The 60,948-nt window shown below is 44.7% G+C and overlaps 1 protein-coding gene and 2 pseudogenes across 3 annotated transcripts; 1 reads left to right on the forward strand and 2 right to left on the reverse strand.

Annotated features, from left to right (window-relative positions):
* Positions 1–6,929: 6,929 nt before the first annotated feature.
* LOC311108119 (brain-enriched guanylate kinase-associated protein) lies at positions 6,930–55,585 on the forward strand (the record flags this gene model as incomplete). Its single annotated transcript, XM_084150756.1, has 6 exons — positions 6,930–7,030; positions 14,985–15,146; positions 15,392–15,458; positions 51,554–51,661; positions 51,934–52,014; positions 54,092–55,585. The coding sequence occupies 6 exons, from the start codon at positions 6,930–6,932 to the stop codon at positions 55,583–55,585; spliced, it is 2,013 nt and encodes a 670-aa protein (XP_084006882.1).
* On the reverse strand, positions 22,178–47,275 carry LOC311108066 (solute carrier family 22 member 14-like; annotated as a pseudogene). Its single transcript has 4 exons — positions 47,216–47,275; positions 45,527–46,186; positions 35,276–35,335; positions 22,178–22,186 (listed from the first exon to the last, which is right to left on the reverse strand). The product of its transcript is annotated as a solute carrier family 22 member 14-like (transcript).
* Positions 55,586–57,669: 2,084 nt separating the features above from the next.
* LOC311108393 (retinol dehydrogenase 14-like) lies at positions 57,670–59,065 on the reverse strand (annotated as a pseudogene). The gene is made up of 3 exons: positions 58,966–59,065; positions 58,344–58,547; positions 57,670–58,072 (listed from the first exon to the last, which is right to left on the reverse strand). The product of its transcript is annotated as a retinol dehydrogenase 14-like (transcript).
* Between the last annotated feature and the right edge of the window lie 1,883 nt (positions 59,066–60,948).

Genomic DNA, 60,948 nt, shown 5'->3' on the forward strand with positions numbered 1-60,948 from the left:
AAGTCAAAATTGGCTATATATCGTAAAAATTAACTTTTTGGTCTTCATTTAAGGTTAGAGTTAGGAATAAGGCTTGCAGTGTGGTTAATGTTAGGTTTAAAATCAGATTTGTAGAAATAGGTGGGGTTTAGCCATAACTGTGACTTTGTGGCTGTGGTAACTGCTGGTGACCATCTCCCTGCTTGCTTTCTCTCTCTCGCTCTCTTTCTGTCTCTCGTTCTGTCTCTCTGTATGTCTGTCTGTCTGTCTCTCTCTCTCTCTTCTCTCTCTCTCTCTCTCTCTCTCTCTCTCTCTCTCTCTCTCTCTCTCTCTCTTCTCTCTCTCTCTCTCTCTCTCTCTCTCTTCTCTCTCCCTCTCTCTCTCTTTGTCTCCTCTGCTTCCTCCTGCATGCATTGCAGCCTGCCTCAGCCTCACCACTGTCTCAGTAGCCTACTCTCTTTAAACCAAATATATTCTGAGAACTTTTGCTCCTGCTGATGTAGGCTCTGTTTAACGCAATGACTGTATATGGTTTAACATTAGCTACTTACTTCATCCTTATATTGATTGACTGAATTAATTGATTAGACAATTGTAAAATACACCTTTAAAATACGCCTCCACATACAATTAGCTGGCTAAGTAATACTAGCCAGAGCCCTTAAACATTACTGCAATAGAAGTCTCTGCCAGCAGCTAGCCACCTGACTGACTATATCTATAAACTACTATTTACCAGTTGTGCGCACATTCTTAGAGAGTTGTGTTTTGTTTGTTTGGGGGATGTCTGTAGACATGGCAGGAGTCTCGGGACGGTTTTAAAATTGCCCTTTGTCCGGCATCTCACAAAGACACTGTCAGCATCGTCTCTAGTTGTCTACTTGAGCCAACTCCGAGCTGGGGTAGTTCGTTTCATGTCTGAGGCCCTCAGCCTGTGCCACGAGAGGGCGGAGTTAGCCGTTTGAGAGAGGGGTGAATATGCTGCTTAAACAACCTGCACTCAGGGGTAAACGTAACATAGTAAAAGTAAATCTGGGACACTCCAATTAGTATGATATGTTACGTTTCGTATGGTATGTATTAATTTGTGGATGTCCATCATCCATTTTGTATGATATGTTACAAATTATAATTCGTATGATATGTTACGAATTCCAATTTGTTGTGGCTAACGTTTGCTAGGTGGCTAGTTGGCTAACACTAATGTTAAAATTAGCAAAGCTAGGGGTTAGGGTTAGGGGTTAGGGGTTAAGGTTAGGAGTTAAGTTAAAGGGTTAGGGTTAGGGGAAGGGTTAGCTAATATGCTAAGTAGTTGCAAAGTAGCTAAAAAGGAGTAAGTAGTTGCAAAGTTGCCCGTGATGAGATTCAAACACGCAACCTTTGGGTTGCTAGACATTCGCGTAATATGCCCACCCATCCACCCTGACTAACCACCCTACTTTAAAAAAATACTAATATTAAGTAAATAATGTATTTTTTTTATTGTGTACAAAATATTTTTACGATTATAAGGTCCGGACCTCGGTGTCCTCATATATAGTTACGGCCCTGTGTTTGAGGTTTTTAAGTCATTGAAATTTGGAGCTATTGACCTTTTAAAATATTGTCATATATACATTGTGTAATTTACTGATGGTGACCCCAGCCCCACCAAGTCTCCCAGCCAAAAATTATGAAATGTGTTGAAATCTCTCCACTGTGTGTCCTCATTCTGTCTCTAATTTATTGTATGTATTTTGGCCTCAGCTGGAGGTAGTAGATGTACGTTTTATCGAGAGATGGCCCTGTCATGGTTTGTTGGAGTGAGGAGCTATGCAGTGTTGAATGCAGAATTAGTGAGTTGGGTAGAGACTGTCTCACAGACTGGACTGGGCTAGATGGCTATTCGCTAATGAGCTTCTCAAACATGCCTCAGTGCGTTAGAAGACAGACCTGTCACCGGTTGGTCCTCTCTCTCTCTCTCTCTTTCTCTCTCTCTCTCTCTCTCTCTCTCTCTCTCTCTCTCTCTCTCTCTCAATCTTCACTCGTTCTCTCTCACTCATAATATGTGAGATATTGACAGATCCTCTGGGGGTCATTACTGTGTCTCAATACCATCATTACTCTCTCCCTCTCCCCCTGTCTCTCTCTCCCCCTGTCTCTCTCTCTCTCTCACTCTCTCTCTCTCTCTGTTTCTCTCTCTCTCTCTCTCTCTCTCTCTCTCTCTCTCTCTCTCGCTCTCTCTCTCTTGCCGTCTCTCTCTCCTTCTCTTTTTTTATCTCTCGCTCTCTTTCTCTGTCTCCCCTCTACCCTACAACTGTGGGATGCTGGCATATATGAGGAAAGGGTAGGCTCACTAATAATGTAGGCCTAGATATAGTTTGCATAGAAGAAGATGTTGATCCTCTCGCTCTTTACATTTCATTTATTTGTATTGTTATTCAAACAATGGCTTGGTTTCCCAAATACAGATTAAGCCTAGTCTTGGATTAGAAATCATGCTCAATTGAGAATTTCCATTGAAATAGCTGTTTAGTCCTGGACTAGGTTTATTGTGTACGGAGAAAGGATGATGACTTGTTATGGAGGCATGATCTTTTACCTAAGCGGTCTTTTCTTTTGGGGCCTACAGTATACTGTGTGTGGACTCGTGAACACTAACACACACACACACACACACACACACACACACACACACACACACAAACACACAGGCCTCCGAGCAATTATTTTGTTGTGTTGTTGTGCCTAATCACTCCCTTTCCATTGGAGCTACATTCACAAACAATGTGTTGTGCAGGCCTGGTCTCTCTGTGTGATTATGTTCTATTTTTAATGACTTGAACTAGTTTTCTAAACTGTTTGTATCTCACTGTGTCCAAGTATCGAATATTTTCCACAATATGTTGCCTTTTGAATTAACAAACCACCGTAAGGCCTATATAATTTTTGGCTTTCATAATGTATGAAAAAGTAAACCATAACACATCCTCCTTTTGAAAAAATGACCTGTTTTCACAATCTGTGACTCAGTGTTACTCTGCCAGAAAAGTTATACATCTCAGTTTAAGTGTAACTTTGGGAAAACAAATCACATTCCAGTAGAATGGAGAATTCCCTGTAGTGTTGCTCGGCACCATAACACGTTTTATATGCCTGCGGGCGGAGGCTGTTTTGATTTCGGAACAGCATGTGTTTGTGTATTGTTTTCCATCTGTTTTCTCTGTGTGTGTGTGTGTGTGTTCTTTTCCATTTTGTGTGTGTGAGCACACTTGCTCGTGTAATTTTTTTGCTTGTGTCGTTTTTCCGACATTGGTTCCATCAGGTTTTCGACATTCCGCTGACCACAAATTCCTCCCAGGATCTATGGCTTGATTATCCCCTTCTCCTAGCTAAGTGCCATCAGCAGTGCATGAAATCCCTTCTCCCAGTAATTAGCCGAATGCTGTTGGTAAGGAAGTAGTTGGAGGTGGTAGCTTGGAAATGGAAACTACAGTGGGGAAAAAAAGTATTTAGTCAGCCACCAATTGTGCAAGTTCTCCCACTTAAAAAGATGAGAGAGGCCTGTAATTTTCATCATAGGTACACATCAACTATGACAGACAAATTGAGAATTTTTTTTCCAGAAAATCACATTGTAGGATTTTTAATGAATTTATTTGCAAATTATGGTGGAAAATAAGTATTTGGTCACCTACAAACAAGCAAGATTTCTGGCTCTCACAGACCTGTAACTTCTTCTTTAAGAGGCTCCTCTGTCCTCCACTCGTTACCTGTATTTATGGCACCTGTTTGAACTTGTTATCAGTATAAAAGACATCTGTCCACAACCTCAAACAGTCACACTCCAAACTCCACTATGGCCAAGACCAAAGAGCTGTCAAAGGACACCAGAAACAAAATTGTAGACCTGCACCAGGCTGGGAAGACTGAATCTGCAATAGGTAAGCAGCTTGGTTTGAAGAAATCAACTGTGGGAGCAATTATTAGGAAATGGAAGACATACAAGACCACTGATAATCTCCCTCGATCTGGGGCTCCACGCAAGATCTCACCCCGTGGGGTCAAAATGATCACAAGAACGGTGAGCAAAAATCCCAGAACCACACGGGGGGACCTAGTGAATGACCTGCAGAGAGCTGGGACCAAAGTAACAAAGCCTACCATCAGTAACACACTACGCCGCCAGGGACTCAAATCCTGCGGTGCAAGACGTGTCCCCCTGCTTAAGCCAGTACATGTCCAGGCCCATCTGAAGTTTGCTAGAGTGCATTTGGATGATCCAGAAGAGGATTGGGAGAATGTCATATGGTCAGATGAAACCAAAATATAACTTTTTGATAAAAACTCAACTCGTCGTGTTTGGAGGACAAAGAATGCTGAGTTGCATCCAAAGAACACCATACCTACTGTGAAGCATGGGGGTGGAAACATCATGCTTTGGGGCTGTTTTTCTGCAAAGGGACCAGGACGACTGATCCGTGTAAAGGAAAGAATGAATGGGGCCATGTATCGTGAGATTTTGAGTGAAAACCTCTTTCCATCAGCAAGGGCATTGAAGATGAAACGTGGCTGGGTCTTTCAGCATGACAATGATCCCAAACACACCACCCGGGCAACGAAGGAGTGGCATCGTAAGAAGCATTTCAAGGTCCTGGAGTGGCCTAGCCAGTCTCCAGATCTCAACCCCATAGAAAATCTTTGGAGGGAGTTGAAAGTCCGTGTCGCTCTGGCGACAGCCCCAAAACATCACTGCTCTAGAGGAATGGGCCAAAATACCAGCAACAGTGTGTGAAAACCTTGTGAAGACTTACAGAAAACATTTGACCTGTGTCATTGCCAACAAAGGGTATATAACAAAGTATTGAGAAACTTTTGTTATTGACCAAATACTTATTTTCCACCATAATTTGCAAATCAATTCATAAAAAATCCTACAATGTGATTTTCTGGATTTTTCTTTTCTCATTTTGTCTGTCATAGTTGACGTGTACCTATGATGAAAATGACAGGCCTCTCTCATCTTTTTAAGTGGGAGAACTTGCACAATTGGTGGCTGACTAAATACTTTTTTTCCCCACTGTACAGCCCCATGTATACCTGGTTCTAACATACGTCCTTTGTCCTGATCTTGTCCACATTCTGATTATGCCCACATTTTGGGATATGTGGGCAGGAAAGTGTCTTGGCCCTTGGTTATAGGTCCTAGCCCTGCTTTAACTGGTGTTAAGGAAACCCCTCATGGCCGATCATTTCGATTGTTTACCTCCTGTGGGACCGACTAGAGCTTTGGCTCCATGGTGGTCTGGCTGTGACATGGAGTATAGCCATGGCTGTGTGGTTAGGGCAGATACTCTGGCTGTCTGAAGGCAAGTTACATGAGTCAGCCAGGTAGCCACTCATGGCTTCTGCTTTAATGCTGAGTCTGGGCCTGCGATTAGGGCTTTCCTGGCAGCTAATCTGTCTACCGGGGTAGATGAGTGCAGGGAGAGACGGAGTGATGGGAGCCATGCTTGGTTCTCTTTTCATCACTCCCTTTCGTTCTTTCTCTCTCTCTCTCTCTCTCTCTCTCGCTCTCTCTCTCTCTCTCTCTCTCTCTCTCTCTCTCTCTCTCTCTCTCTCTCTCTCTTTCTCTCTCTCTCTCCCCTCCGTCTCCCTCTTTCTCGCTCTCTCCCTCTTCCTCTTTACTGCAGGATGGCAGATCTGAAAAGCAGGCCTTCTCCTCCCCTGCAGCCCCTGCTCTCTCTCTTCCCTCCTACCTCATCCCCTCATCACCCCCTCCTCCTCTCGCTGCTCTCAATACCTTCATTTTCAGCTCTCCTCTGAAATGTCAGCATGGCACATGAGTGGGAGGCAGCTGCAGCTCCATCTGAATCGAGAACAGTGTATGTTTTCTCCGATATGAGAGGATTGGGTCAGAAAGGGCATTCAGAGGAGACTTGGTGAGAGAGTTTGACACCAAGAGAAATGTGTGTGTGTGTGTGTGTCGGTGAAAGTTGTGTGTTACCTCCCAGCTAGAAGACATTGTTAATTTCTCTCCCAGGGAGATTTAGTGGGAGTCTTGGTGAGATACACACACACATAAAAAAATGCACACACATAAAGACACATGCACACATGCACACAAATGTATGTGCACATGCAAACATGCACAGAGACACACACGCGTACGCACACACACACACAAACACACCCACACACACACATTGTGTGTGATGACTCAGAGGGGAGCAGCTGGAGTTGATAAGGCCCCAGTCGTGAGGGTGAGCTGCTACCATCTGGAGGAATACATGCCTCCCTGACTCACCTCAACTCAAGGGGCAGAACAAATGATCTCTCAATGACAGTGTGTTCGTGCGTCTGTGAGTGTGCGTGTGTGTATGTTCGTATATGCATGTATGTGTATGCATCTATATGACAGCCTTAGCATGACGTTTATAAGGCCCACTCTTGCCCACCATCACTGTGGCTGTATTTGAGCTTCGCTGTGTTCACGGCTTGAGAGTCCATCTTATTCTAAGCCCGGAGGTGCTTTGATCAAGTCACAGTCTGTCTCCTCTCATCACCCACACAATTTGTCTGCCTGATGACAGCTGCACCTGTGCTGTGGACCCATTCAAGACGGGAGCAGAAATATTTACAGAAGTGGGCCCTGCCGTAGCAAGTCCATTACCCCTGTCATAGTGCTTTAACGCTGGAAAGTGAAGAAGCGAAGATGTGTCCGTTTGTCCCAGAATGTGTGCACTGCACGTACACTTGAGAAATGAATTTGTTTTGATGATTCGGAAGGCGAATGTCTAATCACTGTTGTGGTTTTTAATGGCTGCTGAACTGTCTCTTTGCTCTGTTGACAGGAACAACACAGGTAGAAAACTCACTCAGACAACTCACTCAACAGGGCAAACTTAACTGACCCCCTCCACCGAGAAAAATAGACCCACTCCCTCCGACGATTCAAAACACAAAAGCACATGAGAGGAAGCGAACACAGCAGACAAACCATGAAAAAGATATATATCGGCAAAACGGCCCTAAAAGTTTCCCGAAATGGCAGTAAACATCAGAAAAAGAGGTAAGAGAGAATGCTGCAGAACATCCCTCCATCCCTCCATCCGCCCACTGGGGTCATTCCATCCCCCCCATCTTTGTCAAGTGGTGGTGAACAACTCAAGCGTCCATCCTCCAAACAGAGTCATTATCCCGCCTCATCGTTCCCTCATCGCCGACTGCCATTGAAATGAAAACACTCATTACCGTGTGACTCAGAGGCAATTTCCAGAGGTCACTAATGTATGATTGGCGTTATAAACTCATTATCTTGTCACGTAACAAACACCTGTGTTATGCCATGTATCGTGTTGCCAGTACCTTGCAAGGGGGTTGTTATAGCATGAAAATAATTCAAACAGTGCCAAAAACACGTTAGAGTAACCATTGATTTGAGAATGGGATGATATTCAAATATTAGGGTATTGTTATTCCATTTAGTCAGAAACCATTAGGAGCAAGTGCAATGGTGTCCGGAGCATTGTCCGGAAATGATTAATATTTATCACTTTAGGCAATTAGGAGTTAATAATGGTATTATCAGTCCACTGGCTTTTGTTTTTCATTTCATAACCAATAGCTTAGTTTTCTCTCATGTGTTAAGTGCACGCTCTGCTTGTCTTAATGGGAATTTGAAGTTATAGAGCTTTCTTGCATGTGTATCATCGGGCTTTGGTGGTTGTGTTTTGTGTGTGTGCTGTAGGAGTGTGTGTGTGTCTGTGTGTTTGGAATGTGGATTGGAGCGTTTGTGTATATGTGTTTGCATTGGTAGTGTGAATTTATGTAATTTACACAGTCACTTTATTCATTTTAATTCAAGATACTGACGTCTCCAAAAACCCCAACAACATTTAAATGAAAATTGTATCACCCTTTAATTTAGGGACTTCACTGTTGAAAGGAAACATCTTCATTTTCATCCTCTTACATTCTCTTGGTCTGTATCCGCAACCTCTCCCTCCTTCTATGATCTTGTTAAGGAGATAGAGGGATGAGAGTGGGGTGTCCACATCTCTCACCCCTCTCTCTCTCTCTCTCTCTCTCTCTTTTCTCTTTTTCTCTCGCTCTCGCTCTCTCTCTCACTCTCCGTTATCTGTGATCTCCTGGCAGATAGTCATTACCATCCTTCCTCCATCTGTCCATCAATACAGGCCCATTAGCCTGCCATGGACACTCAGATCCATCAAAGGGGGAGGGATACATTTCCTTTTAGCTCTCACACTTACCCTTTATAACATTGAATCCCAGGTAGTGCCGAGGCTCTATAAATAGTCCACATTGTGCTGTCTCAATTAATTACACATTGGAGATCACTATTCCGTGTATCTGAGCCGTCAAAATATATTACTTTGATAGATTACAGCTAATAGAGCCATATTTGAAAGTTTCATTCCAAAACGCTATATATCTATTATCAGACATTTTGGTAATTTAGCTTTTATTGTATAAAGAACATGAAAGAGATTGGTGTGTTTTTTCACCATCTAATCATGGCATGGGGTTGTTCAATGACAGACATGTACTGTGGGGTCTGAAATTATTGACACCCTTGATAAATAATGACTGTATAAAATAAATATTTCAAATGCTGAGCTACAGTGAGGGAAAAAGTATTTGATCCCCTGATGATTTTGTACATTTGCCCACTGACAAAGACATGATCAGTCTATAATTTTAATGGTAGGTTTATTTGAACAGTGAGAGATAGAATAACCAAAAAATCCAGAAAAACGCATGTCAAAAACGTTATAAATTGATTTGCATTTTAATGAGGGAAATAAGTATTTGACCCCTCTGCAAAACATGACTTAGTACTTGGTGGCAAAACCCTTGTTGGCAATCACAGAGGTCAGACGTTTCTTGTAGTTGGCCACCAGGTTTGCACACATCTCAGGAGGGATTTTGTCACACTCCTCTTTGCAGATCTTCTCCAAGTCATTAAGGTTTAGAGACTGACGTTTGGCAACTCGAACCTTCAGCTCCCTCCACAGATTTTCTATGGGATTAAGGTCTGGAGACTGGCTAGGCCACTCCAGGACCTTAATGTGCTTCTTCTTGAGCCACTTCTTTGTTGTCCTGGCCGTGTGTTTTGGGTCATTGTCATGCTGGAATACCCATCCACGACCCATTTTCAATGCCCTGGCTGAGGGACGGAGGTTCTCACCCAAGATTTGACGGTACATGGCCCCGTCCATCGTCCCTTTAATGCAGTGAAGTTGTCCTGTCCCCTTAGCAGAAAAACACCCCCAAAGCATAATGTTTCCACCTCCATGTTTGACAGTGGGGATGGTGTTCTTGGGGTCATAGGCAGCATTCCTCCTCCTCCAAACATGGCGAGTTGAGTTGATGCCAAAGAGCTCGATTTTGGTCTCATCTGACCACAACACTTTCACCCAGTTCTCCTCTGAATCATTCAGATGTTCATTGGCAAACTTCTGACTGCCCTGTATATGTGCTTTCTTGAGCAGGGGGACCTTGCGGGCGCTGCAGGATTTCAGTCCTTCACGGCGTAGTGTGTTACCAATTGTTTTCTTGGTGACTATGGTCCCAGCTGCCTTGAGATAATTCACAAGATCCTCCCGTGTAGTTCTGGGCTGATTCCTCACCGTTCTCATGATCATTGCAACTCCACGTGGTGAGATCTTGCATGGAGCCCCAGGCCGAGGGAGATTGACAGTCTTTTGTGTTTCTTCCATTTGCGAATAATCGCACCAACTGTTGTCATCTTCTCACCATTTCAGCCTTGTGTAGGTCTACAATCTTGTCCCTGACATCCTTGGAGAGCTCTTTGGTCTTGGCCATGGTGGAGAGTTTGGAATCTGATGGATTGATTGCTTCTGTGGACAGGTGTCTTTTATACAGTTTACAAACTGAGATTAGGAGCACTCCCTTTAAGAGTGTGCTCCTAATCTCAGCTCGATATCTGTATAAAAGACACCTGGGAGCCAGAAATCTTTCTGATTGAGAGGGAGTCAAATACTTATTTCCCTCATTCACATTTTTTTTTTGTTATTCTGTCTCTCACTGTTCAAATAAACCTACCATTAAAATTATAGACTGATCATTTCTTTGTCAGTGGGCAAACGTACAAAATCAGCAGGGGATCAAATACTTTTTTCCCTCACTATATAATGTATGCTAAAAAAAAGGGAAATTATAATATTTTATACTAGTACAATTGCTCAGAGAAAGAGATTTTGTTTAACAAGTATTCTTATTTTCTCAAAAAGTTACAGGTCAAAATTATTGACACCCCTATAGATTCTTAGAAATAAAGTAGTCAAAGTTTATAATTTGGTCCCATATTCCTAGCACACACTCACTAGCTCAAGCTTGTAACTCTACAAACTTGTTGGATGCATTTGCAGTTTGTTTTGGTTGTTTCAGATAATTTTGTGCCCAATGGAAACGAATGGTAAATGATGTATTGTCTCATTTTGGAATCCCTTTTATTATAATTAAGAATATAATATGTTTCTAAACACTTATACATTAATGTGGATGCTAACATGATTACGGATAACACTGAATGAATCATGAATAATGATGAGTGAGAAAGTTACAGAGGGTCAAAGATCATACCCCCAAGACATGCTAACCTCTCACCATTACCAATAACAGGGGAGGTTAGCATGTCTTGGGGGTATGATCTTTGACCCTCGGTAACTTTCTCACTCATCATTATTCATGATTCACAATACATTATTTACCATTCATTTCTCTTTCTCTGAGCAATTGTATTAGTATAAAATAACATAATTTCCCAACATTTTTTAGCATACAATATAGCACAATATTTTAATTATTTATTTTATACAGTCATAATGCTCATCTTTATAAAGGGTGTCAATAATTTCGGACTCCACTGTATTTGTTTGAAATATATCACTTGAGGGTTTCATTTCAGAGAGACAAATAATCATGTTTTGTTGCAAAACGCTATATATCCGCCTCACTCTCAGAGAAATAACTAGTACTGCCAGGTTTTACAGTCAAATGTGATAAATAACTAAAACTTTTAATAAAACACTGTACAAATGATACATTTGTGACATCAACATAAAATGTAAAAATGTTTAAAAAAATTAATCAATACAGTAATATGAGATATGAGGATATGAGTGCATGAGGAAAGTATTCAGACCCCTTGACTTTTTCCAAATTTTGTTACGTTACAGCCTTATTCTAAAATGGATTAAATAGTTTTTTCCCATAATACCCCATAATGACAAAGCAAAAACAGGTTTCTATCATTTTTTGCAAATGTAATAAAACTTAGCAAACTAAAATATCACATTTACATACAGTGGGGAAAAAAAGTATTTAGTCAGCCACCAATTGTGCAGGTTCTCCCACTTAAAAAGATGAGAGAGGCCTGTAATTTTCATCATAGGTACACGTCAACTATGACAGACAAATTGGGATTTTTTTTCTCCAGAAAATCACATTGTAGGATTTTTTATGAATTTATTTGCAAATTATGGTGGAAAATAAGTATTTGGTCACCTACAAACAAGCAAGAATTCTGACTCTCACAGACCTGTAACTTCGTCTTTACGAGGCTCCTCTGTCCTCCACTCGTTACCTGTATTTATGGCACCTGTTTGAACTTGTTATCAGTATAAAAGACACCTGTCCACAACCTCAAACAGTCACACTCCAAACTCCACTATGGCCAAGACCAAAGAGCTGTCAAAGGACACCAGAAACAAAATTGTAGACCTGCACCAGGCTGGGAAGACTGAATCTGCCATAGGTAAGCAGCTTGGTTTGAAGAAATCAACTGTGGGAGCAATTATTAGGAAATGGAAGACATACAAGACCACTGATAATCTCCCTCGATCTGGGGCTCCACGCAAGATCTCACCCCGTGGGGTCAAAATGATCACAAGAACGGTGAGCAAAAATCCCAGAACCACACGGGGGGACCTAGTGAATGACCTGCAGAGAGCTGGGACCAAAGAAACAAAGCCTACCATCAGTAACACACTACGCCGCCAGGGACTCAAATCCTGCAGTGCCAGACGTGTCCCCCTGCTTAAGCCAGTACATGTCCAGGCCCGTCTGAAGTTTGCTAGAGTGCATTTGGATGATCCAGAAGAGGATTGGGAGAATGTCATATGGTCAGATGAAACCAAAATATAACTTTTTGGTAAAAACTCAACTCGTCGTGTTTGGAAGACAAAGAATGCTGAGTTGCATCCAAAGAACACCATACCTACTGTGAAGCATGGGGGTGGAAACATCATGCTTTGGGGCTGTTTTTCTGCAAAGGGACCAGGACGACTGATCCGTGTAAAGGAAAGAATGAATGGGGCCATGTATCATGAGATTTTGAGTGAAAACCTCCTTCCATCAGCAAGGGCATTGAAGATGAAACGTGGCTGGGTCTTTCAGCATGACAATGATCCCAAACACACCGCCCGGGCAACGAAGGAGTGGCTTCGTAAGAAGCATTTCAAGGTCCTGGAGTGGCCTAGCCAGTCTCCAGATCTCAACCCCATAGAAAATCTTTGGAGGGAGTTGAACGTCTGTGTTGCCCAGCGACAGCCCCAAAACATCACTGCTCTAGAGGAGATCTGCATGGAGGAATGGGCCAAAATACCAGCAACAGTGTGTGAAAACCTTGTGAAGACTTACTGAAAACGTTTGACCTGTGTCATTGCCAACAAAGGGTATATAACAAAGTATTGAGAAACTTTTGTTATTGACCAAATACTTATTTTCCACCATAATTTGCAAATAAATTCATTAAAAATCCTACAATGTGATTTTCTGGAAAAAAAAATCTCATTTTGTCTGTCATAGTTGACGTGTACCTATGATGAAAATTACAGGCCTCTCTCATCTTTTTAAGTGGGAGAACTTGCACAATTGGTGGCTGCAGATCCTCTCAAGCTCTGTCAGGTTGGATTGGGAGGATCGATGCACAGCTATTTTCAGGTCTCTCCAGTGATGTTAGATTGGGTTCAAGTCCAGGCTCTGGCTAAGCCACTCAAAGACATTCAGAGACTTGTCCTGAAGCCACTCCTGCGTTGTGTTGGCTGTGTGCTTAGGGTCGTTGTCCTGTTGGAAGGTGAACCTTCGCCCCAGTCTGAGGTCCTGAGCGCACAAGCAGGTTTTCATCAAGGATCTCTCTGTACTTTGCTACGTTCATATTTCCCTCGATCATGACTAGTCCCCCAGTCCCTGCCGCTGAAAATCCTCCCCACAGCATGATGCTGCCACCAAAATGCTTCACCGTAGGAATGGTGCCAGGTTTCCTCCAGATGTGATGCTTGGCATTTAGGCCAAAGAGTTCAATCTTGGTTTCATCAGACCAGAGAATCTGGTTTCTCATGGTCTGAGAGTCCTTTAGGTGCCTTTTGACAAACTCCAAGCAATCTGTCATGTGCCTTTTACTGAGGAGTGGCTTCCGTCTGGCCACTCAACCATAAAGGCCTGATTGGTGGAGTGCTGCAGAGATGGTTGTCCTTCTGGAAGGTTCTCCCATCTCCACAGAGGACCTCCGGAGCTCTGTCAGAGTGACCATCGGGTTCTTGGTCACCTCCCTGACCAAGGCCCTTCTCCCCCGATTGCTCAGTTTGGCCGGGCAGCCAGCTCTAGGAAGAGTATTGGTGGTTTCAAACTTCTTCCATTTAAGAATGATGGAGGCCACTGTGTTCTTGGGGACCTTCAATGCTGCAGACATTTTTTGGTACCCTTCCCCAGATCTGTGCCTCGACACAATCCTGTCTCTGAGCTCTACGGACAATTCCTTCGTCCTCATGGCTTGGTCTTTGCTCTGACATGCACTGTCAACTGTGGGACCTTATATAGACAGGTGTGTGCCTTTCCAAATCATATCCAATCAATTGAATTTACCACAGGTGGACTCAAATCAAGTTGTAGAAACATCTCAAGGATGATCAATGGAAACCGGATGCACCTGATCTGAATTTCGAGTCTCATAGCAAACGGTCTGAATAGTTGTGTTAATAAGGTATTTCTGTTTTTTATTTTCAATACATTTGCAAAAATTTCTAAAAACCTGTTTTCGCTTGGTCATTATGGGGTATATGTGTGTAGATTGATAAAAATAAATAAAATTGAATCCATTTTAGAATAAGGCTGTAATGTAACAAAATCTGGAAAATGGGAAGGGGTCTGAATACTTTCCGAATGCACTGTATGTAAAATATTTACATTGGACATTTTAGTCATTTAGCAGATGCTCTTATCCAGAGCGACTTACAGTTAGTGCATTCATTTTAAGATAGCTAGGTGAGACAACCACATATCACAGTCAAATATACAGAATGCGAACATTCCATTCCAGAGAATGAACTACTTTGACCAGAGCCCTCTGGCTAGAAGTAGTGCACTATATAGGGAACAGGGTGCCAATTGGGACGAAACCTTAGTTGAAAGTGATCCTGTAAGTTACTGTAACCACTCTGGCTGTTGATGGTGGTGGTGTTCTTCGCAGCAAGGTTGTAGAGTATTAGAGCTGAATGTTATTGGGAATCCAAAGGCATCCAAACCTTAATATACTGTACCTTAGCTGCATATAGAATCATAATTTGGGGTCTCATATGTATTATTCATGTGTCCTCTTTACACAAAAATCATTTTTATTTTTAATGGGCTCACTCATAATTTATACATCACCACTGTATTTAGCAGACGCTCTTATCCAGAGCGACTTACAGGAGCAATTAGGGTAAAGTGCCTTGCTCAAGGGCACATCGACAGATTTTCACCTAGTCGACTCAGGGATTAGAACCAGCGACCTTTCGGTTACTGGCACAACGCTCTTAACCACTAAGCTACCTGCATATTGTTCATGAATCATCATACAAGACTCCCATTACCTCTTATCTATACTCAACGTATCATAAGATATACAGTATATGCATATAATATGACATGAAGTATACCACAGTAATATGCTACTTCAACTATGTCTGATGCCTGGTGTGTGTTTGTGTCCCTCACAGCTCTTTGCAGGAGCAGAAGGAGGATCTCCGGAAGCGTCTTTCCTACACCACCCACAAGCTGGAGCTGCTTGAGAGCGAGTTTGACTCCACCCGCCAGTACCTGGAGACTGAGCTACGCCGTGCCCAGGAGGAACTCGACAAGTTCACAGACAAACTACGCAGGTATGCCAAACCACACAACCACACCATCATTGATCTCATTACATTGATTTGTGTTCATCTCTTGGGAAATATTATAGTCACATTCACAATAAGTCTTGAATACCTCTAACTAACTAAACTAACACCATAGTACATTATCATGACGGATACATAGCATAGGCATCATTAATCCAATGGATGCAGAAAGTGTTAAATTATTAATAGTGTGAGTTGGTAAGCCAGTGTCATTGTGTGTCTCCTGGTAGAATACAAAGCAGCTACTCAGCACTGCAGAGGATCAACCAGGACCTGGAGGATAAGATCCATAGAAATGTAAGTGAAGTGTGTGTGTGTGAGTGTGTGTGCGTGCTTGCATGGGTGTGCGTGTGTGCATACATGCATGCATGTGTGTGTACACTTGTAGGTGTGTGTCTGCATGCTTACGTGTGTGAGTGTGTGTGTGAGAGAGCACGCATGCGCATAAGTGCATGCATGTTTGTGTACACTTGTATATGTGTGTGTGTGTGCGTGCACACGTGTCTAAGCAAGCAGTCTTTACTCTTTAGAAAAGGCAGTTAAAAGCACTGAACAGTGGATTTGAATATGAATACACTAGCTATTGGTACCACTGATGTTAATTACAGCCTATTACAATAGATTGTCCTCCTTCCTATGGCAGGACGATAGTGAGCCTATTGTTCTGGGCTAGCCCTGCGACTCACATCTTTTGTCAGATGTAGCTCTTCCAAAGGAAGGATACAATTAACCAGCCTGCCATCCCAGCATTGTATGATCATCATGTGTCTTCTTCCTCACTATGAATAGACATCTGAATATGTCCCCTCTCTGAATTTGTTAAGGAAAATATCATCATCATCACTAAGAGTTTGGAACATTAAGATGTTGCAGGCTTATAGCACAACCAGCTCTCACTGTCTCATGTCAGAATTAGAGGTTAATCCATGTTTCCCAAACGTAAAATGTCAATGTTGTTCCAAACGTAAAATGTTGAGGTGTTTAAGGTTACGTTTAGGCATTAACTCCAAATTGTTAAGGTAAGGGTTAAGGTTTGGAATAGGCTTTAAACAAAAGTATCAGAAACAACTTCCTGTCGCTGGATTTGAACTTGCAACCTTTGGAATCAAAGGCAGATGCTTACGCTCATTCACCATCCCTGTCCACAACACCCTAGCAAAACCAAAACGTACTTGAAGGTAACAGCGCTCACTGTTTCCCCTACTGGCTGGTTTCCACGTCATCTCCCGACTTCCTCAGACATGGACTATGACTACCGACCCGTAGCACTGACGTCTGTAGCCACGAAGTGCTTTGAAAGGCTGGTCATGGCTCACATCAACACCATTATCCCAGAAACACTAGACCCACTCCAATGTGCATACCGCCCCAACAGATCCACAGATGATGCAATCTCTATTGCACTCCACACTGCCCTTTCCCACCTGGACAAGAGGAACACCTACGTGAGAATGCTATTCATTGACTACAGCTCAGCATTCAACAACATAGTGCCCTCAAAGCTCATCACTAAGCTAAGGATCCTGGGACTAAACACCTCCCTCTGCAACTGGATCCTGGACTTCCTGACGGGCCGCCCCCAGGTGGTAAGGGTAGGTAACAACACATCTGCCACACTGATCCTCAACACGGGGGCCCCTCAGGGGTGCGTGTTCAGTCCCCTCCTGTACTCCCTGTTCACCCATGACTGCACGGCCAGGCACGATTCCAACACCATCATTAAGTTTGCCGACGACACAACAGTGGTAGGCCTGATCACCGACAACGATGAGACAGCCTATAGGGAGGAGGTCAGAGACCTGGCCGTGTGGTGCCAGGATAACAACCTCTCCCTCAACGTGACCAAGACAAAGGAGATGATTGTGGACTACAGGAAAAAAAGAGGACTGAGCACGCCCCCATTCTCGACGGGACTGAAAAGTTATACAGCTGCACCATCGAGAGCATCCTGACTGGTTGCATCACCGCCTGGTATGGCAACTGCTCGGCCTCCGACCGCAAGGCACTACAGAGGGTAGTGCGTACGGCCCAGTACATCACTGGGGCCAAGCTTCCTGCCATCCAGGACCTCTATACCAGGCGGTGTCAGAGGAAGGCCCTCAAAATTGTCAAAGACTCCAGCCACCCTAGTCATAGACTGTTCTCTCTGCTACCTCACGGCAAGCGGTACCGGAGTGCCAAGTCTAGGTCCAAAATACTTCTCAACAGCTTCTACCCCCAAGCCATAAGACTCCTGAACAGCTAATCATGACTACCCAAACTATTTGCACTGCCCCCCCACACCCACCCCCACCCCATCTTTTTACGCTGCTGCTACTCTGTTAATTATTTATGCATAGTCACTTTAACTCTACCTGTTGAGGTAGTTGAGGTACATATTACCTCAACTACCTCAACTAGCCGGTGCCCCCGCACATTGACTCTGCACCAGTACCCCCCTGTATATATAGCCTCCCTACTGTTATTTTATTTGACTTCTGCTCTTTTTTTCTCAACACTTTTTTGTTGTTGTTTTATTTTACTTTTTTAAATAATTTGTTTTATGTATTGTTGGTTAAGGGCTGTAAGTAAGCATTTCACTGTAATGTCTGCACCTGTTATATTCGGCGCATGTGGCCAATACAATTTGATTTGATTTGATTTGGATGGACGTCGAATACTGACTTGTATCACGGGTGACCTGGCCAGCATGGAGGAGTGGAGAGGGTCTTCATTCATGGAACGTAAAGGGACTGAATCATTTATCAAAGGGTTTTCACTGTATATCAAGCTGTGAATTCTTATCAGTTGGATATTTATTCAGCTCAAATACTCCCACTTTAGCAGTTATCAAGTTGATGATGTGGTTATCTTGTGCTCAGTAAATAATCAACTATTTTTTACACTTTACAAACCCCCAAACTGAATTTATTGCAGTTCAATTGATTTAAATAGTTTGACGTTCCTTTACTGTCAGAAAAATCTATAGAAACAAAACTTAATTATAGTAAAAATCTGTGACTTACATTGGTAAGAAGACTTGAGTGTCCTTACATGCAGGTTAAAGTGAACCTCGTGTATAGGCCTGGTCATTCAATGTTCTTACCAGTCAATGGATGACAGGGGGTTCTTCACAGATACTAAACCTTGCTTATCTATTGCAGGATGACCATTACAAAATGGCAAATGTTGAGTGTCCTTTCAACATTTCAAGACTTTGTAACACTTGGCATGTGTATGGGCTCCCGAGTGGCGCAGCGGTCTAAGGCACTGCATCTCAGTGCTTGAGGCATCACTACAGACCCCCTGGTTCAATTCCAGGCTGTATCACAACCGGCCGTGATTGGGAGTCCCATTGTGCGGCACACAATTGGCCCAGCGTCGTCCGGGTTTGGCCGGTGTAGGCTGTCATTGTAAATAAGAATTTGTTCTTAACTGACTTGCCTAGTTAAATAAAGGTAAATAAAAAAAATTGCCTGAATAGACCAGTATATAACAAAGCATTTACAAAACAGTTTCTTCACTTACTTAAATAAACACTTTGCAGCCTCTGGTAAATATGGGCACTTGAAAATTAGGGCCCTTGAAACAAACAATCAATACAAACATCAATTAAAACATTGGGGAAGTGAATTCATTTCTCTAGTGAAGATCTGTGTCTTCATAGGGCAAAAGAAAAGCATGCTTGGAGTTAGTAGGTATTGTTTGTTATACAATCTTGGTTAACCCAGAACTAAAGTATTGCGTAATTGATCAGATGCTCGATTACGTTCCTGGTCCATAAGTGTTAAGAAAAGAAATCGGAACCAGAACGAATAGCTCCACCCTCTCTCTTTGCAAGCTACAGACAAGTCTATGGGCCAAATGTCCCCTCCCCTTCCGAAATTCGAAAGATGCTAACACCTGCGAAATCTTGATTTGTCCAAAGCACTGGAACTAATGCTGCTAGTTATCTCACACAGAACGTGTTTTGGAAAGTTTGTTGTTTTGAAAGTGTATTGAAAAGTTTCTTAGTAGCTAGCTACCTTTTGAGTTTGGATCCCGCAATGCATTTGGCATCAGTTGCTGGGACTGCCACTCTCTCGCCAGTGATCCTGCCTACCAATGCCGGGTCTGAGGAGCTAGCTGCCTATCAAGATAGCGGGTTCTCTTTCAAGTATTCATTTCGGTATTTCACTTATGGGATACGCCCCCAGCGTATTCGTGAAAAGCCTTTATTACACTACGCCAGCCATGATTGGCTGGACGTCGAGACGTGTGCATCGGGGAAGGATGTCCCTCCTACCCTATAAAAGGTCAGACGCAGCATCTCTGAGTCATTCAAACACCTCTTCTCGCTTTTCATCAGAAAGCTTACCTCGACACGACTGCATTTTCCAGAAATAGCTAAACTGTCCACAGACTTGAGCTTACAACTCGCTCGCCGGACGCTATTCTCGGGATTGTGTGGTGGTGACAATTTTCCTTTCCCTTCACCATAGCTAGAGGAAAATTATTTGAGGGAGGAACGGGTACAGCTGTGACATAGCTAACTCGTTCACGACCAAGTTAGCTGTATCCAAACAGTGACTAGTCGTCGGCAATCTGGCCACCATGATAGCTAGCTTTTTATTTTTTATTACTTTGGCAAGAAAAATCTTTACTAGCTACACCAAGCTATCTTTTCTAACCTGACTTTTCGGAAACGGTCTCCGGCCGTCACACCGAGTGCCACCGTCGGAGATAACCTACTAATCGCTAGCTATCGGACTAGCCTACCACATAGCATCCAAGGTATGTTGACGAAAGCATCTCCCACCCCAAACGAGGAGAAGCTTGCGGCACGAATCTGCTCTTGTGGAAACAAGATATCGGCCAAGTACACCCACTCAGTGTGCTCCGCTTGCCTTGAGCTGCAACATGCCCAGGAAGCATTAGCCTCCCCCGGCTCCTGTCCACACTGTGCCTTCTTCACTGTGATGAGCCTCTGTCGCAGGCTAGCACGCCAAGCTAGCCTGAGTCAACAGGACCTTAACATGGGGGCCGGCATCCCCGATTGTGCATCTGAGGTGATGGATATCCCCACTGGAGATCGTGGAGCGACGGCAAGCATTAGCTGGGGCAGCCAGCTTGACGCCTTTGCCACGCTGTTGGAAGACTCCAGCAACGACCTCGTGACCCCCCCTGTCGGGCTTCCTGATTGGAGATGACAATGACTCCACATGTTTTTCCCGATAGTGTCCTTTCGGAATCATCGGATGGAGACGAAGACTCCTTCATCCCCTCAGGCCAGGCCACCAAGCCTCCTGCCGGGGAATCTGAAACCGGGCACGCAGGCGGGGCGCAATCCCCACCTGCTCTCGGTGTGGACCAACAGGACGTGTGCAAACGCACTGTAAATAAACTGGTGGTTCCCTAGCCCAATGCAGTAGCAGAGACCACCACGACCCGCTATGAGGGTAAAAGGCTACCCAAAGCCAAACGGGCAGCCAGGCAATTACTGCCAGTCTTCCCAGAATGCCTTGAGGAGGTTACCTGTACCTGGAGTACACCTTTCTCGTCCAAGAATCATGTCCAAGGTGGGTCGGTGTTGGACTGTGTTGACATGATGGGGATTGAGCTTGCCCACATGCCCCCCGTCGAACCTCTGGTGGCTTCCCATCTACACCCCAGCAGAAGTCCTCCATGACCTCAACTGGCCCCACCTTACCAACCAAGTACGAGCACTTCCAGTCCTCTGCGACAGAGAAGGTCTACAGGTCGGTCGCCACAGTGGTGAGTGCTCTCAGCACCGCCTCCATGCTCTCGGCATACCAAGCTGAGCTACAGGAGGAGCTAGCGGTCACACCAGAGCTGGGACTATGGGATGAGATCTGTATTGCCACAGACCTCAACCTGCGTCTGCTCAAAGCCACTGTCCAGGCGTCAGGGAGAGCGATGGGGCTCATGATATCCCAGGAGAGGGCTCGATGGCTCAACCTATCCACGGTGTCTGATAGTGAGAAGCTGAAGATCCTGGATGCTCCAGTAGACCCTAAAGGCCTTTTCGGTCCCAATGTTGAGATGATGCAGAAACGGTGCGAGGAGAAAAAGAGGGAGGGATAAGACACAGCCCAGTGCCTCCCTTGTGCCTCGCCACACCTTTGCCCAGGCTGCAGCGGGTCGACCCCCCTTTAAGATCCCCAGGCGCCCAGCTCTCCAGGCTGCGAACCCAGGGCAGCAGAGAACCTCGAACCCTAAGTGCCCCATGTCTAAAAAGCCCCCTTCCCACCCATGGCACCAAGGGGCCAGCCTGCCCCTAACCCCACCCAGGGGGTAAGGAGGAAGAAGTGAATGGCCTAGCGATGTCCCCATCACCAGAGAGGCGAGAACAGTCTCCCCCAAGCACTGTTCTATCCCCTCCTCCAATCCTGAGCCTGTTCCAGGGTGCAAGTTCCCAGGCACCTCAGTGTCCTTTCCGGTGTACCGGGCCCAAGTTGGTGGTCACAGAGTACAGCCCAAAGAGGAGAAGAGACAATGTTCAGATGGATGCCCCTATAAGGCCCCCCTCTTGTCTCACAAACACTCCCCAATGTCAGTTCACATTAAAAATGTTAACACTAGTGCAACCAAGCTACAGGACAAGGGCGCAGTCAGTAGAGCTACCACTCCTTCTGTGGTGACAGGCCACATACGCGCTCTCCCGCTACGAAGCCGGACATGCGCACTGTGTCACGAACTGTCATACACCCTCCCCCCGACCGTCTATGGGGGAAAGCTTGGTCAGCCCTCTCTCGGAGCGGAGAGAGAACTGGCGGGCATGCGCAGTGTCAAACTGGGTACAGGGCATGATAGACAGGGGATACAGACTACAATTCGCTGTCACCCCGCCTCGATTCATGGGAATCATATACACTCAGGCTCAGGGGGAATCAGCGCATGTACTCCAGGAGGAAATCACATTGCTAATAGGTAAAAGGGCAATAAGAATTGTTCCTCCCGAGCAAAGCCACTGCGGTTTTTACTCAAGATATTTCCTGGTTCCAAAAAAGGGGGGCGGCATACACCCGATCTTAGATCTACGTTCTCTAAACAGGCACATGAGAAAGTACACGTTCAGAATGTTGACACACTGCTCTGCTACATTCTGTGCGCCCAGGCGATTGGTTCGTATCAGTCGACCTGAAGGACGCTTACTTTCACATCTCAATATACCACCCTCACAGGAAATTTCTCAGATTTGCTTTTCAAGGCGTAATCTACGAATTTCTGGTGCTCCCTTTCGGCCTCTCTCTGTCACCTCGTGTTTTTACTACGTGTGCCGAGGCAGCCTTAGCCCCACTCAGAGAGAGGGGCATTCGGCTGATGATGTACATAGACGATTGGCTGCTGTGCGTACAATCGAGATGAGGTCTTAGAACACAGTCAGCTATAATTGGAACCCCTGACATTTCTAGGTTTCAGAATAAACACAGTAAAGAGATTCCCACGCAGACAATCTCTTTCCTAGGTTTAATCCTGGATTCGGTATCTTTCAAAGCTCGCCTTCCGGTGGAACGTATAAGAACATTCCAAGATTGCCTAGCACTGTTTCGCAGAGAGAACCTGGTCTCTTTCAAAACATGCCTGAACCTACTAGGGTTGATGGCATCAGCTTTAGTAGTCATCCCATTAGGACGTTTGAATATGAGAGGGTTTCAACGCTGGGTCTCTTCTCTGGGTCTGAGCCCAATACGTCACAAACATCACCGTGTACAGATCTCCATAGACTGCATGCTAGTGCTGCGCCCCTGGAGGCACCAGACGTTTCTGTCACAGGGTGCCCAGATGGGCACTGTTTTATCCAGAACAGTTGTCACGACGGACGCATCTCTCTCAGATTGGGGTGCGACCCACGAGGGCAGAGCAGTCAATGGGGTGTGGGGACCCCATCTCCGTTCTACTCACATAAACTGCCTGGAATTCCTTGCAGTGTTCCTAGCATGAAAGTCGTTCCTCTCATTTCTGGAGAGTCGTCATGTTCTAGTCAGAACAGACAATACCACTGTTGTGGCTTACATAAACAGACAAAGGGGACTGAGATCCCCTCACTTACACACACTAGCACACAGACTGATTATGTGGAGCAGTGTGCATCTCCAGTCTCTGAGAGCTACTCATGTACCGGGAGTACTGAATCTTGGGGCAGATTTACTTTCCAGGGGGAACCCTCTATACAGAGAGTGGAAGCTTCACCCGGAAGTAGCCAATCAGGTTTGGATGCACTTTGGTATTCCAGTAGTGGATCTTTATGCATCGATGGAAAACACTTAGTGTCAACTGTTCTTTTCCCTGAGAGATCGGAGGGCATCGATGGGCGTGGACGCATTGGCGCACGAGTGGCCAAGCGTCCTCCTGTATGCATTCCCCCCACTGGCCCTGATTTCCCACACTCTAGCCAGGGTGTGGGAGAAGGGTCTATCTCTCATACTAATAGCGCCACATTGGCCAGGGAAACACTGGCTAGCGGAGATAACTCAACTGCTATGCGGCCATCCGTGGCCCCTCCCCTTGCGTCGGGACCTACTGTGCCAGAGATTTTCCATCCTCACCCGGAATGGTTGGCATTCTGGGCCTGGCCCGTGAATGGTTCAACTTGAATACTGCCAGGCTTCCTCAAAAGTGCTAGAGCCTCATCCACCAGGTCCCTTTATAATTGTAAATGGCGAGTGTTTGAGGAATGGTGCACTGAATCACAGGCAGTGGCATTCCAGTGCTCTGTCCTGGTAATCCTGTCATTTCTACAGTAATTATTGGAAAAAGGAAAGGCTTTTTCTACTATTAAGGCATATCTAGCAGCTATTTCGGCTTGTCATGTGTCTTTTGGGAGCACGAAAGTAAGGCAACACCCCCTTGTCGCCCGTTTTATGAAGGGTGCACGTCGCTTGCATCCGGTGTCCAAACAACTTGCCCCGTCATGGGATTTATCTATTGTTTTGGATGCTCTATGCCAACAGCCTTTTGAGCCCCTGGATCAGGTGGAGCTGAAGATGCTTTCATTTAAGACCGCGCTATTACTAGCATTGGCCTCCGCCAAGCGTGTAAGTGACATTCACGCACTCTCGGTGCACTCATCATGTGCACAATTTGCACCTGGTAACAATAGGGTATCGTTGCGGCCTAACCCCACCTTAATCCCTAAGATTGTTAACCCATCTTTGATGTGTCTTCCTCTGGAGCTATTAGCTTTTTATCCCCCACTGTTTTCCTCTCCGGAACATCAACGGTTGCATATGTTGTGTCCAGTATGCGCTCTGCGCATCTACATGGACAGAACTAAGGGATTTAGGAAATGTAATCAGTTGTTTGTTGTTTGTTTCCTGGGCGAAACCTCACACAGGTAAAGCGCTCACTAAACAACGCCTATCCCACTGGATAGTGGGGGCTATTGCTTTGGCCTACACAAGTAAGGGTCTTCAGTCTCCTGCTGGCCTACGGGCTCATTCCACTAGAGGAATGGCTACGTCCTGGGCTTTATTTAAGGGCATATCTATCCAAGATATTTGCTCAGCAGCGAGTTGGGCTTCACCTCATACATTTGCAAAGTTTTATATGCTTGATGTCACTGGTGCATACTGTTTTAGGTGTAGGATCTTCTGAAGGGCAAAGCCCATTTGTGTGATATATATCGCACAGGGCAGTCGGTCATCAGGATAAGCTTGTCTGGCAATACGGGAGTCAGTATATCCCATAAGTGAAATACCGAAACGAATACTTGAAAGAGAACTTTAGGTTACGACTGTAACCCCGGTTCTCTGATAGTATCAGTGAGGTATTTCACAAGACCACCCTCCCTGAATAAGCGAGGAAGAGGTGTGGCTTACTTTTGAATGACTCAAAAATATATAGGGTAGGAGGGACATCCTTCCCAGACTCACACGTCTCGACGTCCAGCCAATCATGGCTGGCGTAGTGTAATAAAGGCTTCTGACGAATATGCTGGGGGAGTATCCCATAAGTGAAATACCTCACTCATACTATCAGAGAACCGGGGTTACAGTCGTAACCTAAAGTTTTCTTGAGGGCTTGAACGTAGCCCGTGATGCGGTTAGCCATTGTGGCTGGGACCACAGATTGTCCCGGGCTTGTGGCTCTCTGGATCCCTGCTGTTTGTTTTTGTTTTCAATCTTTCCTGCAACCTGCCCTGTCTGGAACTGCGGAGTAACAATGTAACCTACGTTGCTACCATGACAAAGACCAAAGCCGGCAGGAGTACCATTGAGAACAGTGCTGTTTCTCTATCACAGGTGAAGGATCTTAAACGAACAAAAATTGTTCTACAAGCAGTTGTTACAGCAACAATAAAATAGCTTCAAGTGTTTTGTCCAAATACTGGTGAAGTCAACTAATAAAAGAATGGACGACCTGACCAAAGAGGTCCAGGACCTGAAGAATAGTTTGCAGTTCACCCAGGGTCAGCTCAATGAGTTGAAACAGGAGAACGGCAAGATGACAGCAATCTGTAAGTCATTGAAAGAGGGCATCAGTTCTGTATGTGAATCCATGATAATAATGACAGAGAAATCAGATTATTTAGAGGGACAATCAAGGCGGAACATGGTAGTGGATGGAATTGCAGAATCTCCACATGAGACGTGGACGGAGTCTGAGGACAAAGTGAGGGAAATGATCACGGAGAAACTGAAGATGAAGAGGAAAGAACTTATCCCAGCCATGAAAGCTGCCAGAGTGCATGGGGACATTGCTTACATCCACTATGACAGGCACATTGTCCACCCTCCCTCCCAGAAGCCTGGAAGGGATGAGAGAGACAAGCCTATGGGTTCGTAGCTTCAACCCCACAGCACACACACACACTTACACACACCAACTGATTAATCGACTGCTGAATGTATATTGTTTTTCTTCTTGCTTTGTTTGCTCTTTTCCATATTATGTCTATCTCTGATCAGCTACCCAGGAAAGGCTGAAAATAGCCCATATTAATATATGTAGCCTTAGAAATAAGGTTAAGGAAATCAATAACTTGCTAACATCAGATAGCATTCATATATTAGCCATTTCTGAGACTCACTTAGATAATTAATTTGATGATACAGCAGTAGCAATACAAAGATATAACATCTATAGAAGAGACAGAAATGCTTATGGGGGAGGTGTTGCTGTATATATTCAGAGCCATATCCCTGTAATGCTTAGAGAAGATCTTATGTCACCACCTCAAGCTGAACCTTGGCAAGACGGAGCTGCTCTTCCTCCCGGGGAAGGACTGCCCGTTCCATGATCTCGCCATCACGGTTGACAACTCCGTTGTGTCCTCCTCCCAGAGTGCGAAGAGCCTTGGCGTGACCCTGGACAACACCCTGTCGTTCTCCGCTAACATCAAGGCGGTGACCCGATCCTGCAGGTTCATGCTCTACAACATTCGGAGAGTACGACCCTGCCTTACACAGGAAGCGGCACAGGTCCTAATCCAGGCACTTTTCATCTCCCGTCTGGATTACTGCAACTTGCTGTTGGCTGGGGTCCCTGCCTGTGCCATTAAACCCCTACAACTCATCCAGAATGCCGCAGCTCGTCTGGTGTTCAACCTTCCCAATTTCTCTCACGTCACCCCGCTCCTCCGCACACTCCACTGGCTTCCAGTTGAAGCTCGCATCTGTTACAAGACCATGGTGCTTGCCTATGGAGCTGTGAGGGGAATGGCACCTCCGTACCTTCAGGCTCTGATCAGTCCCTACACCCAAACGAGGGCATTGCGTTCATCCACCTCTGGCCTGCTGGCTCCCCTTCCTCTGCGGAAGCATAGTTCCCGCTCAGCCCAGTCAAAACTGTTCGCTGCTCTGGCACCCCAATGGTGGAACAAGCTCCCTCACGACGCCAGGACAGCGGAGTCACTCACCACCTTCCGGAGACATTTGAAACCCCACATCTTTAAGGAATACCTGGGATAGGATAAAGTAATCCCCCCCCCCCCCCCCTAAAAAATAATAATTGTAAAGTGGTTATCCCACTGGCTATAGGGTGAATGCACCAATTTGTAAGTCGCTCCGGATAAGAGCGTCTGCTATATGACGTAAATGTAATGTAAATGTTATTGAAGTGTTGTGGTTGCAGGTTCACTTGGCACATCTGAAGGCTTTTCTTTTGGGGTGTTGCTATAGGCCACCAAATGCTAACAGTCTGTATCTAAATAATATGTGTGAAATGCTTGATAGTGTATATGATGTAAACAGAGAGGTCTACTTTCTTGGGGACCTGAATATTGACTGGTTTTCATCAAGCTGCCCACTCAAGAGGAAGCTTCTCACTGTAACCAGTGCCTGTAATCTGTTTTTTTTAAATATTAATCAACCTACCAGGGTGTTTACAAACACTACAGGAACAAGATCATCCACATGTATCGATCACATTTTTACTAATACTGTAGAACTTTGTTCTAAAGCTGTATCCGTACCCATTGGATGCAGTGGTCACAATATAGTGGCTATATCCAGGAAAGCCAAAGTTCCAAAAGCTGTGCCTAAAATAGTTTATAAGAGATCATACAAAAGATTTTGCTGTGACTCTTGTGTGGATGATGTTAAAAATATTTGGAGCATCCAGACGCTGCACTTTATGAATTTATTAAATGTTTTCTTCCAATTATTGATGAACATGCACCTGTTAAGAAATGAACTTTTAGAACTGTTAAGGCTCCATGGATTGACGAGGAACTGAAAAACTGTATGGTTGAACGAGATGGGGCAAAAGGAGTGGTTAATAAGTCTGGCTGCACATCTGACTGGCTGGTTTACTGCAAATTGAGAAATTATATGACTGAACTCAACAAAAAGAAGAAAACTGTATTATGAAGCCAATATCAATGATATAAAGAATGATGGGAAAAAATGTTTTGGAGTACTTTAAATGAAATTATGGCCAGAAAGACAAATTCAGCTCTATCTTTCATTGAATCAGATGGCTTATTCATCACAAAACCATTTGATGTTGCCAATTATTTTAATGATTACTTTTTTTGGCAGGAAATGCCAACAACGAAAAGTGAGCCATCGCACTCATGCATAAAAAACAAATAATGACAGAAAAGCATTGCAAGTTTGAAGTCAGTGTGGGAGAGGTGGAAAAATTATTATTGATCAATAATGACAAACATCGTGGCATTGACAACTTAGATGGATAGCTACTGAGGATGGTAGCTGACTCTATAGCCACTCCTATCTGTTATATCTTTAATCTGAGCCTAGAGGAAAGTATTTTTCCTCAGGCCTGGAGGGAAGCCAAAGTAATTCCACTAACCAAGAGTGGTAAATTGGCTTTTACTGGTTCTAACAACAGACCTATCCGCTTGTTGCCAGCTCTTAGCAAACTGTTGGAAAAAATTGTGTTTGACCAAATACAATGCTATTTCTCTGTAAACAAATTAACAACATACTTTTAGTATGCTTATAGAGAAGGGCACTCAACATATACTGCACTGACACAAATGACTTATGATTGGTTCAAAGAAATTCATAATAAGAAGATTGTCGGAGCTGTACTGTTAGATTTCAGTGCAGCCTTTGATATTATTGAGCATAACCTGTTGTTGAGAGAACTTATGTGTTATGGTTTTTCAACCTCTGCCATATCGTGGATTCAGAGCTATCTATCCAATAGAACTCAGAGGGTTTTCTTTAATGGAAGCTTCACTAATGTCAAACATGTAAAGTGTGGTGTACCGCAGGGCCCTCTACCCTTTTCTATATTTACCAATGACCTGCCACTGGCATTAAACAAAATGTGTGTCCATGTATGCTGATGATTCAACCATATACAGCGCATTCGTAAAGTCTTCAGACCCCTTTACTTTTTGTTACGTTACAGCCTTATTCTAAAATGGATTAAATATATTTTTTCCCTCGTCAATCTACACACAATACACCATAATGACAAAGCGAAAACAGTTTTTTAGAAATTTTTGCAAATGTATTAAAAATAAAAAACAGAAATACCTTATTTAAGTATTCAGACTTATGTATTCATGCTATGAGACTTGAAATTGAGCTCAGGTGCATCCTGTTTCCATTGATCATTCTTGAGATGTTTCTACAACTTGATTGGAGTCAACCTGTGGTAAAATCAATTGATTGGACATGATTTGGAAAGGCACACACCTGTCTATATAAGGTCCCACAGTTGACAGAGCATGTCAGAGCAGAAACCAAGCCATGAGGTCGAAGGAATTGTCGTAGAGCGCCGAGACAGGATTGTGTTGGGGTACAGATCTGGGGAAGGGTACCAAAACCTTTCTGCAGTATTGAAGGTCCCAAAGAACACAGTGGCCTCCATCATTCTTAAATGGAAGAAGTTTGGAACCACCAAGACTCTTCCTAGAGCTGGCTGCCCGGCCAAACTGAGCAATCGGGGGAGAAGGGCCTTGGACAGGGAGGTGACCAAGAACCTGATAGTCACTCTGACAGAGCTCCAGAGTTCCTCTGTAGAGATGGGAGAACCTTCCAGAAGGACAACCATCTCTGCAGCACTCCACCAATCAGGCCTTTATGGTAGAGTGGCCAGACGGAAGCCATTTCTCAGTAAAAGGCACATGACAGCCCGCTTGGAGTTTGCCTGCCAAAAGGCACATAAAGGACTCTCAGACCATGAGAAACAAGATTCTCTGGTCTGATGAAACCAAGATTGAACTCTTTGGCCTGAATGCCAAGAGTCACGTCTGGAGGAAACCTGGCACCATCCCTACGGTGAAGAATGGAGGTGGCAGCATCATGCTGTGGGGATGTTTTTCAGCAGCAGGGACTGTGAGACTAGTCAGGATTGAGGGAAAGATGAACAGAGCAAAGTACAGAGAGATACTTGATGAAAACCTGCTCCAGAGCACTCAGGACCTCATACTGGGGCGAAGGTTCACCTTCCAACAGGACAACGACCCTAAGCACACAGCCAAGACAATGCAGGAGTGGCTTCGGGACAAGTCTCTGAATGTCCTTGAGTGGCCCAGCTAGAGCCCGGACTTGAACCCAAACAAACATCTCCGGAGAGACCTGAAAATAGCTGTGCAGCGACGCTCCCCATCCAACCTGACAGACCTTGAGAGGATCTGCAGAGAAGAAAGGGAGAAACTCCCCAAATACAGGTGTGCCAAGCTTGTAGTATCATACCCAAGAAGACTCGAGGCTGTAATCGCTGCCAAAGGTGTTTCAACAAAATACTGAGTAAAGGGTCTGAATACTTATATAAATGTGATATTTCCGTTTTTTGTTTTTAGCACATTTGCAAAAATGTATAAAAACCTGTTTTTGCTTTGTCATTATGGGGTATTGTGTGTAGATTGATGAAGGAAAAAACAATTTCATCAATTTTAGTATAAGGCTGTAACGTAACAAAATGTGGAAAAAGTCAAGGGGTCTGAATAATTTCCGAATGCACTGTATGCATCAGCAACCACAGCTAACGAAGTCACTGAAACCCTTAACAAAGAGTTGCATTCTGTTTTAGAATGGGTGGCCACTAATAGACTGGTTGTGAACATCTAAAACTAAGAGCACTGTATTTGGTACAAATCATTCCCTAAGTTCTAGACCTCCGCAGAATCTGACAATGAATGGTGTGGCTGTTGAACAAGTTGAGGAGACTAAATTACTTGGTGTTTTTAGATTGTAAACTATCATGGTCAGAACATATAGATTCAATGGTTGTAAAGATGGGGAGAGGTCTGTCCGTAATAAAGAGATGCTCTGTTTTTTTGACAGCACACTCCAAAAAGCAAGTCCTGCAGGCTCCAGTTTTGTTTTATCTTGATTATTGTTCAGTCGTGTGGTCGAGTGCTGCAAGGAAATACCTAGTTACGCTGCAGCTGGTCCAGAACAGAGCGGCATGCCTTGCTCTTCATTGTAATCAGAGGGCTAATATAAATACTATACATGCCAGTCTCTCTTGGCCAAGAGTTGAGGAGAGACTGACTGCATCACTTCTTCTTTTCATAAGAAATGTGTTGAAAATCCCAAATTGTTTGCATAGTCAACTTACACACAGCTCTGACACACACACACACTTACTCCACCAGACACGCCACCAGGGGTCTTTTCACAGTCCTCAAATCCAGAACAAATTCAAGAAAGCATACAGTATTATATAGAGCCATTATTGCATGGAACTCCATCTCATATTGCTCAAATTAACAGCAAACCTGGTTTCAAAAAACAGATAAAGCAACATCTCACGGCACAATGCCTCTCCCTATTTGACCTAGATAGTTTGTGTGTATGTATTGATATGTAGGCTACGTGTGCCTTTTTTAAATTGATGTAGTTCTGTCCTTGAGCTGTTGTTGTCTATTAATGTTCTGTATTATGTCATGTTTCATGTTTTGTGTGGACCCCAGGAAGAGTAGCTGCTGCCTTCGCAACAGCTAATTGGGATCCTAATATAATACCAAAATAAAATACAAAATCATGACAGATCTACGGTACCGTTTATGTAGTCTGCCCACAGGAGATTATTTGTTATATAAGATTAAACCGGAATGTCCCACGGTGAAACCTCCATGCTCATTATCTACAGTTTGGTTGATTTTGAACTGTTACTATCATCCACTTTCAGATTCAGATTGCTGGCATTCTTCATGATGGTCACATTCCACTTCTCTTCGGCCTCATCTGTGGAGTCAGGTAGTTCTGCAGGAAGACCAGAGCCCCACCAACCAATGAAAGGCTACTGAACACAATAGTAGGGACGGACCAGTGGTACATGGCCAATAGATTGTGCATTGGTGACAACAGCCCTGGAATCCAAAACACTATGGACCCCAAGCCAGTGGCTGTTTGCCTGACCAAAGTGGGAAACAGCTCCTGAATGTAGACCACGCAAAACCAAACCAGTCCAGTTCATGAAGAACCTTCCGGTGGTAACGACAGCAGTAATAGCCAGGGCACTGTCTTGTGGGACAGCGAGGGTGGGCAGACATACAAACCCAACTGTCACAAGGGTGGATATCAGGGATATTTTTCTCCCAAAGACTTCCAAGAAATATTACTTAAAGTGGTCTTCCCAAAAATGCAGAATACAATAAAACAATTTATTATAATAATAATAGAAAAAAATAGTAACAAATATATAAATACACAATGAGCAATGATAGTTTGGCTATATACACTGAGTATACCAAATATTAGGAACACCTTCCTAATAATTAGTCGGGGCATGGACTGGACAAGGTGTCGAAAGCGTTCCACAGGGATACTGGCCCATGTTGACTCCAATGCTTCCCAAAGTTGTGTCAAGCTGGCTGGATGTGCTTTGGGTGGTGGACCATTCTTGATAAACACAGGAAACTGTTCAGCTTGAAAAACCCAGCAGCGTTGCAGTTCTTGAGACAAAGTGGTGCGCCTGGCACCTACTACAAAGGCACTTAAAAAAATTTTTTTTTGCCCATTCACCCTCTGAATGGCACACATACACAATCCATGTCTCAACTGTCTCAAGGCTTAAAAATCCTTCTTTAACCGGTCTCATCGATAAGGGATCATAGCTTTCACCTGGAATTTCTTGGTCAGTCTATGTCATGGAAAGAGCAAGTGTTCTTAATGTTTTGTATACTCAGTGTACATGGGGTACCAATATAGGGGTATGATATAGGTAGGGGTAAAGTGACTAGGCAACAGGATAGATGATAGACAGTAGCAGCAGCGTACAGTGGCTTGCAAAAGTATTCAACCCCCTTGGCATTTTCCCTATTTTGTTGCCTTACAACCTGGAATTAAAATTGATTTTTGGGGGGTTTATATAATTTCATTTACACAACATGCCTACCACTTTGAAGATGCAATATATTTTATTTTGTGAAACTACTCCAGCTCCTTCAAGTTGGATGGGTTCCGCTGGTGTACAGCAATCTTTAGGTCATACCACAGATTCTCAATTGGACTGAGGTCTGGGCTTTGAATAGGCCATTCCAAGACATTTAAATGTTTCCCCTTAAACCACTTGACTGTTGCTTTAGCAGTATGCTTAGGGTCATTGTCCTGCTGGAAGTTGAACCTCTGTCTCAAATCTCTGGAAGACTGAAACAGGTTTCCCTCAAGGATTTCCCTGTATTTAGCGCCATCCATCATTCCTTCAATTCTGACCAGTTACCCAGTCCCTGCCGATGAAAAACATCCCCACAGCATGATGCTGCCACCACCATGCTTCACTGTGGGGATGGTGTTCTCAGGGTGATGAGAGGTGTTGGGTTTGCGCCAGACATAGCATTTTCCTTGATGGCCAAAAAGCTCAATTTTAGTCTCATCTGACCAGAGTACCTTCTTCCATATGTTTGGGGAGTCGCCCACATGGCTTTTGGCAAACACCAAATGTGTTTGCTTATTTTTTTCTGTAAGCAATGGCTTTTTTCTGGCCACTCTTCCGTAAAGCCCAGCTCTGTGGAGTGTACGGCTTAAAGTGGTCCTATGGACAGATACTCCAATCTCCGCTGTGGAGCTTTGCAGCTCCTTCAGGGTTATCTTTGGTCTCTTTGTTGCCTCTCTGATTAATGCCCTCCTTGCCTGGTCTGTGAGTTTTGGTGGGCGGCCCTCTCTTGACAGGTTTGTGCCATATTCTTTCAATTTTTTAATAATGGATTTATTGGTGCTCCGTGGGATGTACAAAGTTTTGGATATTTATTTATAACCCAACCCTGATCTGTACTTCTCCACAACTTTGTCCCTGACCTGTTTGGAGAGCTCCTTGGTCTTCATGGTGGTGCCCCTTGCTTAGTGGTGTTGCAGACTCTGGGGCCTTTCAGAACAGGTGTAGATATACTGAGATCATGTGACACTTAGATTGCACACAGGTGGACCTTATTTAACTAATTATGTGACTTCTTAAGGTAATTGGTTGCACCAGATCTTATTTAGGGGCTTCATAGCAAAGGGGGTGAATACATATGCACGCACCCCTTTTCCTTTATTTATGTTTTTAATTTCACTTCACCAATTTGGACTATTTTGTGTATGTCCATTACATGAAATCCAAATAAACATCCATTTAAATTACAGGTTGTAATGCAACAAAATAGGAAAAATGCCAAGGAGGATGAATACTTTTGCAAGGCACTGTATGTGATGAGTGAAAGTGTATGTGGCGAATGTGTGCCTGTGTGTACGTGTTATGTGTGAGTGTGTGTGCGTGTGTGTGTATGTGTTGGTGTGTCAGATTAAGTATATGTGAGTGTGTTTGTAGAGTTCAATGTGTGTGCAGAGAGGCAAAAAGGATCAATGCTGATAGTCCGGGAAGCTATTTTGTTAGCTAAATAGTTATCTTATGGTTTGGGGGTAGAAGATGTTCAGAAGCCTTTTGGTCCCAGACTTAGCACTCTGGTACTGCTTGCCGTGCAGTAGCCTAGAGAACAGTCTATGACTTGGGAGTCCTTGACAATTTTTAGGGCCTTCCTCTGACACTGCATGGTATAGAGGTCCTGAGTGGCAGGGAGTTTGGCAGTACGCACTACCCTCTGGATGGCAGGGAGTCCTGGATTACAGGGAGCACTGGGCCATACGCACTACCGGTCGGATGCCGAGCAGTTGCCATACCTAGTACATTTCCATTTTAGTCATTTAGCAGACGCTCTTATCCAGAGCGACTTACAGTTAGTGAGTGCATACATTATATATATTTTTTTCATACTGGCCCCCCGTGGGAATCGAACCCACAACCCTGGCGTTGCAAACACCATGCTCTACCAACTGAGCTACATCCCTGCCGGCCATTCCCTCCCCTACCCTGGACCAATTGTGCGCCGCCCCATGGGTCTCCCGGTCGCGGCCAGCTACGACAGAGCCTGGATTCGAACCAGGATCTCTAGTGGCACAGCTAGCACTGCGATGCAGTGCCTTAGACCACTGTGCCACTCGGCGCCCAGTAGTGAAGCAGCCAGTCAAGATGCTCTCAATGGTACAGCTGTAGAACTTTTTGAGGATCTGAAGGCCCATGTCAAATCTTTTCAGCCTTTTGAGGGGGAAGAGGCATTGTCGTGTCCTCTTCACAAATGTGTTGGTGTGTTTGGACCAGGATAGGTCCTTAGCAATGTGGACACAGAGGAACTTGCAGCTGAGGGAGAGGTTGTTGTCCTGGCACCACACTGCCAGGTCTATGACCTCCTCCCTATAGGCTGTCTCATCGTCGTCAGTGATCAGGCCCACCACCATGGCGTCATCATCAAACTTGATGATGGTTTTGGAGCCCACGCAGTCGTGGGTGAACTGGGAGTACAGGAGGGGACTAAGCACGCAACCCTGAGGGGCCCCCGTGTTGAGGGTCAGTGTGGCGAATGTGTTGTTGCCTACACTCACCACCTAGTGGCGGCCCTTCAGGAAGTACAGGATCCAGTTACAGAGGGAGGTGTTCATTCCCATGGACCTTAGCTTAGTGATGAGATTGGAGGTCACTATAGCGTTGAATGCTGAGCTGTAGTCTATTAACAGCATTCTCACGTAGGTTTTCCTTTTGTCCAGGTGGGAAATGGCAGTGTGGAGTGCAATAGAGATTGCTTCCTGGATCGGTTTGGGAAGTATGCGAATTGCAGTGGATCCAGGGATTAAAACGAGACTATAGCGTCCATAAAGTGATCATTGGACTTTAAAAAATGCAGGATTGTAACAGTTTTTATTGAATTCATAATTTATTGCTCTCACGTGAACATTTCCGTCCATAAACAAATAACGATGTGCTACCTTTTTGTAGCATTTCTGACAAACTCAGGGTTCTATAACACCTGGTCGGTTGCTAGGCAACAACACAGCTGCTTGCACCATGCTGCCAGTCATAAGAAGTGTATGCGTACAAACCTAGGCTACTAATACAGTGCATTCAGAAAGTTTTTCCACATTTTGTTACGTTACAGCTTTATTCTAAAATTGATTAAAACAATGTTTTTCCCTCATCAATCTACACACAATACCCCATAATGACAAACAAAAACAGGTTTTTAGACATTTTTCAAATGTATAAAAAAAAACAACTAAAATATCACATTTACATAAGTATTCAGACCATTTACTCAGCGATTACAGCCTCGAGTCTTCTTGGGTATGACGCTACAATCTTTCCCTCGATCATGACTAGTCTCCCAGTCCCTGCCGCTGAAAAACATCCTCACAGCATGATGCTGCCACCACCGTGCTTCACCGTAGGAATGGTGCCAGGTTTCCTCCAGACGTTCAATCTTCAATCAGTCCAAAGAGTTCAATCTTGATTTCATCAGACCAGAGAATCTTGTTTCTCATGGTCTGAGAGTCCTTTAGGTGCCTTTTGGCAAACTCCAAGCGGGCTGTCATGCCTTTTACTGAGGAGTGGTTTCCATCTGGCCACTCTACAATAAAGGCCTGATTGGTGGAGTGCTGCAGAGATGGTTGTCCTTTTGGAAAGTTCTCCCATCCCCACAGAGGCACTCTGGAGCTCTGTCAGAGTGACCATTGGGTTCTTGATCACCTCCCTGACCAAAGCCCTTCTCCCCCGATTGCTCAGTTTGGCCAGGCGGCCAGCTCTTGGAAGAGTCTTGGTGGTTCCAAACTTCTTCCATTTAAGAATGATGGAGGCCACTGTGTTCTTGGGGACCTTCAATGCTGCAGACATTCTTTGGTACCCTTCCCCAGATCTGTGCCTCGACACAATCATGTCTCAGAGCTTTACGGACAATTCCTTCGACCTCATGGCTTGGTTTTAGCTCTTGACATGCACTGTCAATTGTGGGACCTTATATAAAAAGGTGTGTGCCTTTCCAAATCATGTCCAATCAATTGAATTTACCACAAGTGGACTCCAATCAAGTTATAGAATGATGATCAATGGAAACAGGATGCATCTGAGCTTAATTTCGAGTCTCATACCTAAGGGTCTAAATACTTATGTAAATAAGGTATTTCTGGGGGTTTTTTGTATACATTTGTAAAAATTTCTAAAAACCTGTTTTTGCTTCGTAATTATGGGGTATTGTGTGTAGATTTATTAGGGGGTAAATGGTTTTCATCCATTTTAGAATAAGGCTGTAACATAACAAAATATGGAAAAAGTCAAGGGGTCTGAATACTTTCCGAATGCACTGTAGTTAGCTATATTGTGGTATTCAAGCTGAGGTTAATCTATAAATGCAAACAGATATTTTGATCAGCTAGGTAGCTAGCTAGCTAATGTTGCCTAGCTAATGTTAGCTTGCTTGTACAAAGTCCAGCAGCTAGAATATGTTGCTAGCTAACACCAGTCAGCTGAAAGCTAGCTAGCTAACAGGCAAATAAAGACTAGCCAATGAATGTGGTTTTGTTTTGATTAGCTAGGTAGCTAGCTAATTTAAAGTTATACCAGTCAGATGAGAGCTAACATTGGCTAGGTAGCTAACCAACAAACGAGAAAAGCTAGCTAGCTAGACACTTGCGTGTAATTGGATCACAAACAAATATGCACAAATAAGCTGGCGAACGTCCTTGGCTGCTATGATAGCCAGTTAACGTTAGCTAGCGAGGTAACGTTATCCATTGTGTATGGCCAGTTCATGCACCACAATATACAGCTGAAGTCGGAAGTTTACATACACCTTAGCCAAATACATTTAAACTCAGTTTTTCACAATTCCTGACATTTAATCCTAGTAAAAAATCCCTGTCTTAGGTCAGTTAGGATCAACACTTTATTTTAAGAATGTGAAATGTCAGAATAATAGTAGAGAGAATGATTTCTTTCAGCTTTTATTTCTTTCATCACATTCCCAGTGGGTCAGAAGTTTACATACACTCAATTAGTATTTGGTAGCATTGCCTTTAAATTGTTTAACTTGGGTCAAATGTTTTGGGTAGCCTTCCACAACCTTCCCACAACAAGTTGGGTGAATTTTGGGACCATTCCTCCTGACAGAGCTGGTGTAACTGAGTCAGGTTTGTAGGCCTCCTTGCTCGCACACGCTTTTTCAGTTCTGCCCACACATTTTCTATAGGATTGAGGTCATGGCTTTGAGATGGCCACTCCAATACCTTGATTTTGTTGTCCTTAAGCCATTTTGCCACAACTTTGGAAGTATGCTTGGGGTCATTGTCCATTTGGAAGACCAATTTGTGACTAAGCTTTAACTTCATGACAGATGTCTTGAGATGTTGCTTCAATATATCCACAACATGTTCCTTCCTCATGATGCCATCTATTTTGTGAAGTGCACCAGTCCCTCCTGCAGCAAAGCACCCCCACAGCATGATGCTGCCACCCCTGTGCTTCACGGTTGGGATGGTGTTCTTCGGCTTGCAAGACCCCCTTCTTCCTCCAAACATAACAATGGTCATTATGGGCAAACAGTTATATTTTTGTTTCATCAGACCAGAGGACATTTCACAAAAAAAGTATGATCTTTGTCCCCATGTGCAGTTGCAAACCGTAGTCTAGCTTTTTTATAGCGGTTTTGGAGCAGTGGCTTCTTCCTTGCTGAGCGGACTTTCAGGTTATGTCGATATGTAGGACTCGTTTTACTGTGGATATAGATACTTTTGTACCTGTTTCCTCCAGCATCTTCACAAGGTCCTTTGCTGTTGTTCTGGGATTGAATTGCACTTTTCGCACCAAAGTACGTTCATCTCTAGGAGACAGAATGTGTCTCCTTCCTGAGCGGTATGACGGCTGCGTGGTCCCATGGTGTTTATACTTGCGTACTATTGTTTGTACAGATGAACGTGGTACCTTCCGGCGTTTGGAAATTGCTCCCAAGGATGAAACAGACTTGTGGAGGTCCCCAAAAAAGATTCTGAGGTCTTGGCTGATTTCTTTTGATTTTCCCATGATGTCAAGCAAAGAGGCACTGAGTTTGAAGGTAGGCCTTGAAATACATCCACAGGTACACCTTCAATTGACTCAAATTATATCAATTAGCCTCTCAGAAGCTTCTAAAGCCATGACATCATTTTCTGGAATTTTCCAAGCTTTTTAAAGGCACTGTCAACTTAGTGTATGTAAACTTCTTATCCACTGGAATTGTGATACAGTGAATTATAAGTGAAATAATCTGTCTGTAAACAATTGTTGGAAAAATTACTTGTGTCATGCACAAAGTAGATGTCCTAACCGACTTGCCAAAACTATAGTTTGTTAACAAGACATTTGTGGAGTGGTTGTAAAACAAGTTTTAATGACTCCAACCTAAGTGTATGTAAATCCCCTAACCAAATTCTTGAACGTAACTCCTAACTCTAACCCCTAGCCTAGCTAACGTTAGCCACCTAGCTAATGTTAGCCACAACAAATTGTAATTCGTAACATATCATACGTTTTGGTATTTGTAACATATTGAATGAATTGAAATTCGTAACATACCATACAAATTGCCATTCGCAACATATCATTCAAATTGTAATTCTTAACATATCATGCGAAATGAATGATGGACATCCACAAATTAATATATACCATACCAAACATAACATATTATACTAAATGAAGTATCTCAGATTTACATACACAATAATACGAAATGCTAAGAGATAAGGTTGCAGCAGCATGCAGTCAAAAGAAAACAAAATGCTTGCTAACTTGGTTAACTACGTGATTCAATGAGTCTGTTTTCAACAAATCAACTTTTTTAGATGGTTTATTTTTAATCAAGCAAGATAAATAAACATGCAATCACTACTGAGTGAATGAACAAAATCATTTTGGAACAAAAACTTCCTGTCATCACCAGACTGTCCATTTAAATAGTGTCAAGTTGACATGTTTAAAATAAGGTTCGTAGCGTAACAGTTAGTGTCAACGCCTTTGGAACTGAAGGTCTTGGGTTTGCCTCTTGGAGGATACATTTTGACCATTCTCTTTAGTGTATAGTTCTGACACACAGTGCTTATTTGAATTTATTAGGTGGCGCTTAAAAGAGCCTTTGGGGTTGTGAAGTGGCAGTGAGTGTGTGTGTACTACTGCATGCGTCTTTCTAGGACAGAGGAGAGACGAGCTCTCAGACTCTCAAGGAAGAATGAGGTCGTTGCCCTCATCCGTGAGATGCAAGCCATCCCTATGGCACTGACCGGGGACTCGGTGCTTTATGGCAGAGTGGCGGATTGTGGCCATGTGCCTGTCACAGAGAAATGCAAGCTGGCCCATGTGGAACAAATTACTTATGCCAATTCAAATGCACACAGTACACATGGTACTTAGCCACGATCAATACTTAAGATGTGTGTTCTGTTCCAAATCTGTGAGTACTCCCACCTGTTTCCATATTTATACTGCCATTCATAAATGAGGACAATTGTACTATTTTTCTGGAGTTGGACAGCTGTGTACAGCATTACTTGGGACATTTGTAGCTGAAGTTTTGTTTTCAAGGATTTAGAGCAGCTATCCAATTTCAGATTTGTAAATACTGTATGTTTATCATTTTTCTTAAGAGTTTTGTACTTGTCTAATGACTGTATTTTACAGGTGTTTCTCAGCAGTTTGTCATTTGTTGCAGTGTTTGCTTTTGACGATCCACAGCTTTATGCAGGCTTTTCTGTTTAAGCCCAGTGCTACCGCACCTGATTCTACTACTCATCGAGACCATGAATAGTAGAATCAGGTGTGGTAGAACTGGGCTTGAACAAAAAAGCCTGCATAAACCTGTAGCTTCTCAAGAACAATTGTGGCCATCCGTGAATTGTATTTGCCAAGTTGACTATATCTGATGAATGTACATTTGGTTGTAAATGTTATATTTTGCTTACAGGTAATGTAGCACTAGGCCTTTCTTCAGTAAACGTGTAAACAGTTAATGGGTACATGTTGATTATTTGGGTATTTTCCAGGCGCTTGCTCAATTGTCTTAAGAGAGATCAGGGAAAATGTTTCCAGTTTACTCCACATTGGCTTAGTGGGTTTCTGTTTTTTCCCTTTCCTCTGGAAAATCAGCTGTTAATATTAAATGAATACTAACAACTACATTTTTTATGTTTCCATTTTTCTTTATTGTTTACTTTTACTTGTATTGCTGTGTTATGCTGTATTATTATAATGTTGTATAATAATGTTGCATAATCACCTTCCGGTGTAAAAAACATGGAAATTAAAAACAAAATACAATGTTTTAAGTGAGAATAGGCATTGGTCTGAAGCAGAAAAAGAAAGGAAATTCACATGAGCTGTCACACCCTGGTGTTGGGACTCATTATTGTTTATCCAGGGTGTGTGCAGTCTATGTGTTTGTGTTCTATGTTGGGTGTCTAGGTTGTTGTTTTCTAGGTTTGTTCAATGACTCCCAATCGGAGGTAACGAGTGTCAGCTGTTCGGCTCGTTATCTCTGATTGGGAGCCATATTTATTCCTGTATGTTTTCCTGTGGGGTTGTGGGTTTTTGTTTCCGTTACGGTGAGTTCACCGTGGAACTTCATGATCGTGGTATATTGTTTCTTCGTGCTTGTACTTAATAAAGTCTACGATGTTCACTCAACACGCTGCGCGTTGGTCTGCTCCTTCACACGATCGTGACAGAAAAACCCACCAAAGAAAGACCAAGCAGCGTGTCCAGGAGCAAGGTGACTGGACATGGGAGGAGGCGCCGGGCAAAGAGATGGAGAGGCTGGCGATGGCCCAGGTGGGCACAGTGTGGTCCTGGGAGGACATGCTCGGAGGCAAGGGACCTTGGGGGAAGATCAAGGCCCTGGCAAGAGAGGAGCATCGGCGGCAGCAGGTTCAACGTCGTAAGGACGAGAGGCAACCCCAAGAAATTTTTGGGGGGGGGCACATGGCTTGGGCGACGGAGCAGCAGGAGGCTGCCACAAGGGAGAGTCAGAAGGCGGCCAGGTTAAGGGGGCTGACGGAGGCAGAGAAGGGTAGGATTCAGTGGGCTACCAGGTCAAGGGGGCTACTGGGTAAAGCAGAGAGGGAAGGTGTTGAGGCACGGCGTGAGGTACTGGGGTGTGTAACCAGTTCGGTCCGGCCCGTTCCTGATCCTCGGTTGAGGCCAGTGGTGTGTGTTCCCGGTATGGACCGGCCTGTTCCTACTCCACGCACCTGGGATACGGTGCGCTTCGCCAGCCCGGCCCGGCCTGTTCCGGCCACTCGCACCAGGGATACGGTGTGCGTCGCCAGCTCAGCCCTGCCTGTTCCTACTCCACGCACCAGGGATACGGTGCGCTTCGCCAGCCCAGCCCGGCCTGTTCCTACTCCACGCACCAGGGATACGGTGCGCTTCGCCAGCCCAGCCCGGCCTGTTCCTACTCCACGCACCAGGGATACGGTGCGCTTCGCCAGCCCAGCCCGGCCTGTTCCTACTCCACGCACCAGGGATACGGTGCGCTTCGCCAGCCCGGCCCGGCCTGTTCCGGCCACTCGCACCAGGGATACGGTGCGCGTCGCCAGCCCAGCCCGGCCTGTTCCTGCTCTCCGCACTAGGCGTGAGGTGAGTCCCCAGGGTCCAGCATGCCCTGTTCCGGCTCCCCGCACTAGGCGTTATGGGAGTCCCCAGGGTCCAGCATGCCCTGTTCCGACTCCCCGCACTAGCCCTGAGATGCGTGTCCTCAGCCCGGTACCTCCAGTTCCGGCACCACGCAACAGGCCTACGGTGCGCCTCAGACGGCCAGAGTCTGCCGTCTGTCCAACGGGGCCTGAACTGTCCGTCTGCCCAACGGGGTCTGAACTGCCCGTCTGCCCAACGGCGCCTGAACTGCCTGTCGGCCCAACGCCGTCTGAACTGTCCGTCTGCCCAACGCCGTCTGAACTACCCGTCTGTACAGAGCCTACACAGCCGCCCGTCTGCCATGAGCCTTCAGAGCCGTCCGCCAGATCGGAGCCGCTAGAGCTCTCCGCCAGACAGGATCAGCCAGAGCCTTCCGCCAGACAGGATCAGCCAGAGCCTTCCGCCAGACAGGATAAGCCAGAGCCTTCCGCCAGACAGGAGCAGCCAGAGCCTTCCGTCAGACCGGATCAGCCAGAGCCTTCCGCCAGACGGGATCAGCCAGAGCCTTCCGCCTGCCATGAGCAGCCAGATCCGTCAGCCAGCCATGAGCAGCAGGATCCGCCATTCAGTCCGGAGCTGCCCCTCAGTCCGGTGCTGCCACTTAGTCAGGTACTGTTCCTTATCCCGGTGCTGGTCCTTAGCCCGGTGCTGCCCCTTAGCCCGGTGCTGCCCCTTAACCCGGTGCTGCCCCTTAACCCGGTGCTGGTCCTTAGTCCGGTGCTGCCCCTTAGTCCGGTGCCGCCCCTTAACCCAGTGGGGTGTAGTTGGGGGGTGGTAATGTGTAGGAGGCAAATTAAGTGGGTAATGACTATGGTGGGGTGGGGACCACGACCTGGGCCAGAGCCGCCACCTGGACAGACGCCCACCCAGACCCTCCCCTAGACGGTATGCTGGTGCGCCCGGAGTGCGCGCCTTTAGGGGGGGGTACTGTCACACCCTGGTGTTGGGACTCATTATTGTTTATCCAGGGTGTGTGCAGTCTATGTGTTTGTGTTCTATGTTGGGTGTCTAGGTTGTTGTTTTCTAGGTTTGTTCAATGACTCCCAATCGGAGGTAACGAGTGTCAGCTGTTCGGCTCGTTATCTCTGATTGGGAGCCATATTTATTCCTGTATGTTTTCCTGTGGGGTTGTGGGTTTTTGTTTCCGTTACGGTGAGTTCACCGTGGAACTTCATGATCGTGGTATATTGTTTCTTCGTGCTTGTACTTAATAAAGTCTACGATGTTCACTCAACACGCTGCGCGTTGGTCTGCTCCTTCACACGATCGTGACATGAGCACCACAATGCTTGTTCCACCCATGCTCTACCAAGGTTTTCCAACACACAGCTATGACCTACTACAGTAGCTATGTTGGTATTGTACTTCAAACTATGTGTAGGCAAGTTGCTTAGGATTCAAACCTTCTCAAACAGCCTAATTCATACTCTTCAGAGGGATAATAAACTTTACAGTGATCTTTATTGCAAAAAGAAATACAAGTACAAACATTACTTTAAGCTACACTTATTTTGACAGAGGTAATGAACAGTCCATTGATCAGCACAGCAATTGATAAAACAAGACCATGTTTGAAACTCAAGTGGTTCTGAGCTTAATTCAATATTACACAGGTAAGCTAACAGTTACAGAAATCAGGGATGCAGACAGGCTCTATCAATCTGAGCTACTGTGTCTTAACACACCACCACCTGTTGTTATGTTGGGCACCTACTGACCAAAAAAGAATTGTTTTACATGTATTGCTAAAATAAAGGTTTAAGGAAATACAGGCATGCACCACATTACCACAAGACAAAACAGCTCAATCAAGCCTGATGGTCTTGTAAGTATAAAAGCAAAGCTTACTTTCATTTAATAAAAAATAAACATTAAAATGTAGGGTAATGGGATACTGTCTTACTGTGGTGTGTGAAGAATCCAATACTTTACCTTGTATGTGATACAAATTACATTATTGTGGAAAGGGTATGAATTAGGCTGTTTGAGAAGGTTTGAATCTCAAGCAACCTGCCTGCATATAGGTTGAAGTACAATACCAACATAGCTACTGTAGTAGGTCAAAGCTGTGTGCTGGAAAACCTTGGTAGAGCATGGGTGGAATAGGCATTGTGGTGTTCATGTGAATTTCCTTTCTTTTTCGACTTCAGACCAATGCCTATTCTCACTTAAAACATGTTTTTAATTAATGAAGCCGGTGACTGATGTGGTAAACTCCTCAATGCCATCAGATGAATCCCGGGAACATATTCCAGTCTGTGCTAGCAAAAGCTTCCTGTAGCTTAGCATCCACTTCATCGGACCACTTCCGTATTGAGCGCTTCACTGGTATTCAGGAGGAATCGGGAGGATAGAGTTATGGTCAGATTTGCCAAATGGAGGGCAAGGGAGAGCTTTGTATGTGTCTCTGTGTGTGGAGTAAAAGTGATCTAGAGTTTTTTTTTTGCCTCTAGTTGCACAGGTGACATGCTGGTAGAAATTAGTTAAAACAGATTTCAGTTTTACTGCATTAAAATAACCGGCCACTAGGAATGCCACCTCTGGATGAGCATTTTCTTGTTTGCTTATGGCCCTATACAGCTCGTTGAGTGCAGTCTTAGTGCCAGCATTGATTTGTGGTGGTAAATAGACACCAAATATAGAGTAAATGAGCTGGTATTTCTGTGAGTCCAAACATCAGCTGTACCAGAAAGATGTCCAAGCCAAATTTCCCAACATTTACAGAAGTAGCCAAGGTTTAATGCAAACCATCTAAAAGATAAAATTAGGAACTATTTTCTTAGCACAGGTGAAGCAAATAGGACTTTGATGCCTCCCTTATGTATTTTCCTCACCTCGGTTACCTCCAGTAGAGTATCTGGAACTGTGAATTTGTTGACTGCTGCAACTCTGACTATCAGCTCATTAGAGTCTTTGGTTTCCCCCCGACCAAGTAACCACCTTGCTGATTCAGGAATTAACCATATATAAATGGTAAACAGTGTCTGTGGTGCCACCATCACATATTGAGCCATTTTCCAGTCACGTATGAGGTACATCAAACTAGCCAGGACACATTGTCCAACACCAGCAAACATGTGGTTTAGACAGGAGGCGAAAGATCGTCTGGTCACTCCAATCCATTCAGTGGCTAATACAGTGCTGTTGATTCAATATCCTCCTAGTGCAGCCGCTAGTAGAAATTGGGATACCTGGTACACATACAGGTTCTGAGACAGGCCTTTCATCAAAATAAAAATTTGCATGAGCACCACAGTTATCTGAGTTGTTCGTCTATGACCATATGATTCAGCAGTGGGCCCAAACAAGAGTGAACCAAAATGAATACCAGCCAAGAGCACAGTTTGTCCGACTCAGACTAAATTAGCTTTCCCACATACCAGATCAAAATCGGTGACTATGGTGGCCTCATACAGTGTTTTGTCATATACCCATCCACTCTGGCACTCAGTGATCTGATTGAGTCCATGTTCCCTGATGGTGTCAATATCCCAGTCAAACATCAGGCACCTACTGAAGACTCCATCCTGGTCCCGGGGGACGGTCAGATTCAGCTGTTCCTCAATGCTCAGATTAGCACCAGCTCTAGGGATCCAGTCAGTGTTACAGTGGCGCTCAGCGGATGCTAAACTACAAGACTGTTTCGCTAGCACAGACTATAATATGTTCCGAGATTCACTGATAACATTGAGGAGTTTACCCCATCAGCCACCAGCTTCATTAATACTGTAAGTGCATCGACGAGGTCGTCCCCACAGTGACTGTACGTACATATCCCAACCAGAAGCCATGGATTACAGGCAACATTCGCTCTGAGCAAAAGGCTATAGCTGCCACTTTCAAGAAGTGGGACACTCATCCGGACATTTATAAGAAATCCCGCTATGAACTCTGACAAACCATCAAACAGTCAAAATGTCAATACAGGACTAAGATCGAATCCTACTATGCCAGCTCTGATGCTCGTCAGATGTGGCAGGGCTTGCAAACTATCGCGGATTAAAAAGGGAAATCCAGCCGTGAGCTGCCCGGTGACATGAGCCTACCAGACAAGCTACATTCCTTTTATGCTCACATTGAGGCAAGCAACACTGAACCATGCATGAGAGCATCAGCTGTTCTGGGCAACTGTGCAAGCTCGCTCTTCGCAGCCAATGTGAGTGAGTAAGACCTTTAAACAGGTTAACATTCACAAGGCCGCAGGGCCAGACGGATTACCAGGACGCGTACTCAGAGCATGCGCTGACCAGCTGGCAAGTGTCTTCACTGACATTTTCAACCTCTCCCTTACCCAGTCTTTAATACCTACGTGTTTCAAGCAGACCACCATAGTCCCTGTGCCCAAGAATGCCAAGGTAACCTGTCTAAATGACTATCGCCTCGTAGCACACACATCTGTAGCCATGAAATGCTTTGAAAGGCTGGTCATGGCTCACATCAATAGAATCATCCCAGATACCCTGGACCCACTCTAATTCGCATACTGCCTCAACAGATCCACAGATGATGCCATCTCTATTGCACTCAACACTGCCCACTCCCACCTGGACAAGAGAAATACCTATAGCTCAGCATTCAACACCGTAGTGCCCTCCAAGCTCATCCCTAAACTCAGGACCCTGGGACTGAACACCTCTCTCTGAAACTGGATCTTGGACATCCTGACCATCAACACTGTTGTCTACCCTCTCCAACCAGGTGGAGAGGGTAGACAACATCACATCTGTCACACTGACCATCAACATGGGGGCCCCTGAGGGGTGTGTGCTTAGTCCCCTCCTGTACTCCCTGTTCACCCACGACTGCATGGCCGCGCACGACTCCAACACCATGATTAAAATTGCTGTGGTTGGCCTGATCACCGACAACGATGAGACAGCCTATAGGGAGGAGGTCAGTGACCTGGCAATGTGGTGCCAGGACAACAACCTCTCCCTCAATGTCAGCAAGACAAAGGAGCTGATCTTGGACTACAGGAAACAGAGGGCCGAGCACGCCCCCATACATGGGGCTGTAGTGGAGAGGGTCGAGAGCTTCAATTTCCTCAGTGTCCATATCACTAAGGATTTATCATGGTCCACACACACCAACACAGTCGTGAAGAAGGAACGACAATGCCTCTTCCCCCTCAGGAGGCTGAAAAGATTTGGCATGGGCCCTCAGATCCTCAAACATTTCTACAGCTGCACCATTGAGAGCATCTTATGGCTGCATCACTATTTAGTATGGCAATTGCTTTGCATCCGACTGCAAGGCGCTACACAGGGAAGTGTGTATGGCCCAGTACATCACTGCGGCCTAGCTCCCTGCCATCCAGGATCTCTATACCAGGCGGTGCTAGGAAGGCCCTAAAAATTGTGAAACTCCCGCCACCCAAGTCATAGACAGTTCTGTCTCCTAGAGATGAACGTACTTTGGTGCGAAAAGTGCAAATAAATCCCAGAACAACAGCAAAGGACCTTGTGAAGATGCTGGAGGAAACAGGTACAAAAGTATCTATATCCACAGTAAAAAAAAGTCCTATATCGACATAAAATGTAACATGAAAGGCCGCTCAGCAAGGAAGAAGCCACTGCTCCAAAACCGCCATTAAAAAAGCGGTTTACAACTGCACATGGGGACAAAGATCGTACTTTTTGGAGAAATGTCCTCTGGTCTGATGAAACATAAATAGAACTGTTTGGCCATAATGACCATCGTTATGTTTGGAGGAAAAAGGGGGTCTTGCAAGCCGAAGAACACAATCTCAACCGTGAAGCACAGGGGTGGCAGCATCATGCTTTGGGGGTGCTTTGCTGCAGGAGGGACTGGTGCACTTCACAAAATAGATGGCATCATGAGGAAGGAAAATTATGTGGATATATTGAAGCAACATCTCAAGACATCAGTCAGGAAGTTAAAGCTTGGTCGCAAATGGGTCTTCCAAATGGACAATGACCCCAAGCATACTTCCAAAGTTGTGGCAAAATGGCTTAACGACAACAAAGTCAAGGTATTGGAGTGGCCATCACAAAGCCATGACCTCAATCCTATAGAAAATGTGTGGGCAGAACTGAAAAAGCGTGTGCGAGCAAGGAGGCCTACAAACTTGACTCAGTTACACCAGCTCTGTCAGGAGGAATGGGCCAAAATTCACCCAACTTATTGTGGGAAGCTTGTGGAAGGCTACCCGACACATTTGACCCAAGTTAAACAATTTAAAGGCAATGCTACTAAATACTAATTGAGTGTATGTAAACTTCTGATCCACTGGGAATGTGATGAAAGAAATAAAAGCTGAAAGAAATCATTCTCTCTACTATTATTCTGACATTTCACATTCTTAAAATAAAGTGTTGATCCTAACTGACCTAAGACAGGGAATTTTTACTAGGATTAAATGTCAGGAATTGTGAAAAACTGAGTTTAAATGTATTTGGCTAAGGTGTATGTAAACTTCCGACTTCAACTGTCTATCTACCTCAATTACCTCGTACCCCTGCACATCGACTCGGTACTGGTACCCTGTGTATATAGCCAAGTTATCGTTACTTACTTTTTTTCTCTCTGCATTGTTGGGAAGGGCCCATAAGTAAGCATTTCACCGTTAGTCTACAAGTGTGACAAATAACATTTTATTTTATTTGGGTTTGTTTGGACAAAAATTGAACTAGCGAATTGGGAGGATGAGGTACAGGAGGCATAGTCGAAACAGTTTAAACTTCTGGAACAATTCAAAATCTCCAGTGATGATCAGGATCTTGCCTAATTCTGCCATCTTTATTCAAGGGAGTGCCAGAGCATCTTGGCAAGTGGCAAGGACAGTCTGCTTCAGTCAGAAGCCCCAGTCAGTTCAGTGGTACAGTGTAGAAGCACCTAGAAGATGCAACTGAATTTTTAACTGATGTGTGGATAATTCATTCTGGCGGTACCAGCTGAACACAATGCCAAGTTTTAGCACCATCTTGGTGGGCTTTCACCTAGTTTACTCACCTAGAGTTATAAATCTTCATGGTGAAGCCTGTAGACCCATAATTTCTGATAAATTGACTTGGCTGGAGAGAGAGAAGAATCGAGGCCACAGAGCTTTGGGGTACAGGTAGTCGTGAAAATGCAAAGGCTAATAGCACCAGAGGCTAATAGCGCCAGAGCCTAATAGTGCCAGAGGCTAATAGCACCAGAGGCTAATAGCGCCAGAGGCTAATAGCACCAGAGGCTAATAGCACCAGAGGCTAATAGCACCAAAGGCTAATAGCACCAGAGGCTAATAGCACCAAAGGCTAATAGCGCCGGAGGCTAATAGCACCAGACGCTAATAGCGCCAACAGGATGCTGTAAATCCTCTTAAATGTAACTAAATGTAATCGAAAATGTTATCTATGTCATCCTCAAAAGTATGTATCACGAGAGGGTCATAAACAATAACTAGTAATGCTGCATACTTTAAGAAACGTTACAATCTCATATGATGTATTTCCTATTCAACAGAACTGTATGAATAAGGCTTGAAATGACTTACATATTTTTCTAAATATAGTATAATCAATTTATAAAATAAGATTTCACCTTCCTTATAACTGTAAAATACATAAATTATTTGTATATTTAGTGTTAGAGAAAATTTGCATATTTTCTAAAGGTCTCTCTTGTTCAAAACGTCCACCCCCATTGCTGTGAATGTCTCACAGAGTTCTAACTTCGATTCCTGAACTCGTTAGGAACTCGCCTTTCATCTCATATTAATATTATCTGTCTATGACAAACAGAAAGTGTTTTTTGTTTAAAATCTATGAATTATTTTGTATTACTGGCTATTGTAGTATCTGAGGAATTATGACTTTGCTAACGTTTTCAAATGGTATCTGAGAGGATGTTTATTCAGCTTGGAGGGAGCATCTGGGGAGCAGTTTTGTGGGGACACCCCATAGAACAGAGGAAGTCTGTTGTGTGGAGACAGGTGATTGGTCTGTATGGGAAACCACCCATATTATGGTAAAGATTATAAATACTTGGTTGAGACAAAGGAGATCAGAACAAACATATTATTTTGGGTCGCTGTTCTCCAGATGCCTGCAGACGTCTGTAAACTTATGCTGAAATCTTGTGATATAAATAAAACTTTATAATCAAAGTACAGTGTAAGCGGACTCCTTGGTCTCACAGCAAAGATTAGCATTATTCTTTATAAACAACACTAGACATCGATCTCTGATTGTGCTACAGCGACGAAACAACACTCTCCTGCTGCGTTATGATGTAAGGATTTCATGCATATTGTTGTTAGTGGCTGTGACGTAGTGTTCTGCCAGGAGTTGATGGACGGTCGGAAGAGCGAATTAAATGGTAGGCGGGACATCCCAGTTTCAAGTGGTGTTAGATTTCACATCCTGCTTCACACAGGCAGAAGAGACATACTCCTGTGTTCATGAGAATCACGGCTACAGCTCAAGCAAGCCATTTAGATCTATGGTGTCCACATATCGATTTATAAGCGAAAATGTTGGTTGAACCGGTACCAGAACAGGGGACTTTACATCTAAGAGGTTAATAATAGCCCTAGTGGCTAACAAAAAAAAGGCATGATGGCTAAAAGGCAAATATTTCTTCTGAGTCTCAAGATTAAATAGTAATTCTGAATTAAGTACGTACATACATAATTACAGACGTTGGTTGATATGAAACTTTCAGTTGAACAATGAGAACAGTTACACTTCTGCTACTTTGTCATGTTGTCTGGAAGAGAGAGTGAACTTCTGCCGTTTCAGCCAGTTCAAGGTAAGATTGTCACGAGTTGAGGCCACTGAGAATTGTGTGTCCTGTGTGATCTGAGGCACAGAGAATGATGGAAAACTCTTGTATACCTTTAGACCATTTTAAGTTATGTGTGAGCAATAAAGCATGGTTACACATGATATGATTGTAGGCAAATATATGTAGGATATGGCATCCGGCTGGGTTCTCCTGCACTGCCAAGCCATGAAATCGAAGAAAAAACAACAATGTATTTGCAACATGAGTCTGACATGAGTCTTTGCTCTCCTTAGTCTCAGCACCATGACGACGAGAAGAGAGCCCTGAGCAGAGAGATCATCGTGCTCAACAACCACCTGATAGAAGCCAAGCTGACCATTGAGAAACTGAGGGAAGACAATGTAAGGGCACTCTATGGGGTCAGATCTATAGGTCATCAAAAGTATAGTCCCAACCCTCAAAGTGTATTGTAGCAACCTTAGTGTACAACACCTATCATCTTCGCCAAGAGTTTTGGAGCTCTTTATATAAGGTGTTGGACTGACAGACACCTGAGTTCAAGTCCCGGTCCTGGCTCATCCTTGAATTCAATGCAGTGTGTTTCTTTAGAAAATATGATTTCTTTAGAGCATGTTTTCTTCTAACACATTCTAACACTGTCTCTGTCCTGTAGGATCTGTACAGGAAGGACTGTAACCTGGCTGCCCAGCTGCTCCAGTGCAACAAGTCCCACTACAGGACCCAGCTCTCTGAGGTGAGTCCTCCCCCAACCACAGACATATAATTACTTGAACAGCCACATTGATTGTACTCATGAGTCCAGTCAAATTGCAGTGGTTTAGTAATTATATGTATGTCCCCAACTTCTTTGCCTATCAGACCTGGGCTCAAATAGTACTTTATTTTCTCTGGGATCAAATAGTACTTTATTTTCTTTCAAACTTTAAGCGCTTGGTTGAGCTTGCCCACAGTGACAGATAGGCAGGATTTGACCATTGGGGATTTTTCTACTAGCTCCATTGCGCCTGGCAAGGGCAATCTTGCACAGCTAAAGTATTTGAAAGAAAAGTAATACTATTTGAACCCAGGTCTGCTGCTGCCTATTATCAACATACTACACCGGCTAAGCTAAAGCTAATGCTAAGCTAAAGCTACGGTCTTACGACTTCCTCAACCCCAGCCGTTGGATGGTGTTAGTGAAGCTACACAGGGAGGGAAATTCACTTGGATAAAAATCCCCAGGAGATAAAACAACCCTCTTCCTTTATCTAAGCAGCTGAATCCTCCTGACTTGAGGTATGGGCACGATTTGCAGTGCTGCAAATATTAGCACAAGTCTTGATCCATTCACATCGATCAATGCATGAGCCAGGATTACGGGATTAAAACCTGGGCCCTCGCTGAAATAGTTCCAAACTTCCAATACATCAACAATACGAATCATATGGTGATTACTCCACTGATGGATTGCTTATGAGGTAAATGTTTGACAGTGATTAACAATGGAACGATACAGGTACATTATGTGACAGGTAGGTGAGTAATTGATGGAAGGTTGCAAAGCGCTAAGACACTAACCGCTAACTATATGCATAAGGAGATGGAGATTTGATTATGCCCAACAGTGCCCATGCTGCTTTGTTTTCCAACGGGAGAGGAACGAGCGAGTATTGATGAGTGTGTTAGTGCCAGGGCAGAATGGCAAGGCTTTCCGCAGGATCAGCTCTGGGCCTCCTGCCCGGCCCGCGTGGCAAGAGCAGATTTTAAAGCTGGCACGTTGCCTATACTGTTAAAAAATGCCTCACCACATTTGGCACCATGCGCCTGAATGGAAATATCAATGCAAACACAATTCATCCGTTACGTAATGGTCATAAAGTAGTGCTGTGTGTGTGTGTGTGTGTTGTTACTATATGGAGTGAAAGAAACAGATAAACTGATGACACCTTGGGCATATACTGTCCACTGCTGCAATGGGGTCAAAGGTTATAGATCTACTTATGTCCTCCAGCCTGTTTGTTTGTGGGCTGGAGAGTAATCAAAAGGTTATTGATGGAGTGTGGTCCAACACAGTGAAATGATGCATCACTTTCCAGCCATGATTGAAGTGCGTTAGTCACTTGCTCCACTGCATAACAAGCATGAAGGGTCTTTAAAGTAAATGGGCCAATCTTTTGAATACCTTGTTCATAGCCGCGGGAAGTAGTGCACTAATATTTCCCCAAATTAGTGCACTAGGCCTTTATTACTCCTGTAGGAGAGGAGAAGAATACTTGCTAGGAGAGCGGGGAGACCCCCCCCCCCACACCCCCTGTCGACAAACTATTTCCACAGCACCCCATCCCAGAATATCTTCCCGCGGCCATGACCTTGTTATAACTGCAGTTGAAAATGATGTTCTAAACCATATCTAAATATCTCATGGTAATTGGGTATTTACATTGGTTAAAGCGAATGTGTGATACAACTGCTATGAAAGGATGTTTGCACAAGTGTTCAGCTTTGTCTTGGCTCCTATTAGCCATGAAGCTATAATTAGCTAGTTCTTGTTGCTATGGAGAGGCAGAGGCAACAGCAACATATCAAACTAATAATATTTAGCATCCATGAAATAACTCCAGGTTCCACCTCCCCAGTTATAGTTTTCAGTTTCATGTCTGATCTCCATATGGTGCCATTATCAATATGTTGTTGCGAATGTGTGAAAATAATGTTTGTATATTCTGTTTCCTAATTTTTTTCCTTTTCCAAGAACTGCCATGCATTAATCTCACGGTCTGTCTCTGTATCACTTTTATCTATACCTCACTGTCTCTCTCTCTCTTTCTCAGTTGCCTGCTGAATTCCAGGAACGCGTGACCATGCACATGGAGGGTACACCTCTTTGCCACTCCGTCCCCTCCTCCGTCATTGCCAAGGTGCTGGAGAAGCCCGACGAGGTCTGCAGCGGCAGCCAAGCCTCCAGCTCGCCTAGCCCCCAGCCCCAGGACCAAGGCTTCCTCCTGGACACCCTGGACAGAGGTGAGCGCCTGGGCCTCCGGGCGGCCTACAAGTCAGACCTGTACAGCAGCGACACGGCTCTGTACTGCCCGGTCGATCAGAACCGTGAGCGCAGGCCAAGCATGGACCTCCATGGCCAGAGGAAGCTGCTCTACGGGCCCCAGACCTCCACAGATAGTAACCCAGAGGAGGGTCCCTTGTTGGGGCTGAGGTCTGGCTTCTCCCAGGAGTGCTTTGCCAAGTTCCCCACCTCTCTGGGCCCCACCTCAGGCAGCTCCTACTCCAGCTTCAGCGGAGGGGGTTCGGACGACAACAAGGGCAACGGCCCACCCAGCAGCACGGCCTCCTCTCCCCACCACCACTCCCTCTACATGGACTGGAGGAATGGGGGAGACTATGAGAGGAAGAGTGACTCCTCCTGGGAGAGGGACAGTCCCGGTGGTGGCGGCTTCGCCAAAGTCCACACTGTCTTCCAGCAGGCCGGCGAGCATGGCGGAGCACACCACCAGAACGGCAGCTCGCCTGTCTACAGCCGCACCATGTCCTCATGCTTCAGCGAGCCCTACGAACCCCTCCCTCCTTCCTCCTCGCCAAGCGTTGTCTATGGAGACAGCCGCCGCGGCAGCACGCTGGTGCCCGAGGAGGAGGAGCTGATTGGCCGCTGGAGGCAGCTGAGTGTGGAGGACCTGAGCGCCCACTCGTACCACTCGCCCGGCCGGGCCTCGCCCTACAGCTTCTCAGAGCAGCACTTCTCAGTTCGGCCCGCCAAGATCCGCCTGGGACCCCTCTACAGCAGCTTCCAGGAGGGGGCAGACTACTACCACCAGGGAGGGGTAGGACCCATCATGGAAACCCCGGTGTGCTTCTCCACGCCCAGCCCCCAGTGCAGCCCTGTGGGGGGCCTCCGTCAGTCCCATCAGTCCCACAGCCAGCAGGCCCACCAGACCCATCTCTACCGGGGCAAGGAGGACAGCCAGGAGTCAGAGCACAGCCACTACCACTCAGCGAGCTCCAAGGACAGGGAGGGCAGCGTTGGTGTAGCAGGGGCCGTGGGAGGAGGTGGAGGGCAGAACAAGGAGTACGAGGACGTCAGCCCAAACAGCTCCACTGAGTCCCTAAACCAGAGGTCCCTGGAGATGGCTGCCGAGCTGCAGCAGCACTACCAGTCCGAGATGCAGCACCCTTCGCCTCCCCAGGGCAGTCCACCACCGCCCCCGCTACCACCTTGTCCCCCTCCCCCGCAATACCAAACATTTGGCACGTTAGGACTCTCCAGAAAGGACAGTCTCACCAAAGCCCAGCTGTATGGAACACTTCTGAACTGAGAGAGGAAGGGATTCTCGTCCTCTGACTTACTGGTATTTCTCTTTCTCCATCTCTTTCCCTGGTGGGATGTGAGGTGAGAGGTCTTGGTGAATCCAGCAAAACACATTGATTAGTGTGAGTCTAGCTGTTCAGTTGAAGGACATTCATTTAGATAGGACATGTGGAAGATACAGTAGGTTAAGCATGAATTCATCAGATTGTTGCCACAGCTGTGACAAACTGACAAAAGTGTGTTTCGTATCACTACAATGAATGTGTAAGATTGTCTGGGTCAGGTGAATTGACAATTAATTACTGTGCCAAATGAGTGAGGACTATAGGAAAAGACTGCTACCTTTGGTACATTTGGTACATAAAACAGTTGCTCCATGTGGATAAAGGAAGTATTTCAAGTATAAATATATTTAATTACAACTACAATAAATTAGTGTTCAAATATATATTTTGTATGTAGCTGCATTCAAAAGAAAGTATAAAACTGATGATTGTAAAGAAATTACTACAATTCCATCAGATGTGAACACCAACACATTGTAAATATGTCTGGTTAAGAGCATCTGCCAATCAATGGAATGTTAAAGATTCAGAAGGCTGTCAAAACTGCACATTATGATTTGTTTATTTTCAATCACAGGCTGAAAACTGTGCTGCATTTGTGCAGAGTAAAATATGTATGACCAATGGGGCATGGGTCCATTGATTAGTTCAGTTTTTGCTTTGACAGGATTTTTAAATATCCAGAGCACTTAAAAAGACCGCTCTGTATATATTATTTTGTTACCGATGGACTTCTTTTGAGATGTAAACATTTGTCTTACCCGTTGATGTTAGTTTTGCTCTATAACCCTTGGAGAAGTTTTGCTGTCCCACTCTACCTCAGATTCCCATGCCCATACCCCCATCAAGCAACCACAATCCTGTTTCTATCACACAATGATGCATGTTTCTATATTTCTGTTGTGTTTCATTTAACCTAATAAAGCACAAACTACGCATTTAGATGCTCCAAGGTTTGCTAAACTGTTTTAGTGTTGGTGTGTGTGTGGGAGATAATAATTATGTCATTAGATTGCAGAAACACTATTGTTTTAAAAGCATTCAAATCAAACTGTGTGTGCGCACATACACACGTAGAGAAATTATCTTTGGATTGTCGACTATTTTGTCAATGTATAGCATAAGCCATACCTCCGCATTGACATTCAAAACGCACTCCCCTCTCTCACTCACTCTGGAGCGAAAAGGGAATTACTTGAGAGATTACATCTATCCAGAGGAGGGAGCCACCACAGCATCAACATCACAACATCATCCAACTGAATCTGAATCTCATTGTAAACTTTATTGTTCCCGTCCATCCGTTCACAGCAGAAGGCAACGCATTTACAATTCAAACACTTCATGAGAGGAAAACTGGATTAGGCAACACAACACAACCAGTCCCCTATCCCTTTTTCCCACTGCCAAATGCATGATGCAGTATGCATGAGCTTAGCTGCCTTAGCATTTATATACAGCTGGTGAACTAGATACCCATTTGCTTGCTTTTCAAACCACCCTGGGGATATTTCGATAGCACTATAACCAAACATGTAAGCACTCGTTAAAAGCAAATATGACAGTCCAGCTTCCCTTTGATAATCACTACTAGAAATTAGCTCCCCTCCACTTTGATTGTGTGAACTTGTGATTCAGTGAACACTGTTGAAGAAAGTACAGTACATATAGTCTAGTAGGTTCCTATGGGAACTGGGATACTTAGTTACACATTCATGGAACACTGCATGTAGACATTTTCAATGGATCTTCTCTGTTTCACAGGCACATTGCTCACATTATTAGTACTCTCGGCATGCACAGCTCCAATCCCACTCCCACTCCATCCACACAATATTTGCACATCTCTCACAGATGCGCATACACACACACACCACGGTTAATTAAAAACAGTGGGAACTTTACCCACTGATCCCAGTTCCAATGAAATCCCTAACAGTCTCAATCAATCATCCCCCAATTCACTTGATTCACAGGGAAAAGTCTCTCGGATCGTCTCTAGAAGAGAGTCTGGATCCCAGCTCTCTTATTGAGACTTGATCCCCACCATGCTTTCACTCAGGTCCCACAGCCTCTTGGCCGCGTGATCGTCCGTTGCCTTGGGCATCAGCTCCTCCTCCTCACAGTTAGCGAAGCACTTCCCCGCCACACCCTCCACGTCGGGCAAACACGCCTGGTAGAGCGGCTTCTGAGCGCCCTCCAGTGGGCTCTTGAAGAAGGCCAGTGAGGCCAGGTAGAAGAGAGGTTTTGCCAGGAAGGGGATGTGGATGTGCCTCCCCAGCCTGGTCCTCACGATGCCTGGGGTGAGTGCATTGACCGTGACCCCCGTGATGCCCTCGTCTTCCAGGCACCGGGCCAGCTCACGGGTGAAGAGAAGATTAGCCAGCTTGCTCTGGCTGTAACAGAACGCTTTGTTGCAGCTGCTCTCACTGTAGTGGTAGTGGAAGTAGAACATTTTATTATCCCTCAAGGAGAAAATCATCCATAGAAACACAACAGACATTACACAAGGGTTGTATTCATAAGGCACCAAATGGAAGAAAACTGACTGAAACAGGAAAGGACTAATCTGAACTCTTGTCAAATAAGAAACTATAGTTTTTTCATTTTCCTTTGCAAACTGGTTTGCTACGGTGTGTACTAATGAATAGGACCCAGGTAAAAACACAATATACACAACATAACATGAACAAACCACACCTGTTGAGGTCTTCGAAAGTTGATGCTGCCATACTTGTAGAGCTTGGAGGAGACCACCACCACCAGCTGGGGGAGGATCGCTTGAGAAGGTCCAGGAGGAGGTAGGTGGTTGATCCCAGCTGCATCTTGAAACCCTCCTCAGTCTTGGTGTAGGGACACTGGTAGATGCCTTCGTTGTTGATGAGCAAGTAAACTTTTTGTTCTCTCTAATGGGGGGAGACAGAGGCACACATATTGTATGATTAGCAGAGGGGCTTTGTTTAATGGTGGCTGGATGACTGTGTCATGTTGGTCTCTATATATCTCAATCTCTATCATTTGTAATAAACTACAATCAATACAAGTGATTTCCAGTGAAGGAATTGTAATAAGAATAACTAATCCCAGTACTGAATTTATTTCAAACTGAATTGATGTTGTTAGCTTGTAAACAAGTACAAAGTGACTGTGTACGCACGTGACTGTTTCAGCACGTTGGACAGCTCACCATGGCGCACTTTGAAAGGTGACCTTTATTATAAAACACTGGAGGTTGTGCAGCTTCCCGGCCATGGCCTTCCCTATGCCACTGTTTGCTCCGGTCACAATGACTGTCTTTCCCCCCGATCAATCGGTCGGGTACCGGAGCAACTCTACCACTTTCTTCCGGGGGAAAACATTTGGCGGACAATGAGCAAGATTCCACCAACGACAACAGTGGCCACAAGAATCGCAGCTGACATTTCAGCGAGGACTTTAGGTTTCACTTACAAAACATATATGCTTGAGCTAGGAAGAACAACAACAACAACATCCACAAGCCTTTGCAGTGTTTTCACATGGCCATGTCCTGGTGACACCATGCTACATAAGAAATAGTCGCACCCTGATGGTAGACAATGGTCTGTATTTGTATTGTATTTATTATGGATCCACATGGTAGCAGCTACTCTTCCTGGGGTACAGCGAAATTAAGGCAGTTATACAATTTTAAAAACATTACAGTACATTTCACAACAGATTTCACACATATTAAGTGTGTGCCCTCAGGCCACTGCTGTACTACCACATATCTACAACACAAAATCCATGTGTACATGTGAGTATAGTGCATATTATCATGTGTGTATGCATGTGTCTGTGCCTGTGTGTGTGTCTCTTCACAGTCCCCGCTGTTCCATAAAGTGTATTTTTATCTGTTTTTTAAATCAAATTTTACTGCTTGCATGAGTTATTTGATATGGAATAGAGTTCCGTGTAGTCATGGCTCTATGTAGTACTGTATGCGTCCCATAGTCTGTTCTGGACTTGGGGACTGTGAAGAAATGTCATGTGGCGTGTCTTGTGGGGTATGCATGGGTGTCCGAGTTGTGTGCTAGTAGTTTAAACAGACAGCTCAGTGCATTCAACATGTCAATACTTCTCACAAACACAAGTAGTGATGAAGTCAATCTCTCCTCTACTTTGAGCCAGGAGAGATTGACATGCACATTATTAATGTTAGCTCTCCGTGTACATTTAAGGGCCAGCTGTGCAGCCCTGTTCTGGGCCAATTGTAAGTCTGTCTTTGTGGCACGTGACCACAGGACTTGACAGTGGTCCAGGTGCAACAAAACCAGGGCCTGTAGGACCTGCCTTGTTGATAACGTTGTTAAGAAGGCAGAGCAGCGCTTTATTATGGGCAGACCTCTCCCCATCTTAGCTACTGTTGCAGCAATATGTTTTGACCATGACAGTTTACAATCCAGGGTTACTCCAAGCAGATAATTCTTCTCAACGTGCTAAATTTCCAATAATTAGTTGAGGTTTAGTGAATGATTTGTCCCAAATACAATGCTTTTAGTTTTTGAAATAATTAGGACTAACTTATTTCTTGCCACCCATTCTGAAACTGACTGCAGCTCTTTGTTAAGTGTTGCAGTGATTTCACTTGCTGTGGTAGCTGACGTTGTCACGATCGTCGGATATAGAGGACCAAGGCGCAGCGTGGAAGGTGAACATACTTATTTATTAAATGATACACGAACAAAACAACAAATCGATACGTGACGTCCACAGGTGCAAAACACAAACCAACACGGAACAAGATCCCACAAACACTGTGGGAAAACCACCTGACTAAATATGGTTCCCAATCAGAGACAACCAGCAACAGCTGATACTCGTTGCCTCTGATTGAGAACCACTCTGGCCAACATAGATATACAAAAACTAGACTAGACACAACGAGCACAAAACATAAACTCCACACACCCTGGCTCAACTTAAAAGAGTCCCTAGAGCCAGGGCGTGACAGACGTGTATAGTGTCGAGTCATACATAGACACACAGGCTTTACTCAGAGACAGTGGCATGTCATTAGTAAAGATTGAAAAAAATAAGGGGCCTAGACAGCTGCCCTGGGGAATGACTGACTCTACCTGGATTACGTTGGAGAGGCTTCCATTAAAGAACACCCTCTGTGTTCTGTTAGACAGGTAACTCTCGATCCACAATATAGCAGGGGATGTAAAGCCATAACACATACAGTACCAGTCAAAGGTTTGAACACACCTACTCATTCAAGGGTTTTTCTTTATTTTTACTATTTTCTACATTGTAGAATAATAGTGAAGACATCAAAACT

Source organism: Coregonus lavaretus (assembly GCF_964263955.1).
Source record: "Coregonus lavaretus genome assembly, chromosome: 33".
NCBI classification, from domain to species: Eukaryota; Metazoa; Chordata; class Actinopteri; order Salmoniformes; family Salmonidae; genus Coregonus; species Coregonus lavaretus.